The sequence below is a fragment of the Hyla sarda genome, chromosome 1 (genome assembly GCF_029499605.1).
Source record: "Hyla sarda isolate aHylSar1 chromosome 1, aHylSar1.hap1, whole genome shotgun sequence".
In the NCBI taxonomy this organism is placed as follows: domain Eukaryota; kingdom Metazoa; phylum Chordata; class Amphibia; order Anura; family Hylidae; genus Hyla; species Hyla sarda.
This window is the reverse complement of record NC_079189.1, coordinates 547,928,087-547,984,596: the sequence shown is the minus strand read 5'-3', so window position 1 is coordinate 547,984,596 and position 56,510 is coordinate 547,928,087. Positions and strand designations below refer to the sequence as shown.

The window sequence follows — 56,510 nt, the reverse complement described above, 5'->3', positions numbered from 1 at the left end:
CAGTCCCATCTATCTCCAGAGCGCCAACAGATAACGCATGGAGCGCATGTTTTCCATGCAGCAGGAAGATTTATGGCCCCGCTCCAGTGACCAACAGATAGACAACCAATTCTGTTAAATATTCAGAGCTAATATCTATTTGTACATTTAATCTCTACAGGTAAATGTCACAGACAAGAAGATATTATTTGCATTTATGTTACAGTAACACAAGCAATAACCTGCACACTGCTGCCACTCACTCTGTACCCGAGGACAGTGCACATCTATTACCTGGAGAGGAAAATCATTTTCTATATTCAAGAGTTAGGTTGTTTGATGGACCGAAATACCCCATTCTGAGGCCTCAGTACTTAAAAGGAGTATTCTTATTTCACCAAGCACTCCACAATGTTCAGAAGGCTTAGAGAACGAATGCATGCTCTGCCCACTCTATTGATAATTCGGAGTTACAATTTTACTGTGTTCTAGGAATCAGCGGGGGTCTCAGGTGAGGCCACCACTGATCCGTTAGTTATTCTGTATCCCAGGGTTACCCCAACCAGGGTGCATCACACTGTTGCAAAACCACAACACCCAGCATGCCCAAATAAGTGGACCATATAGTGTTTCCCAACCAAGATGTCTCCAGCTGTTGCAAAACTACAACTCGCAGCATGTCTAGACCAGTGGTCTCCAACCTGCGGACCTCCAGATGTTGCAAAACTACAACTCCCAGCATGCCCGGACAGCCGTTGGCTGTCCGGGCATGCTGGGAGTTGTAGTTTTGCAACATCTGGAGGTCCGCAGGTTGACGACCACTGTCCTAGAAGATGGCTATGGGGGTCTGGTGGCACTAAACGAATCTACGTGCAGCCGCGTCCATATATACAGCTCTAAGGATACTGCAGATTGCATAATATAAGTAAACTGCAAAGCTGTGAACATCCCCTAAAATGTCAATTCTCATACTCATTGGCAGGACAGTTCAAAATGTTGTAAATTATTACTTTAAATCAGTGTCCGGGCATGCTGAGAGTTGTAGTTTTGCAACAGCTGGAGGGACCCTGGTTGGGAACCACTAGAATCGAAGATAACATGCTGAAATGAGAATATCCCTTTAAAAAAGGAACAATAGAGCTTAAAAGTAACTACTACAAGTATACAGAGAATAATTCTGTGCACACACAATTCATTCTGCATGTTGGAGAAGCAAACAGCATTGTAGATATCCTGCAGAGAATTTCTGGTTATTTCATCAGAGAAGAGGTTCCATTTCATTGTTGCGGAGGAAGGAGTACGGACTAATCACCAGGACATGTAAAATTCTAACGTTCACACTTTGGATTGCAATATGAGACAAAAAAAATTATTTGTGCATTTAAAAAAAACAAAAAAACACAAAGACATTTGCTGCATTTCCAGAGTTTCAGGTGTTAACAAGAAGAGATTTTACTGCAGCAAATTTAGAGCCAAACCTGTATAATTCGTTCTCAGCGATTAGTCCAATAAAACTGCAGCTCCAAGAATAAATAAATGTATTAATATTCATGAATCCTTTGAGAAGATTTTTTTTTTTTACAAGTCAGCTAAGGTTAAAAAAAATATTAACAAAAACTATTGGTATCAACAGTAGTGAGAAGTACTATTATACAATATATTACAAAGTTGATCTTCAAGTTCAGTATAGGTCACCATGTCCATAGTCTCGGTTCTAGCAGCGATTCTTTATGGTAGAAACAGGGAGATGTCTTTATTCAGAAGTTTAACTTTTTCACAATGTCCTCTGGGGAAAAAAAATAATAAAAATTATAAGAATAAATGTTAACTTAGCTTTCTATATACGACTAATATTACACAATAAACCTATATCACAAAAATATAAAATTAACATGTAAAAAATATAAAAAATAGATATACAGCAAGTCATTACAAAACCTGCACTGTTAGGCTATGTTCACACAGCGGAATTTGAGCAATTCTGCACAAATTCCGTTCGGCAAAGCTTGCTGAACAGAATTGCGGCATTCCGCTGGGATTTCTGTGCCCTCAGAACACCTTTCTGGCGGAATTCAAGCCCCACTGGCTTCAATCTGATTGAGCCAAAATAAGACTGGTCTAACATTTTTGCAGATTGCGGAATTTCCGCTGCAGAAATCCTGCTGTCTGAACGGGACTGCAATATCCCACTGAAATCAATGTGCAGAACATTTAGGTAGAATTTCTGGCAGGATTCAGCCATGTACATGGCCTTAAAGGGGTATTCCAGGCCAAAACTTTTTTTTTTTTTAATCTATAAACTGGCTCCGGAAAGTTAAACAGATTTGTAAATTACTTCTATTAAAAAATCTTAATCCTTGCAATAGTTATTAGCTTCTGAAGTTGAGTTGTTGTTTTCTGTCTAACTGCTCTCTGATGACTCACGTCCCGGGAGCTGTGCAGTTCCTATGGGGATATTCATCCTATCATGCACAGCTCCCGGGACGTGACATCATCATTGAGCAGTTAGACAGAAAACTTCAGAAGCCAATAACTGTTGGAAGGATTAATATTTTTTAATAGAAGTAATTTACAAATCTGTAACTTTCCGGAGCCAGTTGATATATAAAAAAAAAAAAAAGTTTTTGCCTGGAATACCCCTTTAACCTCTTGCCGCAAATGGACGTTCATTAACCCCTTAAGGACCAGGGGTTTTTCCATTTTTTCCTCCTTACCTTAAAAAGAAATCATAACTCAATTTTGCACCTAAAAATCCATATGATGGCTTATATTTTGTGGCACCAATTCTACTATGTAATGACATCAGTCATTTTACCCAAAAAGCTACGATGAAACGGAAAAATGATACCCTACTTCTATAGGTTGGATAGTGTCGTACATCTGGAAAAAATCATAACTACATGCAGGAAAATTTATACGTTTAAAATTGTCATCTTCTGACCCCTATAACTTTATTTTTCTGCGTATGGGGCGGTATGAGGGCTCGTGTTTTGCGCAGTAATCTGAAGTTTTTCGCGGTACCATTTTTGTATTGATCAGACTTTTTTATTCATTTTTTCATGATCTAAAAAAAGTGGTCAAAAATACACTAATTTTTTGGCGCGTACGCCAATGAACGTGCGGTTTAATATATATATTTTTATAATTCGGACATTTCCACACGCCGATACCACATGTTTATTTACACTTTTTTTTTATGGGAAAAAGGGGATGATTCAAACTTTTATAAGGGAAGGGGTTAAATGATCTTTAACTTTTTTTCCCCCACTTTTTTTTTTGCAGTGTTATAGCTCCCATAGGAAATCACTGATCAATGATTCTGCCGCTTGACTGCTCATGCCTGGATCTTAGGCACTGAGCAGTCATTCGGCGATCGGACACCAGGAGGCAGGTAAGGGACCCTCCTGCTGTCCTACAGCTGTTCGAAATGCCGCGATTTCACCGCGGCGATCCCGAACAGCCCGCTGAGCTAGCTGGGGGCAGTTTAGTTTCACTTTAGACGCAGCGATCAACTTTGAACGCCACGTCTAAAGGGTTAATAGCGTGCGGCACCACGATTAGTGCCGCGCGCTATTAGCCACATGTCCCTAGTCGTGGCCCTGCGTTATAGAACGGGAGCGGACTCAGGGCGTACATGTACGCCCTTGGTCCTTAACAGGTTAAATGTCCATCTGCTGCTCCCAAGATAGACGCGCGCATCATACTGAATGGGTCCCGGTTGCTATAGGCAACCGGGACCCATGGCTAATGCCGGACATAGCCAGTCGGGCTGATGTCTGGCATTAACCCTTTAGACGTGGCAATCAAACTTGATCGCCGCGTCTAAAACGAAAGTAAACATTGCCGGTTAGCTCAGTGGTGCTGATCGGGACCACCGTGGTGAAATCGCGGCGTCCCCAACAGCTTTCAGGATGCAAGGAGGATCCCTACCTGCCTCCTCGCTGTTCGATCGCCGAATGACTGCTCTGTGCCTGAGATCCAGGCAAGAGCAGTTGAGAGGCGATAACACTGATCAATTCTATTGCATGGCAGTGATCAGTGTAGGACTCAGTGTATGCAATGTACTGCAAAAATAAAAAAGGAAAATAAATGTTAATAAATGTGGTTTAACCCCTTCCCTAAGAAATGTTTGAATAAAAAAAAAAAAAAAAACACAGTAGAATAAAATACAAACATGTGGTACGGCCGTGTGCGTTAATGTCCGAACTATAAGAATATATTGTTAATTAAACCGCATGTGGCATACCCATAAAAAAAAATTCCAAAGTCCAAAATAGTGTGTTTTTGGTAATTTTTTATGCCATAAAAAAATTTCAAACAGGAATAAAAAATTATCACAACATAAATGGTACCGATAAAAACTTCAGATCACGGCGCCAAAAATTAGCCCTGATACGGAAAAATAAAGTTATAGGGGTCAGAAGAGAACATTTTTCAACGTATTAATTTTGGTGCATGTAGTTATTTTTTTAGTAAAATAAAATGAAACCTATATAAATTGGGTATCCTTGCGACCGTGTGGACCTACAGAATATATATAAGGTGCAATTTTTACCAAAACTGCACTGTGTAAAAACAGAAGCCACTAAAAATTACAAAAACAAAAGGGCAAAAATGAAAAATGGCCAAAGAAAGGGGTTAAAAGGGGTACTCCTGTGGATATTTTTATTATTATTATTATTATTATTTTTAAATCAACTGGTGCCAGAAAGTTAAACAGATTTGTAAATGACTTCTATTAAAAATTCTTAATCCTTCCAGTACTTTTTAGCAGCTGTATACTACAGAGGAAACTCTTTTCTTTTGGGATTTCTTTTCCATCACGACCACAGTGCTCTCTGCTGACATCTCTGTCCATTTTAGGAACTGTCCAGAGCAGCATAGGTTTGCTATGGGGATTTGCTCCTGCTCTGGACAGTTTCTGACATGGACAAAGGAGTCAGCAGAGAGCACTGTGGTCGTGACAGAAAATCAATCCAAAAAGATAAGAATTTCCTCTGTAGTATACAGCCGCTAATAATAACTGGAAGGATTAAGATTTTTTTTTTTTTAACAGAATTAATTTACAAATCTGTAACTTTCTGGCATCAGTTGATTTAAAATAAAATAAAAAAATGAATAATAATAATAATAAATAATACTAATAATAATAAATAATACTAATAATAATAAATAATACTAATAATAAATAATAATACTAATAAATACTAATAATACTAATAAATACTAATAAATACTAATACTAATAAATAAATACTAATACTAATAAATAAATACTAATACTAATAAATAAATACTAATACTAATAAATAAATACTAATACTAATAAATAAATACTAATACTAATAATTAAATACTAATACTAATAAATACTAATACTAATAATACTAATACTAATACTAATAATACTAATAATAATACTAATAATACTAATAATAATACTAATAATACTAATAATAATACTAATAATAATAATACTAATACTAATAATACTAATAATAATACTAATACTAATACTAATAATACTAATACTAATAATACTAATACTAATAATACTAATACTAATAATACTAATATATATATATATATATATATATATATATATATATATATATATATATATATATATATATATATATATATATATATATATATATATATATATATATATATATATATATATATCTATATAAATAAAGGTTTCCACCCCTTTAACTTGGCCTTAAAAACTTCTCTCAATTAGAGCCAGTGGGCGATGCCACTGCATCAGGAGTCAGGAAGTCTTAACACGGACCTCAGATAAAAGGCTTGAATGCAGTGTGTACAGAGCCTTATTCTCTTGGTAGACAAAACTGCATTATTCTGCAAAGCATTTTTATGCCTCTGTGACAGAGTGGAACCTCTGATAAAATCATGAACAGAGCCTTAGACTGTGTGATACTTCTATTATACCAAGGGTCCAGTATATATGACACCAATACTTGTGTGCCATTTGCTGGATACTTGATATAATAAAATGTAGATTTTTTCATGCTTACGGTAAAATCTCTCCTAGGATCCATTGGGGGACACAGAAATCATGGGCATATGCTCTTGCCACTTTGAGGCGCTGACACTAGGCATACAAAAAAAATTATAATAATAATCTACTTTTCTCGGTTGGTACCACAGAAACTGCGGGATGTACCAGAGCAGTCCCCGGGGCAGGAAAAAATACCCTAAACAGAATCAGGCAGAGGACTGAGCCACTGCCGCCTGCAACACCTTGCAACCCAAACTGACGCGAACTTGGTAAAATTTTGGGAAAGTGTGCAAGGACAACCAGGTGGTCGCCTTACAGACTTACAGGGCTGAAGCCCTATTGCAGAGGGCCCAACGGAACGCGTGGAATGCGCAGTCACACGAGAAGGTGGGATCTTTCCTTTATGACTGTACGATTCAGATATTGCAGAACAGATCCACTACAAAATGGTCGCCTTGGAAGCCGGAAGACCCTTGCAACTACCAGAAAGAGTAAAGGAAGTTCCGGCTCCCAAGGCTGGATAAAACATTCAAATTTATTTCTCCATATAAAAAATCCAGTGCATGAGCAAACAGTGAATAAAAACAATGTAAAGAGAACAACACCGAACGCACCGACGCGTTTCGACTTAACGCTAAGTCTTAGTCATGGCAACTACAAAACCCAGCAAAACTTCCTTTTATATCGTCATATCCCATAGGAGAGGAGGAACCACCCATGGGTGTGTATCCACAGGTGGGGAAAATTAGTGCAACATAGTCCCGCTAAATGGAACCACCATGATATAATATTTAAGACATGAATGAAAAGACATATGTTAATAGAAATAAAAATAGTAGTAATAGTAAATGTGTATATAAATAAGTAAACATGATTCTACACACATCTAACATTATGAAAAAATGTATAATGACTAATATATATATGACAAATCCTGTCTATAATTTAGTCCAGACGGGAAGCGAGAATCCATGCACAGGATCCAAAACGCCTCCCGTCTGAACAGGGACTTGCACCAATCCCCTCCTCTACGAGGAGGATGTACTCTCTCCAAACCTGTAACTTCTATCCTGGGAACGATGCCATCATGTTTTTCTATTAGATCCTTGTCGGGCATAGCCAAACATATATTAGAAAAATGACCTGGTGAAGGTAAATTAAGATGTTCTTGTATTCTGATTTTTAATTTTCGACTAGTACATCCGATGTACTGGAGCATACATTCTAAACAGGTAATACTGTATACAACGTGATGTGTCTGACAGTTAATGTAACTTTTGATGTTATAACTGGTGTTAGTGACACATGATTTAAAAGTGTTGGAATTAGTCATAAACTTGCAAATATTGCATCTATTTCTTCCACACTGATAACTCCCTTTCATGGAGAGCCAGGTATTGCCCTGTGTATTATGAGCTGTAATGTCACTAGGTGACAGTTGCGAATGTAAGGATCTAGCCCTTAGAGGAACGACTTTGATACTGTTTGCCTGTAGGATCTTGGACATGGTGAGGTCATGATGTAAAACCGGTAGGTGTTTGTAAATAATGTTCTTAATTTCCCCAAACTGATTTGAAAATGAAGTAGTGAAAGTTAAGTTATTTTCTGTGTCTGGGTGTCTATCAATTACTTTATCTTTGAGATAGTACCCCGGCGGTTTGGAATTCACGATACCCTCCGCTCTTGCTATAGTATGTGAGTTGTATCCCCTGTCCCTCAGGCGTTTCCTAATATCTTTGCATGTATCAGAATATACAGAATCCTGTGTAGATGTACGCCTGGCCCTGACAAATTCACCTATTGGGAGGTTTGAAATAGTGTGTTGGGGATGACGACTAGTAGCATGAAGAAGGCTATTTCCTGAGCATGACTTACGAAAAAGTTTAGTCTGAATACAATCATTTACTTGGTCCCCCGTGAGTGTGACATCTAAAAAATCTATATTCACGGCATTAGTATTCATAGTGAATATTAAAGAAAAATCATTAGAATTGAGAAATTGCGAAAAATGCTGGGCTTCAATAGAAGTCCCCCGCCACACCAGGAGGAGGTCGTCCAAGTATCGCCCATACCACCCAATAAGATGGTAGAACGGGTTGGCTGGCGAAAACAAGACGACCTCCTCCCAGTATGCCATATAGAGATTGGCCAGGGATGGCGAAAATTTAGAGCCCATCGGGCAACCAGTAATTTGCAAATAATAAATATTATTAAAGCAAAAAAAGTTGTGTTGAAGCAAAAAAAGCATGACCTGTAAAATATATTCTTGTAGATCATAATCATAATTTCTATATTTTTTGAGATGGTAAGATACGGCTATAACAGCCTTATCATGCGGTATGCATGTATATAAAGCCGTAATATCACACGTCATCCAGCTCTCCTGATTAGACCAATGTAGGTGTTTCATAGCCTGGAGTAGAGTTTTAGTGTCTCTAATATATCCCATGGTCCTACATACAAGAGGCTGCAGCAGTTCATCTAGCCAGGAACTTAGTGTTTCCAACAAAGAGTCAATACCCGCAACAATCGGTCGCATAGGTGGTGGGAACATGTCCTTGTGTAATTTAGGTAACGCATGGAATATAGGGCATTTCACATGGAGCGGTTTCAAATATTCAGATTGTTTCTCAGATATAATAGATAAAGCTGTACCTTCTTCCAGAAGTTGGTTTAGTTTGTTTCTTACACTATCAGTGGGGTTGTAGCTCAGTTTGCGATAGGTGTTAACATCCTGCAGCATCTCCAATATTAATTTCTCATATAGTGTAGTGTCCATAACTGCTATGGAACCCCCTTTGTCTGACTGTCGTATAGTCAAAGTATTATTTTCCATCAATTCTTTAACAGCCTTTCTTTGTTCCATTGTTAAATTATGTCTATATCTATTATTTTGTTGTTGTAGATATAAATTCTTTAAATCTTGTTCAACTCTCTGTTGGAAGGTGTCCATACTATCTGCTCTAGAATTAATAGGATAAAATTCCGGATTCTTTGTACTGAAAGTGTTAATGGTACTGGAAAATGTACTGGAAAATGTATTCATATCCTCAGATATATATTGTAAATCTGTAAGTATTTTTGTGGAAACATGGTCCTGGAAAGTACTATGTAGCGGCATTAGACTTTGTCCTCTTACGTTAAGATGCTGGGTATTAATGGAATCTATATGTGAGTCCGATGCCTCCATAGTATCCTGACATACCTAATACCCAGCATCTTAACGTAAGAGGACAAAGTCTAATGCCGCTACATAGTACTTTCCAGGACCATGTTTCCACACAAATACTTACAGATTTACAATATATATCTGAGGATATGAATACATTTTCCAGTACATTTTCCAGTACCATTAACACTTTCAGTACAAAGAATCCGGAATTTTATCCTATTAATTCTAGAGCAGATAGTATGGACACCTTCCAACAGAGAGTTGAACAAGATTTAAAGAATTTATATCTACAACAACAAAATAGATATAGACATAATTTAACAATGGAACAAAGAAAGGCTGTTAAAGAATTGATGGAAAATAATACTTTGACTATACGACAGTCAGACAAAGGGGGTTCCATAGCAGTTATGGACACTACACTATATGAGAAATTAATATTGGAGATGCTGCAGGATGTTAACACCTATCGCAAACTGAGCTACAACCCCACTGATAGTGTAAGAAACAAACTAAACCAACTTCTGGAAGAAGGTACAGCTTTATCTATTATATCTGAGAAACAATCTGAATATTTGAAACCGCTCCATGTGAAATGCCCTATATTCCATGCGTTACCTAAATTACACAAGGACATGTTCCCACCACCTATGCGACCGATTGTTGCGGGTATTGACTCTTTGTTGGAAACACTAAGTTCCTGGCTAGATGAACTGCTGCAGCCTCTTGTATGTAGGACCATGGGATATATTAGAGACACTAAAACTCTACTCCAGGCTATGAAACACCTACATTGGTCTAATCAGGAGAGCTGGATGACGTGTGATATTACGGCTTTATATACATGCATACCGCATGATAAGGCTGTTATAGCCGTATCTTACCATCTCAAAAAATATAGTAATTATGATTATGATCTACAAGAATATATTTTACAGGTCATGCTTTTTTTGCTTCAACACAACTTTTTTTGCTTTAATAATATTTATTATTTGCAAATTACTGGTTGCCCGATGGGCTCTAAATTTTCGCCATCCCTGGCCAATCTCTATATGGCATACTGGGAGGAGGTCGTCTTGTTTTCGCCAGCCAACCCGTTCTACCATCTTATTGGGTGGTATGGGCGATACTTGGACGACCTCCTCCTGGTGTGGCGGGGGACTTCTATTGAAGCCCAGCATTTTTCGCAATTTCTCAATTCTAATGATTTTTCTTTAATATTCACTATGAATACTAATGCCGTGAATATAGATTTTTTAGATGTCACACTCACGGGGGACCAAGTAAATGATTGTATTCAGACTAAACTTTTTCGTAAGTCATGCTCAGGAAATAGCCTTCTTCATGCTACTAGTTGTCATCCCCAACACACTATTTCAACCCTCCCAATAGGTGAATTTGTCAGGGCCAGGCGTACATCTACACAGGATTCTGTATATTCTGATACATGCAAAGATATTAGGAAACGCCTGAGGGACAGGGGATACAACTCACATACTATAGCAAGAGCGGAGGGTATCGTGAATTCCAAACCGCCGGGGTACTATCTCAAAGATAAAGTAATTGATAGACACCCAGACACAGAAAATAACTTAACTTTCACTACTTCATTTTCAAATCAGTTTGGGGAAATTAAGAACATTATTTACAAACACCTACCGGTTTTACATCATGACCTCACCATGTCCAAGATCCTACAGGCAAACAGTATCAAAGTCGTTCCTCTAAGGGCTAGATCCTTACATTCGCAACTGTCACCTAGTGACATTACAGCTCATAATACACAGGGCAATACCTGGCTCTCCATGAAAGGGAGTTATCAGTGTGGAAGAAATAGATGCAATATTTGCAAGTTTATGACTAATTCCAACACTTTTAAATCATGTGTCACTAACACCAGTTATAACATCAAAAGTTACATTAACTGTCAGACACATCACGTTGTATACAGTATTACCTGTTTAGAATGTATGCTCCAGTACATCGGATGTACTAGTCGAAAATTAAAAATCAGAATACAAGAACATCTTAATTTACCTTCACCAGGTCATTTTTCTAATAGATCCTTGTCGGGCATAGCCAAACATATAATAGAAAAACATGATGGCATCGTTCCCAGGATAGAAGTTACAGGTTTGGAGAGAGTACATCCTCCTCGTAGAGGAGGGGATTGGTGCAAGTCCCTGTTCAGACGGGAGGCGTTTTGGATCCTGTGCATGGATTCTCGCTTCCCGTCTGGACTAAATTATAGACAGGATTTGTCATATATATATTAGTCATTATACATTTTTTCATAATGTTAGATGTGTGTAGAATCATGTTTACTTATTTATATACACATTTACTATTACTACTATTTTTATTTCTATTAACATATGTCTTTTCATTCATGTCTTAAATATTATATCATGGTGGTTCCATTTAGCGGGACTATGTTGCACTAATTTTCCCCACCTGTGGATACACACCCATGGGTGGTTCCTCCTCTCCTATGGGATATGACGATATAAAAGGAAGTTTTGCTGGGTTTTGTAGTTGCCATGACTAAGACTTAGCGTTAAGTCGAAACGCGTCGGTGCGTTCGGTGTTGTTCTCTTTACATTGTTTTTATTCACTGTTTGCTCATGCACTGGATTTTTTATATGGAGAAATAAATTTGAATGTTTTATCCAGCCTTGGGAGCCGGAACTTCCTTTACTCTTTCTGATTGCTACACCTGAGGACTGGGCCTCAGAGTTTATCCGGAGCTCCCGCTGGTGTAGGTGTATTGTGCTATCCGCTACATACCTTGGAGACGACTTGGTGAGCTGATTCTTTTTATCTATTGTTACTCCTGTACCCCTTGCAACTACCCTCTGGAATCAAGAAGGAGTCACCCTCCTGAAAAGAGGGAGGTGACTGAAAGATATATATGAACTGCCTGAACAACGTCCAGACTATGTAGGGAACGCTCCTTCGCATTGAAAGGAGTTAGACAAAGGAAAAAACAAACACACACTTAGTTCACGTGAAAGGGGGAAACCACCTTGGGCAAGAAGGAGGGAGGTGGACAAAAAAAAAAAAAGAAAAAAACATGTCCTGATGAAGGACCTAAAAAAGAGGGGAGGCGACAGGAAAAGAGCTGCTAACTCAGAGACCCTCCTAATGGAAGGGATTGCGATGAGGAAGGAGACCTTCCACGAAAGGATGTGAAGAGAGACCCTAAGAGGTTCGAACTGAGCCTCCCTCAAAACACCAAACACCAGGTTATGGTCCCAGGGAGGAGTGGGAAACCTGAAGGGCTTTGCCTTATGGGCCACGCCCTGCAGAAAGGTGCGGACATGAGAATTGGAAGCTAACTTCCATTGTAACAATAGAAAGAGCCGACACTTGACCCTTAAGAGAGCTGAGGGTCAAATATTGATCTAAGCCAGATTGTAGAAAAGCCAGAAGGCACGGGAATGAAAACACGACCGGGGAAACTTACTGAGCCTTGCACCACCGGAAATAAGCCTTCCAAGTGCGGTGGTAAATCCTAGCGGAGAACGGCTTCTGTGCTCGAAGCATGGTGCGAATCACCCCGCATGAAAACCCCTGAGCTCTCAAAACCGCGGTTTCAACCGCCACACTGTCAAATGCAGCGACAGTAAACTGGGGTGGCAGAGAGGATCCTGGGAGAGCAGATCGGTGCGAAGTGGAAGACACAGCGGTACATCGGCGACCAGCCGAATTACGTCGGCGTACCACGCGCGCCTGGGCCAGCCTGGAGCCAACAGAATGGCAGGAACACCCTCCGCCTTGAGTTTCTGCAGAACCCTGGGCAGGAGAGGCGGAAAGAGGTAAGGGCGACGGAATGACAACCATGGAATGACCAGAGCGTCCACCGCCAGAGCGTCTCGCGACTTCACGACAAAGTGGGGAACCTGCCTGTTGTGGCGAGACGCGAAGAGATCGCCGGATGGAGAGACCACTCCCCTGGATCTGCTGAAGAGCGCTGAAAATGTCAGCTTCCCAATTCTCCACACCCGGAATGTGGATCGCAGAGAGAGCGGGAACTCTAGTATCGACCCAGATCAGAATCTTGGAGACCTCCTCCATCGCCGAGAGTCGGGCGCCATAGGCAACTAATGCCCTGTTGCAGGGAGCGCCGTTTGTCCAACGGGAGCCAAACACGGGCGGCTGCCATGTCAAAAAGGAGACCCAGAAATATCAGAGACTGGGAGGGGGACAGGTGAAACTTTTCTCTGTTGATCACCCAACCGAAGGCGGACAGTTTGTAATACGAGATGAAGGCTCTCCAGGTTTTGGGATCGGGAGGGGGCTTTGATCAAAAGGTCATCCAGGTAGGGGAGAATAGAGATTCCCCCCCGACTCCGAAGAATAGCAATCACAGCCACCATGACCTTTGTGAAAACCCTGGGAGCCGTAGTAAAGCCAAAAGGAAGAGCCATGAGTTGGAAGTGACCCGCAGGAACAATGAAGCAGAGGAAATGCTAGTTGGCAGGGAAAATAACGAAAGAAACTCCCACTGTTCCATGGAAGCCACCACAAAGTGGAGGGACTCCATGCGAAAATGACGGAGCCGCAAATGGTGGTTGAGTAACTTGAGGTCCAGAATGGGATGGACAGAGCCTTTCTTCTTGGCAACGATGAAGAGGTCCGAGTAGAACCCAGAAAAACGCTCCCCTGGCAGGACTGGCACTATCACTCCCTGAAAGATGAGTGTACTTAAAGCTACCTGAAAAGAAGGGGATTGAGGAGGACGGGATCGGAAGAAGCGATCCCTGGGGATGGAAGAGAATTCTATCCGATAACCATCTGAAATGATGTCCCATACCCAGGAGTCCTGAACCTGAGCCAAACATACATCCCAGAAAAGAGACAGACGAACTCCCACCCGAGAAGAAGACATGGGTGCGAGCGCCCCTTCAGGAAGAGGAAGGCTTACGGGTACCAAACTTTGCTGTGAAACCGCCAGACCGGTTGTCCAACTTCCGGGAAGGACGTGCCTTGAATGAAGGGGCTCTTTGAGATTGAGCCAGCGACCCAATCCAAAGGACCGAAGGGAAGGCACCTTCAGACGGGGATCAGAGCAGAGAGGCTTGTTCTCCCCCCCCCCCCCCCCCATAGCTTCGGAAGTAATTTCACCTAGCAGTTTTCCAAAGAGCCAGGAACCGGAGAAGGGTAACTCTGTTAGAGATTTCTTCGAAGCAAAATCTGCATCCCACGCCTTCAGCCACATGGAGCAGCGAATTGAAACCAAATTATCTGATGCAAAAGCCATGCAACGAGCGGACTCCAAGACCACTGAGCAGAGAAAGTCACCCACCTGAGAGAGCTGGGGAGCAATATCCACCAATTCCTCCCGGGGAGCAGCCAACAGGATGCCCTGGCATGATTGAGAAGCCCAAACCGAAACAGCCTTGGCAACCCAAGCAGATGAAAAAAGGTGGGAAGCAGAGACAAACCTGCCGCTTCAAAGGCAAATTTCGCCAAGTTCTCGATTTTTTGGTCCGCAGGATCCTTAAGTGATGCTGCGTCCACTAGTGGCAGAGTAGTAGATTTGGACAGGCGATAGACTGGAGGATCAACCTTAGGTGGCACTGTCCACTTGGAAACCAGATCCGGAGGAAAGGGAAACTGAGCTTGAATTTAGGTCTGAGGTCAGACATAGAAGCTAGTAAAAGTAGGATATAGTAGGAAGGGGGGAGGGATATACTCACCCTGTACACCACCATACTTACCTAAGATGTCTTCAGCCAGCTATAGTCCCCTGCATCACGTCAGGCTGAGACAGCGGACCGAGCAGGGAACATAGGGGACCTGGATCCAAGGTGCAACCCCAGGCGCTGGCCGTTGGCGCGAAGGGGTTAACGGTGCATACTCTATGCCCCGATGCCCCTTAGCCACATATGGGGGAACAGGTAGTGCCATTTTTTGTATGCCTAGTGCCAGCACCTCCTAGTCGCAAGAGCATAAACCCACGGTTTCTGTGTTCCCCCAATGGTACTGACCAAGAAAGTACTCATTTTACTGCATCCAACATGCTGGATACCTTTCTCTGTACATCTCTGCAGAAGCAGGCTGGAGCCAGTCCCCACACAGGTGCATAAGGTGTAGGTTGAAGGTCTTAAAATTGGTTGGTTGTTTAGTCTATATCAGTGTTTTCCAACCAGGGTGCCTCAAGCTGTTGAAAAACTACAACTCAGCATGCCAGGCATGCTGGGAGTTGTTTTTCAACAGCTGGAGGCACCCTGGTTGGGAAACACTGGTCCATATGTTAAACCAGATCAGTATGGTTCAGCGACTTACTTTGTTCAGGGCCATCCACACGTTTCCTTTTGATACCTAGGGAAAGGTTTTGCTGCTCTTTCAGTGCTTCCACAGAACAGTTAGGTCTTGGTAATAAGTGACCAGGTGTTGGTGCAGGTCTGTTACCAAAATATTTTTTCCGTAATGCCTATAACATGTAAAAAAATATATTGTTATAATGTACCTCTAAAAAAAAAAAAAATCATCCCTGTAACTGTCTGATTCCTAAATAACACCAATAAAAGATGGAGTGGATTCTCCATGCATTGGAAGACCTACTGAGAAATGTAGGGACTACCCCTTATTGTAGCTCAGTATTTCCCAACCAGGGTGCCTCCTTTTGCTATCCGGGCATGCTGGGAGTTGTAGTTTTGCAACAGCTGGGGGCACACTGGTGGGGAAACACTGTTGTAGCTGCTCACATGAGCTGATCGCTAGGCATTTGGCTACTAGAACTAACAGCAATGAAGACCAATAATGGAAGACATCTATTCCCAGTACTAATTAATGTAAGTAATCCTGGTTTCTACCAATAAAACCTAAACCAATTATTTGGGGGGGGGGGGGGGGGGGGGGGGGGAAGGGGTTCTGATGGTGCGGCGACATTTGCATAGATATGTAGTGTTAGCAGCACCCACTAAAATCGATATGAATCATCAAGAGCAAGTAACCCACCTGATTATGGCTTAGTAGGACAGAGGTTGTATTGAGTAAACAATTGTTGGAGAATATGACCACCCAAATAGTAACTAACCAAACTAAAATGTGACCATTAAAAATTGTGGATCATACTTGTGAAGCTGTGCATCTTGTGCAAGGGTTGAAAGTGAATAATCCCTGTAGAAGCTCAAGGAGGTCATCTCCTGCTGCGCTGAATATAAGATGGAGTGGGGTCCCCGGAAAACTCTTAAAAGTGACGTAATCTGGTAAACTTGACATACCCTGCAAAATAAAAAAGGGAGAGGATGAAATGAATAAGTAAAAATTACTCCTTAAAATCAGTGCAACCCCCCTGGGAAGACCACCCCATGAGAAGACTCCCCTCTAGACCCCTTTTTTCTGTCACAGATTTTTCACCCATTATAGCCTATGGAAGCTGTCCCTATATAAAGAAAGCATACCTCCCCCTTATCAGACAAAAGGCCACTTTAAAGAAAATGTGTCCTTTGAAAAGACCACACCCTGGACTTCGATGCACTCTAAATCACCTAGAAGCAAATCCACACAGCACTGCATCACCAATTTGGAGCAAGACGACAAAGGGAGACATGATGCCACCATTGTTTGTGGGCTGTACATGCTTGATGACTTCATTACAGAATTTAATCCAGTATTTTGTACACTTTCTTCTGTGAGGAACACCCGCTTAAAAGACTGCACAAGTTTAGGAGGTTGGCTGAAAGCGGTTTTTGTGTATTATATTTTTATTAACTAACTCTACATGTCCTACAGACTTGCCTTGGTGTTGTGTGTGTGTGTGTGTGTGTGTGTGTGTGTTTTTTCTGTGCAAATAGAAGACACGTGCAAAAGAAGAAGATGATTTTTTTGTACTCACCGTAAAATCTCTCGTGTAGCCTTCATTGGGGAACACAGGAGACCATGGGCAGGCAAAAAAAGAAGTCTGCTCCTCCCAGCAGGATATACCCACCCACAGGCACAGAGATAATCAGTTGTGTCACAAAGCAGTAGGAGAAGCCAAACAAAAGGAGATGTGTCCTAAGGACACCAGAAAGTATCAACAGGCAACAAACAACCTGACCAGGAACCATAAATGGGTGGGTGGTGTGTTCCCCAATGAAGGCTACGAAAAAAGCTTTTACAGCGAGTACAAAAAAAATAAAAATCTCCTTTTCTCGGTCATCTCAATGGGGAACACCAAGACCATGGGACGTATCAAAGCAGTCCCTGGGGTGGGAAAAAAACGCCGGAGAAAGGAAGCACAGTCCAGAGACTGAATAAATCCATCTGCAGAGAAATGAAGCCCAGAGGAACCAGAATCCAGAACCTAACCACGTGGAGGCCCCCCACATAACATGGGGAGGGGAGCTAGGACCCGAAGGAGGAAACCTTGCAGGGACTGGGATCCGACAGCCGATTAAATGCGAGGAGAATGGTCACCCAGGAGGTCCGCTGGGTCAAACAATGTCCTGCCAGGAGTACAGAATTGCCTTCTGACAAAAAAAATAAATAAAAATAAAAAAACAGAAGACACATGATGCAGGACCACAAGAGAGCAACAAGAGAACCTCATGCAAAGATACATTCAAGCCAAGAAAACGACAATAGCCATAAGAGAAATGAGCTGGAGAGGCTCGAAGGGAAAACCCTGCGAGGAGGAGACCAGCCTCAACGGCAGGAACATGCTCAGCGAGAGGCCAGAAGGCGGAAAGACGAGCTGGCCAGGAAAAAGGCTAACGCATGGACCACATTGCCGACCACCCGACCGAGAGGCCCGGAAAACTCAAGAGTGCGCAGAAAGGTGGGGAAAAGTGTACGACAGGAAGGACTATACCTGTCTAGGAAGCGCGTATTGGACAGACAGGGGTAACCTAGATGACCTTAAGGCCCAAGGTCACAAGAGGGATGCAAACCAGTCTGTAAGAAGGCAAGATCTGTCTGTCAACACCAGAGCAGCCGCCATCAGCACCAGAGTTTCCCAGATCCGGAAACAAGCTGAGGGATCTCCGAGTCCTACACCAGTTGAGACCGAGCAAACCCCAGTCGGAGTGAAACACCTTAGGCGACATGTGCCCAGGCGGAGACTGAGTTGGAGGGGTGGAGGGAGACCACTCCCTGAAGGGACTAGTGGAGAAAACTGGAACAGGAAGCCCATCAAGGCCAGAGACAAAAAACCCTTGAAGTATTAGGGAAACCATCCTTGAAGAGGAGTTCAGGAACAGTCACCTGGAAGGCAGGTCAAAGCAAGAAGAACCTGAAAAGGTAGAATCATAAAGGAGAGGGCCCTGAACGAGTCTAGAACCACAAAAAGTACCCTATAAGTACCCAAAAGTACCCTATACCCTAAAAGAAAAAAGGCGGGCAGAGGGACATGCCCCGCTACCACTGGAAGCCCTGCGCCACCCAGCACTCGCAGACACAAGAGGCCAGACAAGTTCGAAACAGCACTGGTTCCCGGAAGACTCTAGGAGGTAACATTCCACCCCCCCCCCCCCCCCCCCCCCCAGAGAAGAGCTGAGGTCAAACCAAGAGCTCTAACACTGCAAAAAGAAAGGAAAACATTAGACCAATTCCGACAGAATCACGCCAGGACTGCCATGATCTGGGGTTGCGAGACAGGAACTACCCTAGCAGTGCCGAGAGACCCTAAGGAAAGGCAACTAGAAGACGACTAGGACAGCAACAGCTGTAACTACGCCAATCCTGCAGCCAGGGGGAGGGTGATGGAAGGGAGAAGAATAGAAACCAAAGCAAAAAAAAAAAAATCCATTAATAGGAGGCTGAAGAACGACGGCTGCAAAGGCAGAAAACACACAAGACCTGCATAACACCCTCTAGCAAGGAGAAGCGGAAGGGCTGAAAACCCAATAGCCAACGGCCCACCAAGCTACCCCGCGTCTGGCAGCGGAAGGGAACAGCGAGATGGCTGGACCCGCCATAGCAGGGGTCAGAGAAGGCTAACAATACCTCCCCTAGAGAGGAGAAATGCAGTGACCACGTGAGAAACGGAGGCAACCCACAACATGCACCTCTATACCGGGGGGGGAGGGAGGGGAGAAACAAATATGACCGCATGAGTAATCGTAGACATCCTACCGGCAATAGTAGCAGGTAGCAAGACCACGAATACACACTGCTTGGAAGGGAGAAAGCGGAGGAAGAAAAGTAAATGTCTGTAGTATAGTGCAGGTACTACTCAAACCTGCCTACAGCATAACACACGAATCACTGCCCATGAAAGGCCACAGATAATCCACCCATGGCGGGAGCACGTGCCATCACTGACACATGCCCAATGTATACACAGGGCCACTCAACTGGACCACCGCATAGGAGGCAATTATGGCACGGGCCTCCAGCCAGAACAATAGCAGATAACTCTGCAAACCAAAAGGTATACCATCCATGGCGGCAGAAAAGTGGTCGCTGCCGCTGTAGAAGGTAAATGGACGAGTCCCACCGGTAGCGGGGCACTGAAATCTCAGCCACAACGTGGCAGACAGAACACACCCTTGGGTGTGTAGGGAGTCCTCTGAAAACGCAGGACTCGCAGGTGGAGTACCAGAGCTGCTGCTGCAGATGTAGAGACATCATGCTCTCCGAGACACAGTAGTGGGTCCGTGTGACATTGGTCTACCCACACGTATAGTGAGGTACCGGAACTACAGCCACGGATGCTGCAGGCCACACGCTCCCGCAGGAGTCGTAGAGGGTCCATTGCACATCAGTTAACTCCCACTCGCAATGGAGTACTGGAACTGCAGCTGCCGATGTTAGAGACACAATGCTCTCCATGGGTATAGTAATGAGTCCATGCTACATCGGTCTACCCACACTTATAGTGAGATACCGAAACTGCAGCGGCAGATGCGGCAGGCATCACGCTCCCTCAGTGGACGTAGAGGGTCCATTGCACATCGGTCAACTCCCAGGATCAGCGGAAAGACGGGAACGCCGGCGCAGAAAAGCGTTGCAGCCAGAATAAAGCCCCATGGGTGAGAGATACTCACCCTGTTACCCGGAATACTCACCCTTAGACATCTTCAGCCAGCCAGGTATCACCTACATCATGCCGGGCTGAGACTGAAAGACGAGCAGGTATATTGGGGAACCTGGACCCAAGGTACAACCCCAGGTGCTGGCTGGTGTCAAGAAGGGGTTATCAGTGCATACTCTACGCCTGTGCCCCTTCATCGCATATGGGGGGAACAGGTAAGCGCCATGCTCCTGAACCCCCACCTGATAAAAGGAAACAAAAAAAGGGAGAGAAGAAAAAAAAAAAAAAAAAAAAAAAACTACATACACGTCCCTAACTAGAAAATAATAATAATAAGAAAAAAAAAAAACAGGTCTGGAGAACTCCAAACCTGTGTCTGCCTCCTACTGACACTAAGCTAAAACTGATTAGCTCTGTGCCTGTGGACGGGTATATCCTGCTGAGAGGAGCAGACTTTTTTTTTGCCTAGTGTCAGCAGAATATACCCATGGTCTCCTGTGTTCCCCAATGAGGCGACCGAGAAATACCATGTTATTCCAATTTGGTTACAGAAAAATATACATTAGAAGATTGATGACCAAGTCCCTCCAAACTATACTAATAATAGATGCCACCAAATTCTGGCCAAATAAAAAATGATTTATATTTGTTGACCACCTGTAACAAGTAGTTTCCTTTTGCAACTTTTAGCACATTTTAGGTAGGCAGGATACTCACAGGCCACTGATCCTCTGTTGGAGTGCCCAAAGTCTCAAATATTTTTGTAAGTTGATCCAAATCCGAATCTCCAGGCAGAAATGGGACCTAACGCAAACATTACATTTTATTATAACATCTGTCCCAGATCATTGATGTGACAAAGTTTGTTTCAGAGCTTTAACCCAGATTTATATATCACTTACCCTTAGCAAGAGTTCTGCTAGAATACAACCCACTGCCCACATGTCCACCCCTACACCGTACATCCTGGCACCAAACAGTAACTCTGGCGACCGGTACCACCTAAAAAAGCAGGAAAAGTCGACAAATATCAAATTTTTTAACTGGACATAGGAAAATGTCCGTCCAGGATGCCATTTTTTAAAAGGTCCACTAATGTTGCATCACATATCAATTCACAGAAAAAGACAAGAACTGCCCTTAGGGAAGATAAAAATTTATTATTTTATTAATGATCAATATTAAAAGCTATCAGACACTAAGCAAAAGAAACCGAAATACATAAAAATAAAGAAATCACACATGACTAGTGATGTGAAAGTGACAGGGGTAGGTGTTATTGGGATGGATATATGTTAGTAGGGTAGCAGTAGGAGGAAGCCGTGGGGTTGGGTCTGGATCTTGGTTCAGGTTCACAGATTGACTGGTGGAACAAGGGAAGTGCCCACCCTAGGGGGGGGGGGGGGTCTGTTGTGTTTTAGGGTGGGCACTTCCCTTGTTCCACCAGTCAATCTGTAATCCTGAACCAAGATCCAGACCCAACCCCACGGCTACCCTAACATATCCATCCCAATAACACCTACCCCTGACACTTTCACTAGTAACGTGTGATTTCTTTATACATTTTTATGTATTTTGGTTACTTTTGCTTAGTGTCTGATAGCTTTAAATATTGATCATTAATAAAATATTGCATTTTATCTTCCCTAAGGGCAGTAATTGTCTTTTTCTGTGACTTGTTCTTGAGAAGGTGGCGAGTCCACAGCCCTAGGCACCTGTCATAATCAGCCTGGGTGTAGCAGATTTCATTTAAGCCGTTTCTGTGAATTGAATCACATATTAGCACCATATCACATACCTTGTTACTACTTGATGAGTGTAAACTCTGTTTGGACTTCCAAATGATTTTGCCAGACCAAAGTCAGCCAGTTTAAGGACACCATTCTCATCCAGAAGCAAATTGTTTGGTTTCAAATCCTACATATGACAAATGGCATGTTGTGAACGTCTGACCACTGGAAACCCCGCATAGCTTAAAAGCAACACAGAGCTCCAGTCCAGTTACAGTGCCCCTAGTCATCTGCTGGGCACAAGAACTGCATTATATCTCTATTTAATATCCACAGCTTAAAGGGGTACTCCGGTGCTCCAGTGTTCTAAACATTTTGTTCAGAACGCTTGGAGCTAAAGGTAGTGATGTCATGACCAAGCCCCCTTGTGTCGTCAGACCACGCCCTCTCCATTCATGTCTATGGGAGGGGGTGTATCGGTAGACACACCCCTCCCATAGACATGAATGGCGTGGCGTGACATAACGACCACTACAGCAGGAACCCTGCGTTTGTTTAGAACGCCGGGTGCTGCGTGAGATCACGGGGGGGGGGGGGGCCCACAACGATCTGAGACATCTTATCCCCTATCCTTTGGATAGGCGATAAGCAGTATAGCAGCGGAGTACCCCTTTAACCTGCACAACTCTGTGAATATGAGCATTGCTGTAAGTCTACTTGGATGAAAATTAATTGTAATGGCATCTCACTAACCCCTAAGGGGCCTATAGCATTATCTCATAGGTGTATTAAATCACTTACCCTATGCAGAATCCACAAATGATGTAAATACTCCAGACCTTGCAAAGTCATTAGCATATAAGACTTAATATGCGCTGGTGTCAAGACCAAGCTTGTGTCCCTTATAATAGCCTGAAAAAAAATTATATCAGAATTTATTACCATTTCATTGCCTGTATGAAGATTTAGGTCACCACACAATAATACTAACAAAAAATGTGTTTCCCATATCACCAATCCCATATCAAGTCTTCCATTGCATGGAATTTCCACATGCAAATGAAGAAGGAAGGCTATTCAATTCTACTTTTCTGGATTTTGGCCAAAACAGATTTCATCAGGGAAAATAAAATCCCATTGACTTCAATGGGCTTTTACTCGAGAATTCCACCAGAAAAATGAACATGTTCCTAGTTTCAGGTGGAACAGAATTAGGCGTCTGAATTCCGCTAACGGAAATTCCTCATTGTGAACAGGACAACAGAAAGACCATTAAAAGGGGTACTCCACTGCCACAGCGTTCAGAACAAAATGTTCGGGCAGCGGGGGTCGTAACGTCACGGCCAAGCCCCCTTGTGACATCACACCACCTCAAAGCAAGGCGCGCCCCCTCCCATAGACTTGCATTGAGGGGGCATGGCCGTGAGGTCATGACCCCCGCACCCGGCATTCTAAACGAACGCCAGGTGCTGCACAGAGATCATGGGGATCCCAGCTGCAGGACCCCAGCAATAAGACACCTTATCCCCTATCCTTTGGTTAGGGGATAAAATGTCTAGGGGCGGAGTACCCCCTTGGAAAAATGGAAAATTACTATGAATAAACTGGAGCAGAAAAAGCAAGTGGAATTACTGGAGTAAATTCCTCAGTGTGGACATACCCCAATACCTAGACAACATGCTTACCTCTAGATCTGTTTCCATGAAATCAAACACTAAGCTTATGTTTGACTTGTGGCCAAAGGCATCCAAGAGCTGCAATGACAAATATAGATCTATTAAACCACTTCAAATTAACTTTAGTTATCACCTTAACCCCTCTGCTCAACAGCCTGTTTTGACCTTAATGACCAAGGTAAAAATTTTAAAATCTGACATGTGTCCACTTATTTGGTAATAATTTAGTAAAAAAAAAAAAAAAAAAAAAGCTTTTACTTATGAAAGCAATTCTGAGATTGTTTTTTCGTGATATATTATACTTTACATAAGTGGTAAATTTTGATCGATATATAGTTAGCATTTTTTGTAAAAAAATAAATCCAAAATTCTGCAAAAAAAAAATAAAAAAATAAAAATGCTTTTTTCTAGATTTTACGTTTTCTGCTCGTACGATAAATAGTCATACCGCACCAAATTAATGATTAATTTGATAAATATATTAGGTTTATAAATTTAGCAGCAATTTAAGAAAAATTAAAAATCTGATTTTTCAGTTCTGAAGTGGAATTGAGGGGCCTGTATGTTAGAAACCCCCATAAATCACCCCATTTTATAAACTGCACCCCTTAAAGTAGTCAGAATTACATTAAAGAAGTTTATTAGCCCTTTAGACATTTCACAGAAATGAAAGCAAAGTAGAGGCAGGATTGCAAAATGTCTTTTTTTTGCAGATTTTTTTAATTAAAAAAAATTCTGTAAACACAGTAGGTGTTGACATAGAAATACATCTCAAGATTTATTCCCCGAATTCTGACGTACTTAGAAATATCCCATATGTGGCCTTTATGCGCTACGTGTCTCTCACACAGGCCTCAGACATGAAGGCGCACTATGTGGATTTTGGGGCCTCCTTTTAGTTTAGGATATTTTGTTGGCATCATATAAGGTCACAGAGGCCGTGGGGTGCAAAAATTTTTGGGAGACAAGTTGACGCTTTCACTGTTACCATTCAGGGGTACATGTGACAGTTTTTATGAGGTGGTATACATAAAATCTATTCTGCGTTTTTTTATAAAAAAAAAAATTAAGGTAGTTAGTCATGAGGGATAAATGGCATTTTAACTTTACTCTCGGTTGATACGGTTATGGCGATACCAAGTTTCTATCTTTTTTTTATATTTAGTTCATTTATTGCATAAAAACTATTTGTAGTTTTTGAGAAATTTTTTTTTCACTATTTTCAAATTTTACTTTTTTTCTTCTTACTATTATGCATATAATTCAATGGAGTACACATATATTCCATTGAATTATGCCTATGTCTGTCAGTACTGACAGGTATAGGATAGATCAATAACTACCTTAGGTAAAGACTGATCTGTTGCCATGACAACGGAGGACACTGTCAGTCCTCCGGTTGCCATGGCAACCATCGGCGCTCTGCTTTCACTTTGCAGAGTGCTGATCAGTAACAGAGGGAGCTCCCTCCCTCTGTTGCCCTAACAGAAGCTGCAGTCACAGTGACCGGCAGCATCTACAGGGTTAACTCAGGATCGGAGCGCAGCTCTCACCACCGATCGCTTCACTGGGAGAGGAGACCCCCGCCAGATCCCTGTTATCAGTCCGTCTGTACTGACAGACCAATAGGAGCGATCGCCGGCCGAGGGACCCCTGCGATTGGTCCCCTTGGAGGATTCAGGGAGGCTCGGCTGTGCAGCACAACAGAGCTCAATAAACTGTCACAGTGCCGTAGGGCCGGTTCACGTACCTGATGCGGGAAGTCACGCCTAATCATCAGGTACATGTACCTGACTTTGCGTAAACGGTTTAAGTTCATATTGCGTAGAATGGGTGGAAAACACAGATGGAAGTTCCTTACATTTGAATAATTCGGCAGGAGCTGGGACCGCTCGGAAATGCACCGTCTCATAGACACCAATGCATGTCTGAGGGAAATTAGGACTATACACAAGAACTGATGCCTGCATTTACTTATATTTGCTTATATACCAACTGACTGCGCTAATCTACAAAGGGTAAAAATCTACACAGACAAAACCTGCAGGACTATATAGGCAGGCAATAAAAATCTTAGGAAGGTCAGGAAAATTATTCTTAAAAAAGACAAAAAAAAAATAAAAGTTAAAAAAGCAAATAAAAACCAAAAGCACTGCTATAAATATTACACTAAATATCAATGCTACAACATATACATTAACACACCATCAAAGGTTTGCATGACAGACGGTAAGGTAAAATAAGAACGTGAGCATGGTAAATGACATAGTACACTGTAGTCTGCAGACGTGGCGAGCCCACAACATAGGGTATTGAGGCTTTTTTTAGAGGAGCGACCACAGGATAATACGTTATTTAGCAGGACTACTTTGTTCTTTTACTATCCAGTATCACCCAAACCTTTGTCACTGGGGCCAATTCTGACTGGTGTTTTTAATGTATATACTGTAGCACAGATGTTTATAGGAGGATCAGAGTAGTCTGGTAATGGTTAAGCTGAGGCTGTAGGCAACTTTGTGCTTTGGTTTTAATTGCTGTTTAAATAGTTTTGTTAAAAAAATTAAAAAAAATATTAACTTTATTTTTGCTTAGTGCTTGTAGGTCCCACCGGTTCCACCTTGTGCGCCGGGTCACGCTGGATTTCTGGCATCAGTTGGGTCACAATTGCCGCAGCTTTCGTGTTACAACTTCTCACTTTCATTAGCTGTGATAGCTAATGAAAGTGAAAGTGTGAAGTTGTAACACGAAAGCTGCGGCAATTGTGACCCAACTGATGCCAGAAATCCAGCATTTCTGGCATCTGTTCACAGTCACAATGCAGCCGAATTCACTAGTCACTATGCAGGGAGCAGCGACATGTATTATATGCTATAATAGTGACTACTTACACCTATTATGTTTGGATGGCTCAGCTCTTGTAGGAGCTTTATTTCCCTCAATGCAGTCCTGTTTATACCTGTAGCATAAAAAACAAGAGAGTTAATAAATGCGACAGTCTGATATGGTCCAAGTCTGAAACAGGATAATGTTCCTATATAACAGTGGTCTTCAACCTGCGGACCTCCAGATGTTGCAAAACTACAACTCCCAGCATGCCCGGACAGCCAACGGCTGTCCGGGCATGCTGGGAGTTGTAGTTTTTCAACATCTGGAGGTCCGCAGGTTGAAGACCACTGCTATATAATATCACCCATAAAAAGGCCTGGCCATATAAGAATAGCCACCACTGGTTTGCTCAAAATACATACACACCAACGAAAGAAAACCAGTAATGTAAAAAAGGGTAACACTTTATTTAACATATATGCAAATTTGGACACATTTAAAATGTAAAGGAAATATAAAAACAAGGCACCACATTAACAACTACAGAAAAAGTGGAGGGGGAATGGTAGGTATAGCCACATTGAATCCAGGGAAATACAGATATTTTAAAGGGGTACTACGCTGCCCTGCTCCCGGAGCTCCGCTGCCCTGCTTCCGGAGGTTTATTGTTCCGAACGCTGTGTGTGGGATTCAGTGTTCAGGGCCGCCCCTCGTGACGTCACACCCGCCCCCTCAACGAAAGTCTATGGGAAGGGGGCGCGACGGCCGTCACGCCCCCTTCCCATAGACTTTCATTGAGGAGGCAGGTGTGACGTCACGAGGGGCGGCCCTGAACACGGAAGCCCCCACATCGCGTTCGGAACAATAAACTTCCGGACGCTGGGGAGCGGAGCTCCGGGAGCAGGGCAGCGTAGTACCCCTTTAAGTATGGCAAGAGGAACATCACAATATCAGAGAGAATTGAAAGGCTGATGTAAGAAGACAGCGGACCGAAGCATGACATGAAAAGAGGATAGTACAAGAAATATAAACACATGAGTTGTACAAAGACAAAATCAGACCATCCTGCCATGCACTGCCTACCTATCACCTCCAACCCCAATGTACAAGGTGGTAGGTAGGCAGTGCATGGCAGGATGGTCTGATTTTGTCTTTGTACAACTCATGTGTTTATATTTTTTGTACTATCCTCTTCTCGTGTCCTGCTTCGGTCCGCTGTCTGCTTATATTAGCCTTGCGATCCTCTCTCTGATATTGTGATGTTCCTCTTGCCATACTTACAATATCTGTATTTCCCTGGATTCCACGTGGCTGTACCTACCATACCCCCTCCACTTTTTCTGTAGTTGTTAATGTGGTGCCTTGTTTTTATATTTCCTTTACATTTTAAATGTATGTCCAAATTTGCATATATGTTAAATAAAGCGTTACCCTTTTTACATTACTGGTTTACTTTGGTTGGTGTGTATGTAAAATGTGTGCTTGGCATTGGGTGCGGCTGAGATGTGATGCAACCAATGTGGAAAACCTGAACTGTGGTCGCCAAACTGTAGAGTTGGGCGTTGTAGTTTTGCAACAGCTGGAGGCACCTTGGCTTAAATACACTCAGCTAGTATTAGGCCCTGAATGTGGTAGAGTCTGAAGCAGAAGAGAACCAGGGTTTAGAGCAGTGTTTCCCCAACCAGGGTGCCTCCAGATATGGAAAACTACAACTCCCAACATGCCCGGACAGCCAACGGCTGTCCAGGCATGTTGGGAGTTGTAGTTTTGCAGCAGCTGGAGGCACCCTGGTCGGAGATCACTGCCCAAAGAGTTAACAAAATTATCGTCCAGAATTATTAGATTCACTAAACTTAAGGAGAATCAAGGGACAACAGTGCCACACTTACCCTTAGGTTGTGTGTGGTATTACAGCTCAGCTCCATTCCTTTAAATTAAACTGAGCAGCAATATCACAAACAACCTCTGGACAAGACTAGCGCCGTTCCTGAAAGAAAGCAGTTATGTCTTTCTAAAATAAAAACACTTCATAGTGTGTGTGTATATATTATATGCATATAGGTGTGTGTGTATATTGTAAATAGACAACGGGAGTGTACATGTCGTCAGCTATATGAAGGGTTTTCAGAGTCCAGGGCCATTTTGTTAAAAAAATAAATAAAAAAACATTTATTATTCAACATTTTGATATACATTTCACACAAAAGAAATGTATATCAAAATGTAGAATAATAAGTGGTTTTTTTTGTTTTGTTTTTTTTAACAAAATCGCCCTGGACTCTGAAAACCCTTCATATAGCTGACGACATGTACATTCCCGCTGTCTATTTACAATATACACACACACACACACCTATATGCATATAATATATATAATTTATTTTTATTTTTTTAAGGGCTGCACGATATATCGGAAAAGTAATCGAATCACGATTTTTGCTTTTTGCGATATAGCGATACAAGGTATAAAATGTAGGTAGGTGTGAAATTGGGGGGGATTTCACAATTTTTTTTTTATTATATCGCATCTCGAAATCAAAATTGCAATCGCACATTTTCCCCATATCGTGCAGCCCTAATATATATCTTAGTAACTATCAAGTCCCTCGGAGCTAGTGATCTACAAACTATACTATACCGGACGATTTCTTATAGGTCTGGCAAACAGACTGAATATCTTTTTTGTCTACTAAAAACTACTGTGAAGAGAAGAGCTGCAAAAAGTAACAAGGCATAAAACATCTTTAACAAAAAATAAACATCTCCAGCAGCCAGGGCAAAGAAAAGCAAGGTTAACAGAGCCGTGGGGAATGAATACACACAGAGGACCGCTGAGATAGAGGTCGGTGACCAGAACATTCCCAGACTTCTCCTCAGTAGCCATATAAAAGTGGATTCTGAAGCTCCCTCAGCAGGAGGGGGTTACTAGTGGTGAGAAGATCTGCATGTAATTGGGACCAGATCATACAAAGGAGGCAGAATATTTCCTCAAATGGCATCTGCCAAACGCTCAAAAAAATAAAATAAAAAATAAAAAAAAAAGGGCCTGAAATTGTGCACTGCGTTTTTTTTGTGTGTGAAAAAACACTGCAGATGTTAGCTGATAAGCAATAAGGCTTTATGATATGCCGAACCCACTTGGAGTTTTTATTTTTTTTCCACTCCTCTTTGGCATTTTTATGCAGTTTTCCAAAGTCGCAGCATGTTGAGACTATGGCATTTTTTGGCCAAAATCTTGGCTTCTCACCTATATAATTCTACAGGGGCCGTTAGCTGTCCAGGCATGCTGGGAGTTGTAGTTTTGCAACATCTGGAGGTCCACAGGTTGAAGACCACTGATCTAGTGGTCTCCACATTTTATAGGACACCATCTAGTGGTCATCATGTCAACTGACACCATCTAGTGTTAATCAGTTACAGGACACCATCTAGTGGTCATTTTTAAATATTACAGCGGTTTTAGGGACTACTTGCCTTCAAATTTCTAGCAGAATATTCTAGACTTTAACAAAATCGTCAATTTATGGTAAGGAGTATACGTTCCCTTTTGTACAAGACTGTTTAACTTAAAATTTGTAAGGTATCTTGTTCAGGCACAATATACATGTGTCCTCAGTATCAGGATGTTACATCTGGAAAGATCTCTATGGTACAGCAGGTCAATGTTCCAAACAGAAATGGAAGGATAATTAAGTTCTGAGTTTGTATGTTTATTACTGTCCTGAAGGGAATCCAGCCTAAAGCAATGAAATATGTCGCACTATATACTTACCATCATTGGCTTCTGCTCTGTGCCCCAGTTTAATCTATAAAAGACACAACAGAAAAACAAAATTACCCTGTCAAACCAAAAGGGGAAAGTCAATCCATGAGTGATGGGATCTGCTTTTGTTGGAGTAATAAAATAAAAAAGTTGCAAAAGGTGTAAATACACTTTAACCCTTTAAATACAAGAAATGCTTGTGACGCGTTTTGACTTTATATGGTTACCACAGCTAAACTATTAGGACTAGCATGTGGACCATGGCATCACCATGCAGTGTTCTATGTGGAAGTGCTGTTTTCTTCTCTAGGCCCTGCTCAATAGTCATTTCTACCCAATACACTTAAAAGGGGTTGACCGAAAACTATTTTATCCCCCAGCATGTGCTCTATTCATTTGTATGAAAGAGCCAGAAATGCACTAGTGCTAGACTCTGGCGCTCCCATACAAGTTAAAGGGGTTATCCAGGGGGGAAAAAAAAAGTGTTTTATATATCAACTGGCTCCAGAAAGTTAAGCAGATTTGTAAATTACTTCTATTAAAAAAAAATCTTAATCCTTTCAGCTTTCAGCTTAATCCTGAGCTGCTGAAGTTGAGTTGTTCTTTTCTGTCTAAGTGCTCTCTGAGCGACACATGTCTCGGGAACCGCCCAGTTTAGAAGCAAATCCCCATAGCAAACCTCTTCTACTCTGTGCAGTTCCTAGACAAGCAGAGATGTCAGCAGAGAGCACTGTTGCCAGACAGAAAAGAACAACTCAACTTCAGCAGCTGATAATTGTTGAAAGGATTAATTTTTTTTAATAGAAGTAATTTACAAATCTGTTTAACTTTCTGGAGCCAGTTGATATAAAAAAATAAATAAATAAAATAATCCTGGAATACCCCTTTAATGGAGGGAAAGCCGAGGTAAGACCTTCTGCAATAAGATACTCCTCACCAGACTCATCTGGACGGCGTCAGCTGCTTGGTTGTCAGGAAAACCTCATTACCCATAAAGAACCGTAGAGACCAAGAGGACGGTCACCACGGCTCCCAATAGGAGGATTGTTCTGTTCACAATCTGAAATATCGGGTGCTGAACCTTATGGCACCATGTCATCCAGACATGTCAAAAGTTTAGATCGCACCAGTAAAGTGTGCAGCTATACGCACCTCAATCCCCAGTGTCCATTTTGCTCTGGTCTGTTCAGCGCAAAAGAAAAAAATAAATACAGACCCTAAAGAAGTCAGAGCACAAAGGCATCGTGCATGCAGCCATAGATATAACAGAGCTGCAACATAGTTTGTAAGGCTACATTCCCACTGCCATTTGTCTCAGTGTGAAGCACGTTATTTTAAGAGCGCGAATAGCGGGAGAAAATAAAATAAATAAATAAATAAAAGTGCTTGCACCATCTTTTTCTCCCGCTATCCTCTCTCAAAATAGCGGCGCCCGATCGACCCCATTGACTATAATGGAGTCCATCGGGACCCATTATGACTCATCAAAATGACAGCCATCAAACTCCAAAAAAATAAATAAATAAAATAAAGTTTGATGGCGGTTATTTACAAGGCACGACAGTAGTGTGAAACGGGCGGACAAAAATCCCCTCCGCATCTATATTATATCACTGAAGCCAGAGGGTCAAGTGTTTTCACTAATCCAGGTCTGAAGTTCTTATTTCATCCTTGGTTTTATGACCTGGGTGGGGGAGATTTATCAAAACCGGTCCAGAAGAAGTTGCCCATAGCAACCAATCAGATCACCTTTTTTTACAGGCCTTTTCACACAAAAAAAAAAAAAAAAAAAAAAGGAAAGCAGCAATCTGGTTGCTATAAATCTCCCCCTTTGTGTCTGGTCTTGGCTCAAAAGGTTACAATACAGGCGCCAATAAACGACAGTACAATATAGAGAAAATACCTAATGAGTGAGTTGTCACTCAGGACATGATAAACATACAATCTCGCACTTCGGCCTTGACAACATTTGATGGAAAAAGAAGAAGAAAGCAGGGAAGGGAATGACTGCAGAATATTTCTTTACAGACACGTTTTTATCTGTTACCATGGAAACATAGGCCTACATGAGGAGCTGTTGAAGCAAAACTATAGAACGTTTTAAATTAAAACTAAGGGCAATATTGTTTATTATAGAGTATCCGGCGTTGCCCGGTCATTCCTATCTAAACCTCGTGGGAGGGGAAAAAGCAACGATGATGCTCACTAGAGATGAGCGAATTTACAGTAAATTCGATTCGTCACGAACTTCTCAGCTCGGCAGTTGATGACTTTTCCTGCGTAAATTAGTTCAGCCTTCAGGTGCACCGGTGGGCTGGAAAAGGTGGATACAGTCCTAGGAGACTCTTTCCTAGGAATGTATCCACCTTTTCCAGCCCACCGGTGCACCTGAAGGCTGAACTAATTTACGCAGGATAAGTCATCATCAACTGTCGAGCCGAGAAGTTCGTGACCAATCGAATTTACTGTAAGTTCGCTCATCTCTAATGCTCACGTCTTCATATCCTATCCTCCACACCTGCCAAAAAAGTCGGGAGGATGTTTAAGGGAAGGGTCACACGGGGGCGCATCCGCAGCATATTTCACGCTGCAGATGCACCGACGGCAGTCAGAGGGACTGCAGAGTGAGCTCCCGGCAGTAGCCGGGAGCTCGCTCTGCAGTCCCACTGTGACTGCCATTAGCGAATCCAGAGTGAAATACGCTGCAGATGCGCCTCGTGTGACCCTACCCTAAAACTCCCGGGCAATCTCTGCAGACCAAGAGTAATGTCTTTGGGAGATTTACTGTAAGTTCCATAGACTTACATGGGGCTTGGGAGAAAAACTCGCTAAAAGGAGTGGGTTAGGGTTGATTTAACTCTACATAAAAAAAAAATAAGCACCAAGTTTCAACAAAATATCTACAGCCATTTAGAAGTGATGCTGGAACATACATACGGTGAGACTTCGTGAAGAAACAAAAGATATAAAAGTGGATGTGGAATCTGTAGAATGTAACCTACCTTTTTAATCGCTACAATGTTATCAGTGTTCTTATCCCTCGCTTTGTAGACTGTGGCAAACTAGAAAGCAACATACAAAAAACTGAGTAAACAGGGCTCTAATCTTGTGAACAAAAATAATCACCCAGATCATTGCCATTTTTATCTTTTAAAGGAAAATGGTCACTCATTCAGCGACCATGAATATTCAAATCCAACCAGCGGGCCCGCCTCCAGCACACAATTCACAGAAGAAAGAAGCCGATCTCATCAGGGACACCGCGCCGGACTGCACATACAGTGGTCCCTCAAGTTACAATATTACCGTATTTATCGGGGTATACCACGCACCGGCCTATAACACGCACCCTCATTTTACCAAGGATATTTGGGTAAAAAAAGTTTACCCAAATATCCATGGTAAAATGAGGGTGTGTGTGTGCGCGCGCGTGTATACCCCGATACACCCCCAGGAAAGGCAGGGGGAGAGAGGCCGTCGCTGCCCGCTTCTCTCCCCCTGCCTTTCTTGGGGTCTAGAGCGCTGCTGTCGGCCCTTTTCACCCCGTTATCGGCGCCGCTGCCCGTTCTGTCCCCCTGACTATCGGTGCCGGCGCCGATAGCCAGGGGGAGAGAAGCAGCGCCGACAGCCAGGGGGAGAGAAGGGGCAGCGGCACCCATTGCTGGCGCCGCTGCCCCGTTGCCTCCCCCCATCCCCGGTGGCATAATTACGAGTCGGGTCTGCGCTGCTGCAGGCCTCCGTCGTGCGTCCTCAGCGTCGTTGCTATGCACGGCGCGCGCACTGACGTCATGCGCCGCGCCGTTCAGCGCATAGCAACGACGCCGGGGACGCACGACGGAGGCCTGCAGCAGCGCGGACCCGACTCAGGTAATTATGCCACCGGGGATGGGGGGAGGCAACGGGGCAGCGGCGCAGGCAATGGGTGCCGCTGCCCCTTCTCTCCCCCTGGCTGTCGGCGCCGCTTCTCTCCCCCTGGCTATCGGCGCCGGCACTGATAGTCAGGGGGACAGAACGGGTAGCGGCGCCGATAACCAGGGGGTGAGAAGGGCCGACAGCAGCGCTCTAGACCCCAGGAAAGGCAGGGGGAGAGAAGCGGGCAGCGACGGCCTCTCTCCCCCTGCCTTTCCTGGGGGTGTATCGGCGTATAACACGCACACAGACTTTAGGCTAAAAATTTTAGCCTAAAAAGTGCGTGTTATACGCCGATAAATACGGAAATTGATTCCAGGACGACCATTGTATGTTGAGACCATAACTCTATGGAAAGCTGGTAATTGGTTCTGAAGCCCCAAAATGTCATCCAAAAATAGGAAAAGTGAGGATTAAAGACAATAAGTAAATAATACAGATCAAGAAAGTAATTACATATAAAAGTAAGAAAGAACTGCTGGGAGCTGTAATCACTGTCTATGTAGAGGACAGGAGCTTCTTCAGGGTCCTGTACAGTACACAGTGTCCCAAAAAAGTAAAACGGAGCCGCTCTTACCTGGTGTCCAAATGAGCAGCTAACACTGGTACAGGTAAAGAGTACAGAACAAGTAATACCTCCCTGTACTGTAGGGGGCGCTACCAGAAACCATTCAGTGCATGCACTTCAGTAATACAGGGGTTTTACTAGTAAAATGCCCATTCTGATTGGTCGGTTCTTCCAGTCATTGACACGTTTCACAGATCTGGACTGTACGTAGCATTGTATGTTGAGTCAGGTTTCAAGTTACAATGGTCCAGAAAAGACCTTCGTATGTTGAAACTATTGTATGTTGAGGGATGACTGTATGTATATTAGTCAGAGAGCCAGCATCGGTCTCCTGTTCACCCGGTGTATTGGGTTTAATGTGGGTGAACATTTTCCTTTAAAGGAGTACTCTGGCGCTAAGACATCTTATCCCCTATCCAAAGGATAGGGGATAAGATGTCTGATCACGGGGGTCCCCCACTGGGGATTCCCGGTGATCTTCCCCGCCGCACCTCATTAGAATCAGTCCCCGGAGCGTGATCGCTCCGGGTCTGATTACTGGCGATCACGGGGACAGAGCATAGTAATGTCACAGCTCCGACCGTCGCGCTCCGCCCCCTCAATGCAATCCTATGGGAGGGGGTGTGACAGCTGTCACACCCCTCCAATAGACTTGCATTGAGGGGGCGGAGAGTGATGTCACACGGGGCGGAGCCGTGACATCACTATGCTCCATCCTCGTGGTCGAGATGTACTCAGCCCGAGGACCTCCAGCGGTTCCGGAAGCCGCTAAAGGTGGGTGCTGCATGGTAGATCCCGGGGGTCCCCAGCAGGCAGAGAGCTGACCAATCCAAGCAGGCTTGTATACTACAACCAGACAATCACTGGTAAGGTACCGTACAGAGGGGTAGTCTTATACGGCGAGTGTATCCGAAAAACTATATTTTAACTGTAAAAGTTGGGGGTTGTCTTATACACCGGAAAATACAGTAAGTTTAAAATGTAATAAAAAAAAACAGCCACTAGGTGGCTCTGTTCTGTTCCCTGTCACAATTAATTTAATACAGAGAGTTTGGTCTCCTCCTGGCCTGGCAGGAGACCAAACTCAGGAAGTGTTTCTCTGCACTTAGCTTGATTTACAGCTGCAGCACTGCAACAACGCAAGGGCAGAAGTGGTCCCCCAGAAGGCTTCAGCGATGTCATGCCTGCTGGGAAACGCCCACATTCTACTACTGGGAGATGAGCAAGGATTAAGGCAAGATACACAGCTTTTTAAAGCTCTGAATTTTATTTTATTTTTTTTAAGGTGGGAGGGGTGTTAGGGAACATAGCCTGAGTTACTTTAGAAACAAAGTTTATTTGGCATCAGGTACTTTTTAAAGTGTAACTACAATCAGGCTTTGGCAGCTGCTGGGACCTCACTGTGAACCCTGCAACAAGTCACCCTGCTGGGAATATGTTTCATCACATCACCAATACAAATGGACCAGGCTTCATCTGTCAGGGCATGCTGGGAGTTGTAGTGTTAGAATAAAAAGAGAGGCCCTGTTGGGGCACACTTATTATGGTGCCTCGGGCTATTGCAGAACTACAACTCCCAGTTTTGCAACAGCTGGAGGCACACAAGATGGGAAACAGTGGGTCAGTATTACAGAACAAGAAGCAGCCACTTACTTGTCCCTCTCCTAAGAACTCCAACTTCTCATACTGCTTGGCCCGAGAGCGCACCTCTATCCCTCCAGCCGCCATCACCCCCGGGTTACCTCCACCTGCCTGACAACCCCGGCATTTAACATTAAACCCCGCCTCCTCCACACTTCCGGCCGCGGCAACAGCAGCTCTACAATGACGTACCACACGTTTCACCGCTAGAGGCCAAAGCGAGCGACGCCATATTGCTGGTGATTTTTGTACGACAGTGGGCCTAGATTCCGTCCCGCAGATGCAGACACTTGTTTTTATTACGATGTTAACTCTAGTGTTCACCTGTGATTCCAATAACTACCACTAGTTCTACCTGACTTCCGGTTAGTAAGGCACATGTTTAACCGCGTGGTGCTGCGGCTGTTTCTATGGTTACAAACGTTCTAAAGATGCAAATTTTGAGGGATCCGAGTTCTATACCGAAGAAAGTTCTGAAGTACGTTCTATCTAGTCATAGAACAAGGCTCTCTCTCTCTCTCTCTATATATATATATATATATATATATATATATATATATATATATATATATATCACGTTCGCTAGTATTTTGGTTACATTTAACCCCTTCATGACCCAGCCCATTTTCACCTTCATGACCTGGGCATTTTTTGAAAATCTGACCACTGTCACTTTAAACATTAATAACTCTGGAATGCTTTTACTTATCATTCTGATTCCGAGATTGTTTTTTCGTGACATATTCTACTTTATTTTATCGGTAAAATTTCACTGATATTTGTATCCTTTCTTGGTAAAAAATCTAAAAATTTCATGAAAATTTTGAAAATTTAGCATTTTTCTAACTTTGAAAGTCTCTGCTTGAAAGGAAAATGGATATTCCAAATAAATTACATATTGATTCACATATACAATATGTCTACTTTGTGTTTGCATTAAAAAATTGACAAGTTTTTACTTTTGGAAGACATCAGGGGGCTTCAAAGTTCCGCAGCAATTTTCCAATTTTTCTCAAGATTTTCAAAATCGTAATTTTTCAGGGCCCAGTTCAGGTTGGAAGTGGATTTTAAGGATCTTCATATTAGAAATACCCCATAAATGACCCCATTATAAAAACTGCACCCCCCAAAGTATTCAAAATGACATTCAGTAAGTGTTTTAACCCTTTAGGTGTTTCACAGGAATAGCAGCAAAGTGAAGGAGAAAATTCTAAATCTTCATTTTTTACACTCGCATTTTCTTGTAGACCCAATTTTTTAATTTTTACAAGGGGTAAAAGGAGAGAAATCACCCTAAAATTTGTAACCCAATTTCTCTCGAGTAAGGAAATACCTCATATGCGTATGTAAAATGTTCGGCGGGCGCAGTAGAGGGCTCAGAAGGGAAGGAGCGACAATGGGATTTTGGAGAGTGAGTTTTTCTGAAAGGGTTTTTGGGGGGCATGTCACATTTAGGAAGCCCCTATGGTGCCAGAACAGTGGACCCCCCCCCACATGTGACCCCATTTTGGAAACTATACCCCTCATGGAATGTAATAAGGGGTGCAGTGAGCATTTACACCCCACTGGCGTTTGACAGATATTTGAAACGGTGGACTGTGCAAATCAAAAATTTTATTTTTCATTTTCACAGACCACTGTTCCAAAAATCTGTCATACACCAGTGGCGTGTAAATGCTCACTGCACCCCTTATTACATTCCATGAGGGGTGTAGTTTCCAAAATGGGGTCACATATGGATATTTATTGTTTTGCGTTTGTCAGAACTGCTGTAACAATCAGCCACCCCTGTGCAAATCGCCTCAAATGTACATGGTGCACTCTCCCTTCTGGGCCTTGTTGTGCACCCTCAGAGCACTTTGCACCCACATATGGGGTATCTCCGTACTCAGGAGAAATTGCATTACAAATTTAGAGGGTCTTTTTTCCCTTTTACCTCTTGTGAAAATGAAAAGTATAGGGCAACACCAGCATGTCAATGTAAAAAAATTAATTTTTTTACACTAACATGCTGGTGTAGACCCCAACTTCACCTTTTCATAAGGGGTTAAAGAAGAAAAAGCCCCCCAAAATTTGTAAGGCAATTTCTCCCGAGTACGGCGATACCCCATATGTGTCCCAAAACTGTTGCCCTGAAATACGACAGGGCTCCAAAGTGAGAGAGCGCCATGCGCATTTGAGGCCTGAATTAGGGATTTGCATAGGGGTGGACATAGGGGTATTCTATGCCAGTGATTCCCAAACAGGGTGCCTCCAGCTGTTGCAAAACTCCCAGCATGCCTGGACAGTCAATGGCTGTCCGGCAATACTGGGAGTTATTATTTTGCAACAGCTGGAGGCTCCGTTTTGGAAACAGTAGCGTACCAGACGTTTTTCATTTTTTGGGGGGAGGGGGGCTGTGTAGGGGTATGTGTATATGTAGTGTTTTTTACTTTTTATTTTAGGTTAGTGTTAGTGTAGTGTAGTGTTTTTAGGGTACAGTCACATGGGCAGAGGTTCACAGCCAGTTTGCCGCTGGAAGTTTGAGCTGCAGCGCAAAATTTGCGCCATCTCAAACTTGCAGCACTCACTGTAAACCTCCGCCGATGTGAGTGTACCCTGTACATTCACATTGGGGGGAGGGGGCAAACATCCAGCTGTTGCAAACTCCGAGCATGCCCTTTGGCTGTCCGTGCATGCTGGGAGTTGTAGTTTTGCAACAGCTGGAGGAACACTGGTTTGGAAACACTAAGTTAAGTAATAAACTTTCAAGTGTTTTGCAACCAAACTTAGTGTTTCCAAACCAGTGTGCCTCCAGCTGTTGCAAAACTACAACTCCCAGCATGCATGGTCTGTCAGTGCATGCTGGGAGTTATAGTTTTGCAACAATTGCAACAGCTGGAGGCACTGAGGTAGGAAACGGACAATGTTTCCCAACTAGTGTGCCTCCAGATGTTGCAAAACTACAACTCCCAGCATGCCCAGACTGCCAAGGCATGCTGGAAGTTGTAGTTCGGCAATATCTGAAGGATCAGATGTTGCCGAACTACAACTTCCAGCATGCTTGGGCAGTCTGGGCATGCTGGGAGTTGTAGTTTTGCAACATCTGGAGGTCCACAGTTTGGAGACCACTGTATAATGGTCTCCAATCTGTGCTCTTCCAGATGTTAGAGAACTACAACTCCCAGCATGCCTGGACAGACTGAGCATGCTGAGATTTGTAGTTTTGCAACATATGGAAGAGCACAGATTGGAGACCATTATACAGTGGTCTCCAAACTGTGGACCTCCAGATGTTGCAAAACTACAACTCCCAGCATGCCCAGAAAGCCAAAGGCTGTCTGGGCATGCTGGGAGTTGCAGTTTTGAAACTCTCAGAGGCAGCAGTGAGATCGCTTTACGGCGATCTCACTGCTGCCAATGAAGATGCCGCACTGCTGCCGGAAACTCACCTCCGGGACGCAGCGCCGCCGGGACCGCCTGGAGGACGTCGGGACCGCACGGAGGACGCCGGGACCGCTCGGGACACCGCTCCGACGGGTAAGTGACGCCGGGGGACGGGTCAGGGACACTTAGCAGAGCGGTGTGTGTCCCGATCCCCATGATCGGGACTCACACACTGCGCTGCTAAGTATTCTGATAGCGAAACGCTGCTATCAGCTAGTCAGATTTGACCAGCTGATAGCAGCGATCGCTGGGGGGGGTGGGGGACGAAACCCCCCGTGGTCGCACGGTAAGATGGCTGGCTATCAGTGATAGCCACCATCTTTCCGGGCGCTGCGGGATGCCGCGAGTAGCGGCAGTAATGTCCATGACGTACCTGTATGTCATGGGTCGGGAACACCTTGCCACCCATGACGTACAGGTATGTCATAGGTCGGGAAGGGGTTAATAAGCAGTTATATTAATGCCTCTGATTATTATGGCCGTGTGAATGCCGGGTATATATATATATATATATACATATATTTTTATTTTTTCCCCCAAGTACTGTAAGCACTATACATTTTCTTTAGTGAGTTATTATTATTTTTTTTTTTTACAGATTTTTGGTTTGTTATTACTAATTCTTTCCACTTATCCTACTAAGGGGAAGGATAAGTTCACTCTGCGGGATACCGTATATACTTGAGTATAAGCCGAGGCCCCTAATTTGACCCCAAAAACCCAGGAAGAGTTATTGACTCGACTATAAACCTAGGGTGGGAAATACATCATCCACCCCTATAATCATCCAGACCCCCATCATCACCCCCTGTCAATCCCTTCATCAGTGGTCTTCAACCTGCGGACCTCCAGATGTTTCAAAACTACAACTTGCTGGGAGTTGTAGTTTTGAAACATCTGGAGGTCCGCAGGTTGAAGACCACTGCGGCCTTCGTCATCATCCAGACCCAGTCATCATCACCCCCTGTCAATCCCTTCATCAGTGGTCTTCAACCTGCGGACCTCCAGATGTTGCAAAACTACAACTCCCAGCATGCCCAGATAGCCATTGGCTGTCCAGGCATGCTGGGAGATGTAGTTTTGAAACATCTGGAGGTCCGCAGGTTGAAGACCACTGCGACCTTTCGTCATCATCCAGACCCCCCCTTTTGTTTTGTACTCACCTCCCCTCGGCGGGAAGTTGGGGTGAGCTGGTCCGGTCCATCTATGCTGCAGGGACAGTCCGGTGGGGATGGTTAGTCGCTGCGGGCTGTCTCTCTTCACCGGGGGGGCCTCTTCTCCGCGCTTCGGCCCCGGAGTAGTGACGTTGCCTTGACGATGACGCACAGGGACGTTGCGCATGAACTTCCCTGTGCGTTGTCGTCAAGGCAACGTCACTACTCTGGGGCCGAAGTGCGGAGAAGAGCCCCCCCTGGTGAAAATGGACAGCCCGCAACGACTAACCATTCCACCGAACGGTCCATGCAGCATAGATGGCCCGGACCAGCTCAACCCAACGTCCCGCCGAGGGCAGGTGAGTACAAAACAAAAGGGGGGGGGGGGTCTGGATGATGATGAAGGCCGCAGTGGTCTTCAACCTGCGGACCTCCAAACGTTTCAAAACTACAACACCCAGCATGCCCGGGCTTGCTGGGAGTTGTAGTTTTGCAACATCTGAAGGTCCACAGGTGGAAGACCACTGATGAAGGGATTGACAGGCAGAGAGTTCACTCGAGTATAAGCCGAGGGGGGCGTTTTGTGCTGAAAAACTCGGCTTATACTTGAGTATATACGGTATTTGCCGGAGATCACGCAGGCGGCACTAGAACTGGGAGGACTGAGTTGCCATTCCTATAGACGCCTGCATCTATTTGTAAGCGGATATAACATGACAATATGTAGAAAAGTCCAAGGTGGCAGAATATTTATGCAAGGCAATGTGTATGGAGCAGATGTTTTTTTCCTACGTAAAAACAAAAGGACCCAGCAGCAAAAATATAAGATGCAGATCTGGACTTGACGGGGGAGGTTTATCAAAACCTGTCCAGAGGAAAAGTTACCCATAGCTTCTTTCATATTGCAGAGGCCTTGTTAAAAATGAAAGAAGAAATCTGATAGAATGAAAGAAGAAATCTGGTTTTGATAAATCTCCCCTGATGTGTTCACACATTTAGGTTTTTAATTTCAATGATTGAATAAAAAGACAAAAATGGGTTTGAAAAGAGAAAAGTTTTAGTCTCTCATTTATACACGTCCTCTATGTATGACCTCTTTTTTTGTTCTATTTAATAACTGTAAATAAAAACTTCAATGTGTGAACACACCCTAGAAGAGCTTGTATTGACTGCTTGTTTTTGGTCTTTAAAAAGCACTACAAAAGTCAAGGAACCAAACCTCAACCCATGGCGACCGAGCTGCTGAGGAAGTTTTGGAATCCTAGACTGTATGAGGCTGGATAAATAGACAGTAAAATGGTTGGAAAGAAATCTATATTTCCCATGTGTCCTAATACATTGATATGGCAGAAGTTCAGGACAGATTTATATATTCTCAATCTGATGAAGTTGGCTATAAATGGAAAGGGGTTAAAGGGGTTCTCCGGTGCTTACACATCTTTTCCCCTATCCAAAAGGATAGGGGATAAGATGGCTGATCGCGGGAGTCCCGCCGCTGGGGACCCCCGTGATCTTGCACGCCGCACCGTTTGTAATCAGTCCCCGGAGCGTGTTCACTCCGGGTCTGATTACCGATGACCACAGGGCCGGCGGCGTGTGAAGTCACGCTCCGCCCCCTCAATGCAAGCCTACAGGAGGGGGCGTGATGTCACGCCCCCTCCCGTAGGCTTGCATTGAGGGGCGCAGGCGTGATGTCACACGTCGCCGGCCCTGTGGTCGCCGGTAATCAGACCTGGAGCGAATACGCTCCGGGGACCGATTACAAACGGGGTGCCGAGTGCAAGATCACGAGGGTCCCCAGTCCCCTTTTGGATAGGGGAAAAGATGTGTAAGCACCGGAGAACCCCTTTAATAAACCAAAGTATTCTACATCTATCGGTAATATCCCCAACTGCAGACTACAAGTAAATTCCAGGATTAACATTACAAAACAATTCCTTTTATTTTCATAATTACATTTATCCAAAATGTAGTTTCACACATTCTGAATGGCTTTGTGCGAAGATTTCCTTTTTTTTTACATAAATACATCTGTAAATTCAGTTCAACTTTGTTTAATTCTGTACACACAATTTGCATGTGACTTTATGTGACTAAATGTCAATATGCTGGAACACATCACCACAGCCCATGGCGACAGAGCTGCTGAAGAAGCCAGGTCATCCCAGAATGAAATAATTTTGGAATTCTAGACTGTATGATGCTGGATAAATTGACATTAAACTGGTAGGAAAGAAAGCTATATTTCCCATGTGTCCTAATACAGTGACCCCCCCCCCCCCCCGACATACAATCATTTCAACATACGATCACTCTCAGAGGCCATCGCATGTTGAAGGCAGCATCAACATACGATGCTTTTGTATGTCGGGGCCATCGCATAAACGGCTATCCGGCAGCGCAGACTGCTTCAGCTGCCACCGGATAGCCGTTTACTGTGCCCCGTGTGGTCCGCTGACGATCACTTACCTGTCTTCGGGGCTCCGGCGCGTCCTCTTTGGGATCCCCTGCATCGTCTGTGCTCTCCATAGTCGTCATCATGTCGCTGCGCACGCCGTCCCGTCATCCAATAGGAGCGGCGTGCGCAGCGACCTGATGGCGGCAACGGAGAGCGAGGATGCCGGGGAAGCAGAGGTTTTGCCGGAGCGTCGGGGACACCTCGGGGACCCGGCGACAGCGATTGGCTGTCCGGGCATGCTGGGTGTTGTAGTTTTAAAACATCTGAAGGTCCGAAGGTTGTAGACCACTGTCCTATACTTTACATTGCACGGATCCCTCAACATATGTTGAGGGACCACTGTATACTGATATGGCAGAAGTTCAGGACAGATTTATATATATTCTCAATCTGATGAAGTTGTTAATAAACCATAGTATTCTACATCTATCGGTAATATCCGCAACTGCAGACTACAAGTAAATTCCGGGACTAAGATTACAAAACAATTCCTTTTAATTTTAGAATTTCATTTATACAAAATGCAGTTTCACACATTCTATACTTTAGGAAAAAAGCTCCTGTAGGTATTAAGTGAATACAGAGTAAAGCTTCCAACATGTAACTTTCTTTCCTTTATTAAACCCATTCATTTACAATTAGAATTACACAGATCCAGGATAGCTCTGTAACAATAAGTGTATACTAGTGGTGGTATCAGTTGCCGACGTCTCATTCAGGACCTCCGCGCTGAAATACAGAAGAGAAAAACAAATTGTTACAAAGACAAATTTCTTGCTTTTAATACTTAAAAGTTTAATTTCATGAGCAAATATTTACAAAATTGTACATTTCTTATTATTCTATATAGTCTATACATGATTATGGGAGTGGGCATCTTGCCTGATTGATAAATATGTTGAAAGTATTCAAAACTTTAACATTTACTATATAAAAACCTTAAAGTGGTACTCCACCCCTAGACATGTCTGATTGAGGGGGTACGGCCTCTGAGACCCCCCCACGATCTCCGTGCAGCTCCTGGCATTCTGAGCATTATGTTCAGAACGCTTTGTGCGGACCGTCATGATGGATCGGATAGGGGATAAGATATCTAGGGGTGGATTACCGCTTTAAGGATGTGAATAAAAGGGGTACATCACAAGTCTGGAGTGCTCTTCCTCTTCTTGATGCTGTATGCAATGTAGGACCTCAGTAGAAGAGGTTGTCCAATGATTGACATTCTATGCCCTATCTACAGAATAAGGGCTAAGTGTCTGATTGCGGAGGGTCCGAAAGCTGAACCCCCTGAGAGCTCCAAAATAGGGCCCTGGCCTTAAAGGGGTACTCCGCTGCTCAGCGATTGGAACAAACTGTTCCAAACGCTGGAGATGTGAGCTCGTGACGTCATAGCCCCGACCCCTCATGATTTCCCGCCCATCCCCCTCAATGCAAGTCTATTGGAGGGGGCATAACCGCAGTCACGCCCCCTCCCATAGACTTGCATTGAGGGAGTGAAGCGTGACATCACGAGGGGGCGGGGCTATGACGTCACAAGCTCCCAGCTCCAGCGTTTGGAACAGTTTGTTCCAAACGCTGAGCAGAGGAGAACCCCTTTAATTTCTATAGAAGTGCCAAAGATATGGGAGTGCAGCATTCTGTCTCTCTAAGAGCCAGGGCCGTTCTGTTTGCAGGAAGTCCCAGTGGTCAGACCCCTCCCCGATCAGCCACTCCTCTCCTGTGGATAAGGAATAAGTTCTCTTTCACTGGATAACCCCTTTAATAGTTTACAACCTTCCTTTAGACAGAAGGCTTGCTACTGAAGCAACCCCAGACATTGATTGTCAAAATTGCTACCAATCTGCTGCTCAAACACTATGAGGGGGGGGGAATTGACCAGTTGCCCATAGCAACCAGATCGCTTCTTTCATTTTTAACAAGGCCTCTGAAAAATAAAAGAAGCGATCCGATTGGTTGATATGGGCAACTGGACAAGATTTCATCTCCAAAGGTTTTGACAAAATCTCCCGATATGGAGTAAAGCATTGGGACATCTACACATAACACCTACATTAGCCTTTAGGTCATCCCAATCTAAATCCATTGCCATTAATATGGCGTACAGGTATAACAGCTTCCACTCTTCTGGGAAGACTTTCTACAAGATTTTACCCACTCATCCGGGAGAGCATTCATGAGGTTAGACAATGACATTGGAGAGGGATCTTTATTCTAGTTGTTTCCAAAGGTGTTAGATGTGGATAAGGTCAGGGCCCTGACAGTCAAGTTCTTTTACACCAAACTCACCCAACTCAGGTCTTTATGGTCCATACTTTGTGCATTTTTATGACCCATTCAAGTATCAGACACCTCTATGCTGTAGATCCCCACCTTCCCGCTTAAGGTCAAGCAGACAGCAGGCAGGGTTTCGCTTCTACTGCTAAGGCTTGCTGGAGAGAAAGATCTGAGCCCTTTATCTCTGACAGTACAGACAGTGCATGTGGCAGGTTATGAATTGGCTTTAATAGCTCAGCACGCCACCTTGCAAAATTACGGCGCAAGCGCTAGACTTCCGCTAGGCCCAGTGGTGTAAGCCAAGTTCTGCCTGTCTGTTTATGGGCATAAGGGCAGGGATTAACAGCACAGAAGACCCTAGGCCACGCCTCTGACATTTAAATGGACCATAAAAAAGTTTTTTTTTTTGCAGAATGTACATTCGCACGCAGGATCCATCTGTATTCTTTTATTGAAGAGTATGTTACTGTGCTGTTAGCTTCATATACATTTTTATGTAACAGATTTGCTTTAAAACTGGCATGCACCTTGACCATGAGGCCATGTTCATACGGTGAAACTTCCGAGCAGAATTCTGCAGAAATATTCCTCTCGGAAATCCTGCTGCAGTAGAGTCCCATTGATTCCAATGGAATTCTGCTGCACGGCACACACGGCGGAATTTCTGTGGAAGAAACTTCTGTTTCCCATTTCAGCATCTGCAGTGACAATGAACCTATTCATCTGTTTTGCAGGTTCTGCTCGGAAATGCATAACCATCTATTAAGACAGCGCATTAATTAGCACAGGCGAAACATGCAAATGTGAGGAATGGCCACCTGTGTTTTCCGAGCGGAAAATTTATAGATTTTGCGCCATGTGAACATGGCCTTAGACAGACTCATTTATTACTGTCTTAGCAGAAAAAGCTTGAGCAGCTATAATTTAAAGCGTATCTGGACTTTCAAAAAACCTGCTTGGCTTCGCTACAGTAACCCTTCAGAATGGTGACAAGGTGATTTTAGTGCTATCAATGTTATTGAGCCCCCTTTATGGTGCATAGCTATTTCTCATTCCCTCCAATGGAGAGGGTTGGACCAAAGCTAGACTTTTGCCAGTAGTGCTAACACAAGGACTTCCTTTCCCTTACTTCTCTGGCCAATCACAGGACAGAGCCTCCTCACAAGGCCTCGTCCTCTCTGATATGACATGACATAGTGCTGGAGAAAATGCACTAGACTGAACAGGCTAACACTGTGCTGGGGAATGATTTACAGTTCAAAAGAATAGATGGTATAAAAACTGATTCCTACATACGGAGGTCGGGCCATTCAGTCCATGTAGCACAAGTATGAACTAGAACGGCACACAGATTGTGGTCGTCTTACTTGTATATAGTCCATCTCTTCAACTGGCAGAGGTTTTCTTCTGTATTTATGAGGAAACGACCTCAGTAGTTCGCTAGTGTCTGGGGAGCCATGTGCTTTACGGACTGGTGCAGGGTTTAGACCTCCCGGAGGGTTTTCACTGCCAGCCGCATGTGCCGTTACTGGGGGTACGGTAAATGGGTAGATCAGAGACTTCAAGGCTTCTTGAACTACAGATAAAAGAACACCAAAGACACCAAATTACAAATCAATACCTGACTTCTGACACACACACACACACACACACATTTCTGCAAATTTTAATAGCAGCTTTCACACAAGAACTGATCTGTGCCTTCACACAATTCTGTCTGAGCTCTACAAGCAGTTCTTTCCCTCCTCATGACTTGTTCTCTCTCTGATATGCATAGTCAGCTGTGAGACCTTATATAGACAGGGCTATGTCTTTCCAAATTGTGTTCAATCAGCAGAATTCCAAAGATGACTCCAATCAAGGTGAATCTTAATATGATCAAGAGAAATTGGAGGTTCCCAGACTTATGTCCATGCTAAACTTTAGTTTTCTCTTTTAAAAAAATTACATTTTCATTATGAGGTATTGAATACTGAATGATAGCAGAAAATCTTCATTTTAGTACTCAACATCAGTGTCTCAACATAACCCAAACATGTTTACAATGTAAACTATATAACTGAACGCAGTATCACATCTGCAGCTTCAAATCCTGCGCATCAAATACGTGCAGGATATAGTACGTGTGAATACACCTCAAATCAGTAATAGAGCCATCAATTAAAGGTGTTATCCGGGAATAGAAAAAAACTGCTAAATTTCTTTCAAAAACAGCTCCACGTCTGTCTCCAGGTTGGGTGTGGTTCTACAACTTGGCTCCATTTACTTCAATGGAACTAAGCTGCACAACCACACCCAACCTGGAGACAGTCGTGGAGTGGTTTTTGAAAGAAAGTAGATCTGTTTTTTTATTCCTGGATAACCCCTTTAAGGGTTCAGAAGACTTTCCAAATCTCTCTTTATAGAAGAGAGAAAGCGCTTGGCTCCACTGGGAAACTTTTTTTTTTTTTAAATCACCTGGTGCCAGAAAGTTAAACAGATTTGTAAATTACTTCTATTTCAAAATCTTAAAGAAGATATCCCATGCAGCAAAGAAAAAAAAATACCTAGCCATTCCATAGTATATTCACCTACCACCTCTCTGACATGTTTGTGATTTTTTTTCCGCCCCCCATTCACCAGCTATTCAGCTCATAAATTCCAGTTACTTCCTGGTTATGGTGGCTCTGCCTGTGATCTCAAAGACTACATTTCCCTGCATGCACTGCTCACATGTCCTGCTCTCAGCTGCCTGAGCAGAGAACGTGTTACCTCCCCTAACTTATGTTAGTCACTCCCACATAACACTGAGCTCCAATCATATCCCTATACAGCAGGGTGGTCACATAACACTGAGCTCCAATCATATCCCTATACAGCAGGGTGGTCACATAACACTGAGCTCCAATCATAGCCCTATACAGCAGGGTGGCCACATAACACTGAGCTCCAATCATAGCCCTATACAGCAGGGTGGCCACGAGGAAACAAAATGTAATCTCAGTGCTCAGAGAGAGGGACCCTGGAGTTGAAGCTGCAGTTTTACACTGTAAAATCACTCCCTCCCCTCCTCCTCTCAATGAAACAGCTTTACAGTGGCACAATCACCTCCCCCCTCCTCTGCCCTGCACTCCTCTCTCCCCAGTGCTCAGTGTGACAACTCTACTCTCCCTCCCCTCCATTCTCAGTGTGACAGCCCTACGCTGGCAGCTCCCTCCCCTCCCCCCTCTCCTCCGTTCTCAGTGTAAAAACATTAGCAAGGAGAGGGGAGAGAACTATGATCTGAATCAGCCGACATATAGGCAGTGCTGCTCAGCCAATCACTGCAGAACAGAGGGAGGACAGTGTGAATATTCATCAGATGGGAGGGGCTAAGGCTGAGCTCAGGGAGCTCTCTGCAGCACAGGGGTTTTCTGGGTAATTGTCACGTGACGGCCCCTGGATGCTGCTGATAACAGCCTGAATAGGGGGTCGCAAGTCATGAAAACCTGGAACAGCTGATTTTCCTGTCAGACAGAAGAATGCAGATAAAGCTTGTTTCTAAGCAGCATTGGTAATGGAAGTGATTTACAAACCTATATAACTTTACCTTCTGCACTAAAAGCTGAACAATTGTTTACTGTGAGACTTGTCCTTTAACCCTTCCAGTACTTATCAGCTGCTGTATGTTCCACAGGAAGTTCTATTCTTTTTGAATTTCCTTTCTGGCTGACCACAGTACTCTCTGCTGACACCTCTGTCCATGTCAGGAACTGTCCAGAAATCCCCATAGCAAATCTATCCTGCTCCTGGCAGTTCATAAAATGGACAGAAAGGAAATTCAAAAAGAAAAGAACTTCCTGTGGAACATACAGCAACTGATAAGTACTGGAAGGGTTAAGATTTTTTTTAAATAGAAGCAATTTACAAATCTGTCACTTTCTGGTACCAGTTGATTTAAAAGTTTTCCAAGGGAGTACCCCTTTAAATAAAAAAATTCTGTGATATTAACAGGATACAGATAATAGCTGCTCCTATCTGGATACACCTTACAGTAAGGATTCTGCAGCTAAGAATTACAGTCCTGAGCATCGTAAACCATCCACAATCATTATGTTAAACAAATAAAAATAAGACACTTGGATGGCTCACACTAGAATTATAAAAAATTATACTAAAGTAACTGTGTTGCACAGTACCCTACGTGCCTAATTAAAGAAACAGAATAAAATAAAAACAATTAGGTATAACTAAACTAGCTGAGATTTTTAGTAAGAGAGACCTTTTGTATATAGTTCAACTATAGTGCAGGTAAAGACTAGAATAAGGATATCCTCAACTAACTTTAATCTACCCAATTATACAACATAAGGTGAAAGGGCAAAAAAATTAAAAAACAGAGAAGAATTACCTAATTATTAGAGATAATTATACACACCTAAAAATAGGTATTATAGCCAGTAATACAAAAAAATGGGAATATAAGGATAAACAATATTGGTGCTCACTATTCTCCCAATCTTTATATAAAATCAATATATATTAAGTAATACAAATGATCAAGTACGGTATTTTTATTACTTAACCTCTTAAGGACCAAGGACGTATGAGTACGTCCGTGGTCCCGCTCCCGTGATATATAACGTGGGGTCCCACGGTGACCCCGCATCATATCACGGCGGGCCTGGCGTCATAGTGAAGCCGGGACCCGCCGCTAATAGCGCGCGGCACTGATCGCGGTGCCGCGCGCTATTAACCCTTTAGCCGCGCGCTCAAAGCTGAGCCACGCGGCTAAAAGTGAAAGTAAAAAGTGCCGGTTAGCTCAGTGGGCTGTTCGCTCCCCCCCTTTGGGTGGTCCCTTGGCAAGTTAGTTGAGCCGGGGCAGGGACGCTGTCGCTTTAAAACTTCCACGCGTATGCACGCCCAACGTCACAGACATGTCCCTGCCCCCGGCTGCTAAGCAGCAGAAGGAGATCCCGCCGCAGAGAGCTGCAGCTTCAGTTGCGGCCGCTATGAAGGTGGGGAAGTGCTGGTTTGGTTGGATATTACATAGATGTTCCGCATGGAAATCCAGGTACATAAGACTTAGAAACTTTCAGGAGTGCCCTGTCCGTAACGCGTTTGTTGGATATTACCTTATAGAGGACACAGACCTCAGCAATACAGAATCACATACTATATATTGGAGCACCGTATCGTGTAACAGGTAAATCCTCTTACACCTGGGGATGGCACGCACTGCAACTTTCTGTTGATTTAAATACAATGATCCATTGTTTATCTACATAGGATCAGTACAATAGTAGATCCCAATCTACGGTAAAATATTCACTGTCCCCTACTAATATTTATAGAAATTATCTATGCAAATTCCCTGTGTGATTACTATATTTATACGCTCTATTTACCTTCCACAGACTAAATCAGGACATGGATATCACATTCTTGGAAGGGTGATTGCAGACTATTGCACCCATCAGTCAGCTTAACGGATAGAAGCAACGTGGTCTTCACTTATATGTAATATAATTCAAACGTAGTACAAGACTTCCATTGTTCATAGTACTCATACGCACGGGGTTAATGTATAAAAAAAACGCACTGTAGCACTTTACAAGGATATACAGAAATGTGAAAAAAAGAATTGCAGAATATTGCACTTTATTGGCATTTTAAGCAATAAAAATACTGTACTTGATCATTTGCATTACTATATATATATATATATATATATATATATATATATATATATATATATATATATATATGGAGAATAGTGAGCACAATATTCTTTATTCTGGTTTTATGCTTTTTATAGCAGTGTTTCCCAACCAGGGTGCCTCCAGATGTTGCAAAACTACAACTCCCAGCATGCCCGGACAGCCAAAGGCTGTCCGGGCATGCTGGGAGTTGTAGTTTTGCAACACCTGGAGGCACCCTGGTTGGGAAACACTGCTTTATAGAAACAGGGAACTATAAATATATAAGGCTGCTTCTAGAATCCCTGGTTCAAGCACACAGAGGAAGCGCAAGTATCTAGTAATTCACAATACTAAAAAATGGGTTAGATTTTCATTATTAATAGAAATATATGAATATCTGGAATCCTTGCAGGGCTTTTAACACTAGGATTTTGTACAGCTGCTGAAAGTGAACATCTGTTGGAAATGTACAGTATCGGTCACTCACCATTAGGTTTTGGACTGCTTTTTCTATCTGGAAATCTAATGGTTGGCACATGTGGCTTCACAACCTGTATGAAACATGAACAAACATCATTATATAATTTATATCAGTGCAGCAAAGGCCTGGGACAATACAGAGAGTTTCCCTGGAAACTATCAGCAGGTTAGTCCATGCTAACCTGCTAATATGGGCTATTAGGGTGTGGTACACCCATGTGCACCCATGCTAACCTGCTAATATGGGCTATTTATAAATAAACTCAGCCTGTGCAATATATAGCAATCACATCAAGAATTTGCTGCGTTTTGTCCCCTAGGAAAATTCTGCTATTACCTACTTCTGCAGGGGCGGCTCAGCCCGTGTCCCTGCTGATTGGCATCACATCCCAGCTGATTGGTGGCATCAGAATGTTGCTCCTCCCAGGAGGGCCGAGTGTTGGGAGGAAGTGACTTATAGCCTCTGTGATGCAGCCGCATGGGAGGGAGCAACATGACTGTGGGCAGAGACCAGGTCCGGTACAGTGCATGACGGGGAGGAGGAATTAAATAATTTTTTTTTTAATAATCAACTGGTGCCAGAAAGTTAAACAGATTTGTAATTTACTGCTATTAAAAAATATTAATCCTTCCTGTACTTATTAGCTGCTGAATACTACAGAGGAAAAGTTTTCTTTTTGGAACACAGAGCTCTCTGCTGACATCATGACCACAGTGCTCTCTACTGACATCTCTGTCTGTTTTAAGACCTGTCCAGAGTAGGAGAAAATCCCCATAGAAAATATAAGATGCTCTGGAGAGTTCCTAAAATGGACAGAGATGTCAGCAGAGAGCACTGTGCTCATAATGTCAGCAGAGAGCTCTGTGTTCCAAAAAGAAAAGTATTTCCTATGTAGCATACAGACCCTAAAAAGTACTGAAAGAATTAATATTTTTTAAAATAAGTCATTTACAAATCTGTTTAACTTTCTGGCACCAGTTGATATAAAAAAAAAAAATAAATAAATAAAAATAGGTTTCCATGGGGGTACCCCTTTAATTTCTCTCCATTTCATGTTCACTCAATGAACATAAAATGAGGGTGGAATAGGCATATGAATTTCATATAGCCAATGCCCATTCATATAGTCCATTTCTCTAATTTCATATGCATATTCCCATTCATATAGCCATTCCCCTCATAGTATGAAACAGAGGGGAATGTATAAGACATGCTAGCCCACCCTCACTTACTGGACTTTGTACATGCCTGGGCTTCAGCTTGGACAAAGCCATGATTGTATAGGCCATGATTGGAGGTTCTGTGTAATATACCCAATAAAGTGCCCTAATTACACATATACAGTTTCTTGATCTGTCCTTTCATTCCTGACCTATGTGGGTTTATAGTTTGACCATTCAGGAAATTAGTCAGATGGACGGGACTTAGTTTTAAAGTGACAGTGTGAGAACGTTTCAGGACACAAAGTACTTCACTATACCGGCACCTGCTGCCGGGGCCGAAAACGTCACACTGCCGCTCAGCCTATCGCTGGCCGAGTCGGGACTTCCCTGCGGCTGGTGATTGGCTGAGGGCAGTATGACTTGACGACCACTGGCAACTAGGAAGAGGACTGTGGTGGAGACCGGAGCCGGTTACCGGAGGCCCCGGGGGAGCGGAGGAAGGTATGTACATCTTTATTTTTTTACTGCCAGCAGTATGGGGGACAATTTTTATATTCCGAAGTTCTCCTTTAATAACAAGAGTAAATTTCTACAGTGTGGCCAGAGAATTACACTGCTGGAAGGCAGCAATGCCATTAGGGGGTCCCGCTTCCATGGTGGAGGATCAGGTCTGTACAATGTTTGGGTAGATGGTACGGGTCACAGTATCATCCACATGATGGCAGGATCCAAGGTTTCCCATAGTGCATCCTTGGCCATCTCCTTGCCAGATAAGCGATGCACAAACATCTATTTATGGTCCAGTTGTGATGCCCGTGTGCCCACTGTAGGCCCCTTCAGAAAAGCAGACACATACTTGTATTCCCTGTTCCTCTCTTAGGGTGCGTTCACACGGCCGTTTTCCCCCGTTCCGTTTAAAAAAAAAAAAAAATGCTGCAGGAGTCTGCCGACGGCTGGGGAGGCTACATTAGTGCTTGTACCCCTACCCTCATCATGGAACAGACTCTGTTCCATGATGGGGGTAGTAGTACAGGGGCTGAGGGATTGATCGCACTGGGTCTAACTTCTGAGACCCGATCCGATCCGATCAGAAGTTATTAAGCAGGCAGCATGGTCCGCAACCCTGCGATCACCGATGTACTGTATTTTACTTTCATTTTTTATTTCCCCGCAGGGAGCTCTGAATGGCCCGTACCGAGGAGCCAATCAGGGCTCCCTGCAGGGATTTTTAAAATGGACAATGTATATTAAAAGCGCTGTGGGGGGCAAGATATATAGCGCTATATATCTAGCCCCCCAGCGCATTTATAAAGATATAACCCCCGCCAGCGCAAAAATAAACACCCCCGCAGTGTGTGTGTGTGTGTGTGTGTGTGTGTGTGTGTGTGTGTGTGTGTGTGACCACCGCCTGCACCTTTATAATTATATACCCCCCGCAGCGCAATCATCAATATATAACCCTGCCAGCGCATTTATGTGACCCCCAATGTCATTAATGCAGCGCTATCTGTGAATAGTATTTTACTCGCAGAGCATCGCACCAGCCGCTGCCAGCGCGATGCTGCTGAGAGAATACTATTCATACATCGCACTGCAGGGGCATATTATATAGAAGTGCTGATATATAGTATTATCTGGCCCCCACAGCACTTCTATATAATATGCCCCTGCAGTGCGATGTATGAATAGTATTCTCTCGGCAGCATCGCGCTGGCAGCGGCTGGTGCGATGCTCTGCGAGTAAAATACTATTCATACATCGCGCTGCAGTAATGACATATGCACCAGCGGGGGTCAAATAAATGCGCTGGCGGGGGGAATATATTGATAATTGCGCTGGCGGGGGTATATAATTATAAAGGCGCAGACGGGGGTTACATTATAAATGCGCTGGCGGGGGTCACACATATATATATATATATATATATATATACACACACACACACACACACACACACTGCGGGGGTATATATTTTTGCGCTGGCGGGGGTTATATCTTTATAAATGCGCTGGGGGGCTAGATATATAGCACTATATATCTTGCCCCCCACAGCGCTTTTAATATACATTGTCCATTTTAAAAATCCCTGCAGGGAGCCCTGATTGGCTCCTCAGTACAGGCCATTCAGAGCTCCCCGTGGGGAATTTAAAAATGAAAGTAAAATACATCGGTGATCGCAGTGTTGCGGACCATGCCGCCCGCTGCCCTGCTTAGTTTTTGATCGGATCGGGTCTCAGAAGGGAAACCCAGTGCGATCAATCCCTCAGCCCCTGTACTTCTACCCCCATCATGGAACAGAGTCTGATCCATGATGGGGGTTGTAGTACAAACACTAATGTAGTCCCCCCAGCCACCGGCAGACTCCTGCAGCTGGGGATTTACTACTCCCATCATGGAACAGACCTGTTTCCATGATGAGAGTAGTAGTAGTCCCACAACACTGTAGGAGTCTGCTGATGTCACCTCTTCTGAGCATGCTCAGATGTAATTACGGATATTTTAAACCCGGGTGCAAACAGATGACATTAAAGGTTCATCCGTTTGCCATAGACTTCAATGTTAAAATTATGATGTCTGTGTTTTCTTCCATCTTTTAAACGGAAGAAAAAATACTGCATGTGCCGATTTTTTCTTCCGTGAAAAAACAGAAATGACTGCAAACGGGTGCACAGGGATGTAAACGGATGTAAACGGATTTTTTTAAACCGTTTTTAATCCATTTACAATCTGCAAAAACGGAACAAACAGGGATAAAAAAAAAAAAAGAAAAACGGGGGTAAACGGCCGTGTGAACGCACCCTTATGCCTACTGGAAATAAAATCAAATATAGGACAGCTGGGTGTTACCATCCCCCTTGCCTGTGACAGGCGTCCTCACACAGACAGTCCTGATTGGCATGACACATTTCCAGGAGGCATAACAGAGGTACAACACAGATTTAGAAAAAGCAGCATAGTTATACATTTTCTTTCAGTGTTTCCCAAACTGCGGCAAAACTACAACTCCCAGCATGCCCTGACAGCCTTCGGCTGTCAGGGCATGCTGGGAATTGTAGTTTTGCAGCAAGTGGAAGGCCACAGGATTGGGGTACAGTCTCTGCAACCAGTGTCACCCTGACTTCTCCTCTGCCAGGGTCACCTCCCCGGTTCTATTACAAACCCATACACCAGCCCACACCTCCGCCCGGAGCCATAGCAGCCTACAGCAGACGGGCTTTCCCCGCCTCCGTGACCGAAGACACGGCCCCAGGCGCCCCGTTCTTTCCGCTTCTTTTATTACCTGGACGACCCTGCTGGCCGCCGCCATCTTGCTCCCCATGGCGACCCCTAGCGGTACTTCCGCAACCGCGGAAAGGAAGAGGCTGCGTCACGTGACGCTGGGGAGTCACGTGTCACACGGCCGTCGGTCAGCTGTGTGCAGGAGGCGTGCGGCTTTCCTTATATGTGTGAACAGGACAGCCTGCACCTCACTGTACCGCACAGAAAGCTGTATATACAGTCCTCTGCTGTAATACCAGGGATGTCCTATAAAAGCAATGGCAAATCTTTGTGTAAAAGTGTGTTCACACAGGACTGAACTGCAGCAGATTTTAACCCTATTGAAGTGAATTGGGAAAATCCATCACAAGTCTGTAGTGTGCC

At 43.6% G+C, this 56,510-nt stretch overlaps 2 protein-coding genes across 2 annotated transcripts; both read right to left on the bottom strand.

Annotated features, from left to right (window-relative positions):
- Positions 1-798: 798 nt before the first annotated feature.
- CDK7 (cyclin dependent kinase 7) lies at positions 799-36,583 on the bottom strand. The gene is made up of 12 exons (XM_056541578.1): positions 36,445-36,583; positions 33,137-33,196; positions 30,144-30,177; positions 26,434-26,501; positions 23,555-23,623; positions 22,671-22,781; positions 21,938-22,056; positions 21,042-21,141; positions 20,857-20,943; positions 16,257-16,406; positions 15,465-15,612; positions 799-1,765 (listed from the first exon to the last, which is right to left on the bottom strand). Exons 5-12 carry the CDS (start codon positions 23,570-23,572, stop codon positions 1,737-1,739), a joined length of 762 nt encoding a protein of 253 aa, XP_056397553.1. The 5' UTR covers positions 23,573-23,623; positions 26,434-26,501; positions 30,144-30,177; positions 33,137-33,196; positions 36,445-36,583; the 3' UTR covers positions 799-1,736.
- Positions 36,584-42,749: 6,166 nt separating this feature from the next.
- MRPS36 (mitochondrial ribosomal protein S36) lies at positions 42,750-56,243 on the bottom strand. The gene is made up of 4 exons (XM_056541577.1): positions 56,149-56,243; positions 51,712-51,775; positions 46,932-47,140; positions 42,750-44,019 (listed from the first exon to the last, which is right to left on the bottom strand). The coding sequence occupies exons 1-4, from the start codon at positions 56,185-56,187 to the stop codon at positions 44,002-44,004; spliced, it is 330 nt and encodes a 109-aa protein (XP_056397552.1). The 5' UTR covers positions 56,188-56,243; the 3' UTR covers positions 42,750-44,001.
- Between the last annotated feature and the right edge of the window lie 267 nt (positions 56,244-56,510).

What these genes read in the sequence shown, in the direction of transcription:
- CDK7 (XM_056541578.1), bottom strand. An exon ending in ACTCATCAAGTAGTAACAAG is followed by an intron (nt 21,142 to 21,937) that starts GTATGTGATATG and finishes CTGCTTTTTTAG; the next exon opens with GTGGTACCGGTCGCCAGAGT. An exon ending in TGTGGATGGCCCTGAACAAA is followed by an intron (nt 1,766 to 15,464) that starts GTAAGTCGCTGA and finishes TTTTTTCCCCAG; the next exon opens with AGGACATTGTGAAAAAGTTA.
- MRPS36 (XM_056541577.1), bottom strand. Translation starts at nt 56,187, where the DNA reads ATGGGGAGCAAGATGGCGGCGGCCAGCAGGGTCGTCCAG. An exon ending in CGGCCAGCAGGGTCGTCCAG is followed by an intron (nt 51,776 to 56,148) that starts GTAATAAAAGAA and finishes TGTTTCATACAG; the next exon opens with GTTGTGAAGCCACATGTGCC. An exon ending in AAGCAGTCCAAAACCTAATG is followed by an intron (nt 47,141 to 51,711) that starts GTGAGTGACCGA and finishes TTTTATCTGTAG; the next exon opens with TTCAAGAAGCCTTGAAGTCT.